The sequence below is a fragment of the Setaria italica genome, chromosome VIII (genome assembly GCF_000263155.2).
Source record: "Setaria italica strain Yugu1 chromosome VIII, Setaria_italica_v2.0, whole genome shotgun sequence".
Classification (NCBI taxonomy): Eukaryota; Viridiplantae; Streptophyta; class Magnoliopsida; order Poales; family Poaceae; genus Setaria; species Setaria italica.
The window spans coordinates 28,094,022-28,145,202 of NC_028457.1; the positions used below are offsets into that span (position 1 = coordinate 28,094,022).

The 51,181-nt window shown below is 44.1% G+C and overlaps 3 protein-coding genes across 3 annotated transcripts; 2 read left to right on the top strand and 1 right to left on the bottom strand.

The window, feature by feature from the left end:
* The first annotated feature begins 24,308 nt into the window (after nucleotides 1-24,308).
* LOC101777248 (ABC transporter E family member 2) lies at nucleotides 24,309-30,145 on the top strand. The gene is made up of 12 exons (XM_004979375.4): nucleotides 24,309-24,563; nucleotides 25,019-25,104; nucleotides 25,193-25,290; nucleotides 25,418-25,535; nucleotides 25,669-25,758; nucleotides 26,208-26,512; nucleotides 26,597-26,792; nucleotides 26,867-27,049; nucleotides 27,339-27,608; nucleotides 28,611-28,856; nucleotides 29,534-29,666; nucleotides 29,750-30,145. Exons 1-11 carry the CDS (start codon nucleotides 24,461-24,463, stop codon nucleotides 29,651-29,653), a joined length of 1,815 nt encoding a protein of 604 aa, XP_004979432.1. The 5' UTR covers nucleotides 24,309-24,460; the 3' UTR covers nucleotides 29,654-29,666; nucleotides 29,750-30,145.
* A 314-nt stretch (nucleotides 30,146-30,459) lies between these two features.
* LOC101778353 (transmembrane protein 87B) lies at nucleotides 30,460-34,842 on the top strand. Its single transcript, XM_004979378.3, has 5 exons — nucleotides 30,460-30,735; nucleotides 31,500-32,436; nucleotides 32,802-32,897; nucleotides 33,999-34,135; nucleotides 34,308-34,842. Exons 2-5 carry the CDS (start codon nucleotides 31,555-31,557, stop codon nucleotides 34,471-34,473), a joined length of 1,281 nt encoding a protein of 426 aa, XP_004979435.1. The 5' UTR covers nucleotides 30,460-30,735; nucleotides 31,500-31,554; the 3' UTR covers nucleotides 34,474-34,842.
* Nucleotides 34,843-34,912: 70 nt separating this feature from the next.
* LOC101777669 (patatin-like phospholipase domain-containing protein 4) lies at nucleotides 34,913-37,819 on the bottom strand. Its single transcript, XM_004979377.4, has 7 exons — nucleotides 37,235-37,819; nucleotides 36,679-36,822; nucleotides 36,272-36,344; nucleotides 36,065-36,170; nucleotides 35,874-35,970; nucleotides 35,463-35,558; nucleotides 34,913-35,385 (listed from the first exon to the last, which is right to left on the bottom strand). The coding sequence occupies exons 1-7, from the start codon at nucleotides 37,787-37,789 to the stop codon at nucleotides 35,242-35,244; spliced, it is 1,215 nt and encodes a 404-aa protein (XP_004979434.1). The 5' UTR covers nucleotides 37,790-37,819; the 3' UTR covers nucleotides 34,913-35,241.
* Between the last annotated feature and the right edge of the window lie 13,362 nt (nucleotides 37,820-51,181).

Consider the following 51,181-nt stretch of genomic DNA (forward strand, 5'->3'; position numbering starts at 1 on the left):
GTTGAATGGTTAGTCCCGGTTGGAGCCTCCAACCGGGATAAAAGGGTGTCCCTCCCTTTTATCCCGGTTGGAGGCTCCAACCGGGACTAACCATTCAACCGGGACAAAAGGTGTTCCTTTTTGTCTCGGTTGGAGTTTTTAACTGGGATAAAAACTCATCCCCATTATATACGGCCAAGACAGAGGACTTTCTTCCTCCTCCAGCCCGAGCCAGTCCAGCACATTGACAGAGAGAGCTGAGCTTCACCTACTCTCCGGTGGTGCCGAAGCAAGCAAGGGAGGTGCTGCCCGAAGTTTTTTCCCTCATTTTCGTGGGAATTTCACTCGGCCAACACAAGTGTTGTGAAGGTTTGCTACTTCATCCTCGTGTTATGCTTTGATTTATGCTTTGGAGATGGAAATATTATTTGCTAGAATGTGATGATGAAGTAGAAAAATGGAGAGGTATTTTGAGCTAGAATGTGAGGGAGATTGATGTGTCATATATAGTATGCATTATTGCATTGGTTTAAAAATGATGGTACCTTGTCTAGACGGTTTATCTTATCAATTTCAATATGGTTTTTTAAATCCATACTTATTGAACTTGCATACCGTGTTCATCTCTCCGATGATGTTCTCCGCCGAGCAGCAACGTATGTCAAGAAAGAGGTTCGATTCTACGAGAAAGAGTGGATACGGACATCGTGACCGTGTCCCCTTTTCCGTAGCATCTAACCTCTTTCATGACGAAGTGCGGTGCCGCCCAGTTGAGGACATGCTCGCGAGATGATCACGGTCTTCAAATTCAACAACTTATGCAGTGTTAAGGTAATAATTTTTGTACATAGATGGCTTCTGCTACTGGAGGAAGTGGCGATGGTGGGGGCGATCGTGGTTCCTATTTCGGCAAGGTTCCAATCATAGTTGGCCCTCAGCATAAGCCGAAGAAAAAGAGCGCGCTGAAAAAAGCAATGCTTCGTTATTTGCAGCAACGTCATGAAGAATCTGTTGCCGCGGGTCAGGAACCTCCTTTTGGTGGTCGTTATGCTCCACCCTCAGTCCCGGGTGTTTCACGTACACTTAGTACTACCGTTTCAAGCGGCACAAATAAACCTAAGGATGAGGTTGGGTCAGCGGAACCTTCGTCTTCACCGTCCAAGGATGCTTAAAGTCCTCTTTGATAATAACCAGTGGATGGCTTGTTGTATTGTATCATGTTGTTCGGGACTTTAATTTAAATATGTGTATTTGGATCTTCATGTTGTTGTATTGTACCATGTTATTTGGATTTTTAATCGATTTTCACGCGTAATCCATTGTCAAGTGTAATCCATTTTCATGCGTAATATGATGCAGATGGACCGGCAATGGATGTATAATGCAGACAGGCGGAGCAAGGCGTTTATTGATGGCTTGCATTATTTTCTCGAAGTGGCCAAAGCGAACAAGCCAGAGAATGGGTTCGTATGTTATCCATACTTCCAATGCAATAACAAGAAGGAGTATTCAAAGGATTCCTGGGGGACTATTCACAGCCACTTATTTAAATACGGTTTCATGCCTAACTATTTGGTTTGGACCAAGCACGGTGAACAAGGGGTCGTAATGGAAGATGGCAAGGAGGAGGAGGAAGATGACACCATTCCGGACTGGGTTGCAGGCCAAGCTTTTGCAGGTACTACAATGGGCGAGGCTGATGAAGATGGGTTTGCAGAAAATGGCCCTACTGATGACCTTAGTCAGGTGATACGAGATGCATACAGAGATTGCGAAACTGAGAACGAAGCAGCAAAGTTGCAGCGCATGATAGATGATCACCAAAAATTGTTGTACCCAGGTTGCCAGCAGGGCCATAAAAAACTAGGTACGACACTAGAATTTGTGCAATGGAAGGCAAAAAATGGTGTGTCCGATAAGGCATTTTAGGGGATGTTGAACATTGTCAAGAAGATTCTGCCCGAGAATAATGAATTACCGTCCACAACATATGAAGCTAAACAGATTATTTGCCCTCTCGGATTGAATGTTCAGAAGATACACGCATGCCCTAATGACTGTATCCTCTATCGTGGTGATGAATACAAGAAATTGGATGCTTGTCCCGTCTGCGAAGCCCTGCGGAATAAGATCAGGCGAGATGATCCTGGTGATGTCGAGGGGCAGTCTCCCAAGAAGAGAGTTCCCGCGAAGGTGATGTGGTATTTCCCTATAATACCACGCTTGAAGCGCTTGTTCAGGAACAAGGCGAATGCTAAGTTGATGTGATGGCACAAAGAAGACCGTAAGGAAGATGAGATGCTGAGACACCCCGCAGATGGGGCACAATGGAGATCAATTGATAGAACATTCCCAGACTTTGAAAGTGAAGCAAGGAACATAAGGTTTGGTTTAAGCACTGATGGATTCAATCCATTCGGTGAGTTGAGTAGTGGCCATAGTACTTGGCCTGTGACCCTTTGTATGTTCAACCTTCCTCCTTGGTTGTGCATGAAGCGGAAGTTCATTATGATGCCGGCGCTTATCCAAGGCCCAAAACAACCCGGCAACGACATTGACGTGTACCTAAGGCCGTTGGTTGATGACCTTTTACAGCTCTGTAAGGAAGAAGGTGTACGTGTGTGGGATGAGGATAGACAAGAGATCTTTAATCTACGAGCATTGTTGTTCGTAACCATCAACGATTGGCCTGCATTGAGTAACCTTTTAGGATAGACAAATAAGGGATATCGGGCATGCACCCACTGTTTAGATGACACAGACAGCATGTACTTGAAGCACTGTAAGAAGGTCGTCTATATGGGTCATCGTCGATTTCTTCCTGCTCACCACCAGCTGAGAAAGAGCGGGATGCATTTCAAAGGGGCGCCAGACCATCGTAAAAAACCTGCACACTGTAATGGAAAGCGTGTGTTCGAGATGATGAAGGATGTAAATGTAGTCTTTGGAAAGGGATTTGGTAGCCAACCTGTTCCGAACGACGATAACGGACATGCACCCATGTGGAAGAAAAAGTCAATATTTTGGGAGCTACCTTATTGGGAAATCCTAGAGGTTCGCAAAGCAATAGACGTGATGCACCTGACGAAGAATCTTTGCGTGAACGTGCTAGGCTTCATGGGTGTTTATGGAACCTCAAAAGATACATTGGAAGCACGACAGGACTTGAAAGCCATGGGGCAACGAGATGACCTACATCCGGAAAAGAGAGATAATGGACAGCACTACTTACGTCCTGCCAGTTACACTCTCAGCAAGGAAGAGAAGGATAGCATGTTTGAATGCTTGAATAGTATGAAGGTCCCGTCTGGGTACTCCTCGAATATAAAGGGAATAATAAATATGAAATAAAAGAAGTTTACAAATCTCAAGGCTCATGACTGCCACATGTTGATGACCCAGTTGCTTCCGGTTGCACTGAGGGGTGTTCTACCAGAAAATGTCCGGTTGCCGCTCGTAAAGCTATGCGCGTTTCTCAATGCGATTTCGCAGAAGGTAATCGATCCATCCAAGCTATCAAAGCTGCAGAACGATGTGGTGCAATGTCTTGTCAGTTTTGAGTTGTTATTTCCACCATCCTTCTTCAATATTATGACGCACTTACTGGTTCACCTAGTAAAAGAGATTGGTATTCTCGGACCTGTATAACTGCACAATATGTGGCCTTTCGAGAGGTTCATGGCAGTCCTAAAAAACTATGTTCTTAATCGTGCCCATTTAGAAGGAACCATCGCCAAGGGATATGGAACAGAGGAGGTGATCGAGTTTTGTGTTGATTTTATTGATTCAATTGACTCGATTGGGGTTCCAACTTCACGCCACGAGGGGAGGCTCTGAGGAATGGGCACCCTTGGAAGGAAATCAAGTTTGAGCAATGATACTGATTTGTTCGACAAGGCACACTACACTGTTCTACAACAGTCATCCTTTGTGTCTCCGTATATCGAGCAGCACAGGCAGATGGTAGCTTCCAAAAACCCGACCAAATCCGATGCTTGGCTTACCTGTCATCACATGGAAACTTTTCCCTCCTGGTTGCGCCAACAACTTATGGGTAACTCTGAGATTCACCCACAGCTTGCCTGGTTAGCTAGGGGACCTGCTAGCACAATCGTCAAATTCCAAGGCTATGAGATAAATGGTTACACATTTTACACGAGAGTCCAGGACCAGAAAAGCACGAACCAGAATAGTGGTGTCCGCATAGATGCCATGGACAGAAATAATAGCAAGGAGTCGTATTATGGTTTCATACAGGAGATATGGGAACTCGAATACGGACCGCTGTACATCTCTCTATTTTTTTGCAATTGGGTGAAGCTAACTGCCGTAACCAAAGATCAGTACGGAATGACAATAGTAGATCTGAGCAAGACTGGATACAGTGATGACCCATTCGTACTTGCTAATGATGTGCATCAGGTGTTCTATGTGAAGGACATGTGTAGCAAACCCAAGAGGAATCCAGAAGAGACATGGGAGCCAAAGTGCCACATAGTTCTTCCAGGTAAAAGAAAAATCGTGGGAATCGAGGATAAAACAGACCAATCAGATGATTATGATCAGTTTGATGGCATGCCTCCATTCGCCGTTGAAGTTGATCCAAGCATCCTGCTATCCAAAGAAGAGGCTCCGTACTTACACCGCGATCATGATCAAGGAACTTTCGTGAAGAAGAAAATTTTACAACGTTGTATTGTAATGCGTTAAATGTACATGACCTTTGTGTATTAATTGATAAAATTTTTAATTTACCCTATGTATGATTTCATGTGTTCTTAAATTTGTTAGGTGAAGATTTTTAGATAAACATGAACAATGTTAACCACATAAAAACATGGATTTTTCTGCGCATTGAAATTCTTTAATTGAATAATTTCTTGATCACAGCGATGCAGTAAAATAAATATTTTAGAGGCTAAATGAACTGGTATAGAATTAATGATTAATTCATACTTATTGTCAATTTACTCGTTAATTAAATATATTTTTGCATGTACAAAATATGTGAAGGTTTTGTTTTTCATCCTGAAATGCAGTGAAAAGATAAAATAAAATCCATTTCCAAAAAACAGGCGGGAGAAGAAAACTAGGAAAAAAGACCTTTTGTCGCGGGTGCTAACAGCAACCGGGACAAAAGGCTCCCCTTTTATCCCGGTTGCAAACGGCAACCGGGATAAAAGGGTATTTTTCGTCTCCCGCCCGAACGTACCCTTTTATCCCGGTTGCCAACTGCAACCGGGATAAAAGGCCCCCCCTTTTATCCCGGTTGGTGGTGGCACCCGGGATAAAAGGGTACGCTCCCAGCCCCACCTGGCGGACGCACCCTTTTGTCCCGGGTGCCATTACGAACCGGGATAAAAGGGGGGGTTAAAAGGCACTGTACTCCCTTCTACCCCCACGTCAGTTACACTTAGCAAAATTTTCGCCAAGTCCCGCGCGTTCTGCTCCGCCGTCGCCGCCCGTCCGCCTCCCTCGCCGGCCGCCGCCGTCGTCGTCCCTCATTGCGCCGGCTGTCGTCGTCCCGCCGCCGACCGCACCCAGACATCGTCGTCCTCCATCGCCCCGGCCGGCCCGCCTCGATCCTCCTCGTCCGTCGTGCCCAGCCCCCACCTCGTCGCCGCCTCCATCCTCGTCGCCGCCTCGTCACCCCTCGTCGCCCCTCGTCGCCGCCTCGTCGCCGTCCCGCCATCTCGCGCGCCTTGGTGGCTCTGTCGTCGTCGCCTCGGCCCCCGTCCTCGCCGCACCGGCCGCCGCCGTCCCGCCGCCCCGGCCGCCGCCGTCCAGCCGACCCGGCCACCTCGTCGCCCCGGCCACCGTCGACGACCGCGCGCGAGAGGTCCGCCGCCGCGCCGGCCGGCACTGGCGCCGGGAGGGGCTTTTTTTTAAAGTTAGAAAATTAAGTTATATTTTTATGATAGATTTTTAAGTATGATTGTTAAGTTAGAAAATTAAGTTATATTTTTAAGTTAGATTTTTTAGTTAGATTGTTAAGTTAGATTTTTAAGCTATATTTTTAAGTTAGATTTTTAAGTTAGATTTTTTTTAAGTTAGATTTTTGTATATGTGTCCCCTCCGCCGTCCCGCCGCCGTGACCGCCGCTGTCAGAACCTAGTAGGCACCGCCCGTGGTTCGGGGGAACCGTCCCCGCCTACGACGTACCGCCGCCCTGACCACCGCCATCACAACCTAGGCACCGCCCGTGGTTCCAGGGAACCGTCCCCGCCTCCGCCGCCCTGACCGCCGCCGTCACAACCTAGGCACCGCATGTGGTTATTGCTAGAAATTCGTAGAAATGTGTAGAAATTCGTAGAAATTCGTAGAAATTCGTAGAAATTTTTATAAATATTCCGGACTTTGTAGGATTCATGTTATTTTATGATTTCATTATATACATGTATGATTCCGGACTTTGTAGGACTTTGTAGAAATTTGTAGTAAGACGATTTCTATGACTGTCATGTATGATTCCATGTATGTTTCAATCAATAGTTGAAATGGCAGACGATGAGATCGCAAGGTATATCATGGAGCAGATAATCGCTGGTGATGGTAGTGGCGACAACGTTCCACTATCATACACGGATGAAGAGGGCACCCAGGCGGACATGTTCCTCAACATGTCCGCCGATGGGAATAAAGAGCAACAGCCGCAGCAACAACTTGCCGTGGCGGAAGGTTCCGGCGAGGTATATATAACGATTCTTGTATTGTTTCATGCCACCGTTACTACTACGTACTAATTAACGAATCTTGAACTATTAGCCCTCCGGATCGACGCAAGGGCAGAAGACCCGAGGTCGTACAAAGGTGATGGAAGGGAGGCTTGTCATCACAGAAGTGACAGAAGAGGGCAGGCCGGTTGCTCCTGAGAAAGTAGCAAAGAAGTACGTGAGTCAGATCGAGGCAATCGTCCGGGACAACGTGCCTATCAGCATCAGGGAATGGAAGGGCAGAAGCACTAATCCGTACGCCCTCCCGGAGATAGAAAAGAATATGCTGTGGGAAGACGTGAAGAGACATTTCACATTCCCCGAAGGATATAGTGAGAAGGATGTCACAGCGTGGACACTTAAGAAGATGGCTACACAATTCCAGACATTCAAGAAGATGCTGGATACCCACTACATTAAGAAGGGCCGAACTCCAGACTTCAACGCGTGGCCAAAGTTGAGGGACCACTGGGATGCATTTGTTGAATATAAGAGGAGTGAAGACGGTGTGAAAAAGATCACGACCAACACAACAAATGCTAGTCAGAAGGGCTACCACCATCATCTGGGGTGAGGTGGGTATGACTCAGCAATTCCCAAGTGGAGGAAGATGGAACAAGATCTGATCGAACGGGGAATCGTACCAGCAACTATTGAATGGCCCGAACGATCAAAAAATTGGTACTACGCTCATGGAGGCTCCCTAAGCCAAGAGGATGGGACGTTGATTTTTAATGACACAATATGTGAGAAGGCCGAACATCTTATGAAGAACATTGAAGATTCTAAGGCTGGGAGGTTGAAGGTGGACCGAGAAAATGATGAGCTGACATTGGCCCTCGGTAATCCGGAGCACCCAGGACGTTGCCGAGGGTTCGGGGTGGTTCCGTGGAAGTTTGCTTTCCGAGGCGACAGCGCCTCGTACAGAAGCCGGAAGCGAAGAAAGGAACAGATTGAGGAGAGCTGGCGGCAGATGCTAGAATATAAAGTGCAGGCACAAGAACAAAGAATGATGGATGAAATCAATCGGCGGGTGGCCCACGCAGTTGCGGAGTTGGCCCAATCTGGAGCATTGCCGATTCCTAACACCGCCAGGCCTTCTCAACGCCTCTTGAGCAGTTGTGCTTCTACAGGGGTCCTCGATGCGCAGACGCCCAGGTTACCCGTGGAGGAGCAACAGTTCCCCGTGGATGCCATCACACAACGGACCTCATGTGAGCTGCATGCACCGGTCGGCAACCTCACTATTAAGGTATACTTATACATAATATTTATGCAATCTTGTCAATTGATCCAGGCCTCGAGATCGGAGTTCAACTTGTTTACTTCTGCTATATGTACAGGTAGCGTACGGGAGTGCGTTAGCAACCCTGGCGGGGCAGAGCAGTCATGGCATGGAAATTCCACCAGGCTACGCCAGCGTCTGCGTAGAGCAAATAGTTGATAGGCAGTATGAAGGTCTAGAGCTCGACCTCCCGGGAGGCGACAGGGAAAAGACATTGGCAAATGCGCTTCATGGGATCATTCTATGGCGAAAACGCTACATCATTATCCCGGCACGAAGCCATCTCCTCAGAGCTCAAGACCGCTCCCCGTAGATCCCCAGCAGCGACCTTCTCCTCATACCTCGAGACCGTCATCTCCTGCTCCAGGACCGTTCCTTCCATCTATATCAAGGTCTCCATCTCCACCACATCCTGGTGCTGGGAGCGACGACGACAATAACAACACCCCTCCCCGATCACCGTCGCCGGCACCAAGAGCGGCCCCCTTGAAGGAACCTGCACCACCACTAAAGAAGTCACGAGCACCGCCTCCCAAGCAAAGACAGAGAAAGAAGAAAACAAAGGAGCCTGAAGTGACTCGTAAGAAACGCTGGGAGGCAATGTCTCATGCGGAACAGTGGGCAGAAATCCAACGACAGGCCAGTGAGTGGTTCAAGAAACAAGCCGAAGAAAAAAAAGCAAGGGAGATGGAGCCACCGCCAGTAAATCGGCGAGATTTAAACTTTTTTATCAGGATGGAAGAAGGAGCCAAGAAAAGGATACCACTCTTGTCAAACTATGAACGAGCTTTAGTAAAGGCTGATGAAAAGGATAAAAGGAAAGGAAAGTCATCTTCCAGCGGTCCTGTCCCCGACCTCAGCCATTTATCAAAAAAAGATGCTCAACGGGTAAAAGCAATGCCCTTGGATCAACAAGCAAATGTATTGAAGTTCATGGAAGAAACAGGTCTGGGACTTGATGAATGCATAGGGCAAGTTGAGACGCCAACTGCACCGTCCCCTGAGCCGAGATGGCCTTATAAGCTAGGCAAACCTCTAGTAAAGCCTTCATTGGTACGGAAGCTATCAACAAAGATGTACGCATTCCATCAATGGTACATGATGGCATCCGCCGACTCGAGGGAGATGATCGGCATGAAGGTAAAACCAATAGATTTTCACGGTGAAGGGGAGAAAGTGCTGTGGCTAGACTTCAACGATATATACGAAGTGTACCATCATGATGCCCTGGACGTCTCTCTGATCAGCGCTTGGGTTCTGTAAGTGTCCGTTTATCTCTACATGTAAATTTTGGCGTGCGTCACCGTACTAACTTCATCTTCCATTTCATGTAGGATGCTAATTCAGACATGCCGCCGAGAGGCGTACCTACATGTAGGCTTCATGGATCCATCTGTAGTTAACCAACAACAGATAGAATTAGCGCCGGAAAAAACCTTTGCGGAAGTATACAATTTCCTAGACAAACAAACATTCAAGGATTTCATACTACTTCCATACAACTTCAAGTAAGTGTGTGTATACCGTCTACTTTCGATGTCTTTTTCCTTATCTCTACATGTTAGTTAGCTCTAATATGCATGAACATTTTACGCACGCAGCTTCCACTGGATCCTTATTATAATTGAGCCTGAAAGAAGCCACGTCACTGTCTTCGATTCGTTAAGGAAAGATCCGGTGGACTACCAAGAAGTGCAAGACATGCTAGGCTTGTAATAATTCTGGAACTTTATCTCTATGCAAAAGTTTATTTACTAAATTTTATCCCTGTTACACTATATCATTCATTATTCTAATCCGCAGCGCATGGAAACAATTCATAAGGACACACAAAGGTCCATTCAAAGAAAAACTTACATGGAACACAGACTTCCCGGTACGTATGAAGTCTGCACATTTATTACATTGTATAACACGAATATTTCATAACTTATTTTTTTCCGCACTGAAGTGCTTAAGACAGGAACCCGGGAATAATCTATGTGGCTACTACATCTGTGAGCACATGCACAGTTTTATGGGACCCAAGGGACCGAAGATGACGCCGCACAACTTTAAAGTACGTAAAATAAAACTATTACTAGTTAATTATTTTCTAGCTCCTTATATGTATTTGTTCGTGTAACATTCACAAATTTCCAAATTATAGATGTTAAATATTCAACAAGGACTCTTGAAGGAAGAAAGAGTAGCGGCAATATGTGAAGGTCTCATTGGATTCATAATGAACGAGGTGGTAAATCCAAAAGGAGAATTTTATTACGATGGACGACAATTAGACACTCCGATCAGCAACACCACGACGGGAAGATTGTAGACAGATACTTTGATTTATTTGTATATATAATACACGCTAATTATGATCGATTTGTACTAAGCTAGTTGAATTGTGTATATGAATTGTGTATAAGGATTGTGTATATATATAGTAATTGTATAATTACAAATCCCATTCGTTTAAATACTAGTTGATTTCGTTCTAAAAAAATCTACTAAAGGTTAACAAATTAAAAGGGCCGCGGTACTACGTATACGTGATGCATGCATGAAAAATTCAGACGCCACAGTGCCATGCAGGCGCCATTTAGTCCCGGTTGGAATCCAGCCGGGACTAAAGGGTTACCCTTTAGTCCCGGTTGGGAAATCCAACCGGGCCGGTCGCTTCTACCAACCGGGACTAAAGGGTCTGTCCCGCGCCTGGCGTGGCAGGCCCTTTAGTCCCGGTTGGTGACACCAACCGGGGCTAAAGGGGGGCCTTTACTCCCGGTTAAAAGAACCGGGACTAAAGACCCCCCTTTTGTCCCGGTTGGTTTATCACGGATGGATATCCGAGAGATATGCACCCTACCAACCGGGACTAAAGGCCAATTCTCTACTAGTGTTAAATAAAAAAAGTGGAATATCAAATACCAGTTGTATCCGTGAGAAATGAAGTATCTAGTGAAACCATATGGAACTTATCTCTTCGACTAAATACTACACGAATAAGGCTATTTATATTAATCAAATATCACTAATGTTACGTGAAGACTAATGTTGATCGATTTTAACATGGCTAATCATACTAACTTTATATACTTTATCTTATTTATTGATGAAGTTATTTTTTATATATTTAATCTATATTTTTTTATTAAGTACCATAATGTTATTACTTATTGAAATGGTATATGTGTGTGTGTGTTGTTCTTGGTGAGCTAGCTTTGTATAATGTGTTATATACACGTGGAGTACTTTACTCCCTACCTGTACAATAAATTTCTGGATCCGCTACTAGATTGTCGTCACTTGAAATTTCTCCTAATCATCTCTTCAAAGACTAGAATCTTGATGAGTCAAAGATATATAAAGTCATTGGCTGAAAAGTTTCTTTGAAAGAAACCTAAGGCTCCATATCAATCACGCTTTCACCATCTCGAGGATTTAGGTTGCTGGTTGCACGATATGATTTGGGACCTTGCAAAGTCTTTGGCCAGTCACATGCTTTATTTCTGTAGAGCTGATGATGAAGGTAATGTTGTTGTATCCGATAAAGTTCAGCACTTATTTCTTTAGGGTCGTTCAAAGTCTTCTCCTAAGATCAATCCTATTGGGTCATCGGGGCAACCTGACCAGTCACAAGATTGTTGCTCAGTAGGCTGTAGTCGCTTTCTTATGGTGCAAAATCAAGTTTCCCAGATGCAGGAATTGAATTATTCACGAACCTTTGTGTTGAAATATTGGAATTCTAGCTTCCCTATTTATACACAGGTTTTCATACCTAGGACGACTCGGGCGGCACCCCCGACGCCCGCCACCACCACCCTCCTCCTAGCCTTCTCTCCACCTCGCTGCCGCCGGAGCAGGGCACCGGAAGCCCGGGTGCCTGCTGGGAAGGCGGCAGTGGGGGCTTCTCTCGCCTGGCCGAGCACCTCCCGCCCGGGTCAAGACGAGGCGGCGCTAGCCTTGGAGGCGGCGGCGACGACCCTGGCCCGGCGGATCCAGTGTCCAGGGGACCGGATCCGGCGCCCCCGGTGGCGGATCTGCAAGAGCGGCTCCACCAGCAGCTCGTCAGCGCGCGGCGGGCTCCGGCGTGGAGGTCAGCAGCGCCCAGGCGGGGGAGCAGCTCGGCGACACGCGTGGCCGACGGTCTGATAGGGGACACGCACGGCAGCTCCGCCCTGGTAGGGGCGCGGCCCAACTGCGGTTCAGCGGGAAGCGGCGTGGCAGAGGATGTGCAAGTCCCAGCGGCGGCTTCGGTCGGCAGTGCAGCTGCGGCGGATGGCAGTGGTCTGGAGGGGGAGTGGCGTGGTGGCCTGCGGTGGTCCGGTGGGGGAGCGGAGGCCCGGCTGGGCCAGCCACTTGGCTATCCGATACCTGAAGCATTTGCGCTACCTCAACTTAACGGAATGTGATCCAATGATCCGCGAAAATCTGAAGAACCTAACAGATTCAGTATGTCATCCGTACAGCCTAGAGAAACTAATCGTATCCACCTATTGCCAAGAATTCTCAAGGGAAGCTTGCAAACTTTTCAATATAAGATATATGCATCTCTAGTCCCAGTCACTTGCATCCATTTTCAAATTTCTGTAACGTAGGCCTTGTTTGATGGCATTGCTTATGCATAAGCAGCTAAACTTTAGCCCCTTTTAACCCCTAAAATACCAAATATTCTTGCTTATTGGAGCTAAACTTTATACGTTTAGCCCATAAGCAAGGGTTGCTTATGGGGGCTAAAAGGTGCACTTTACACCTCTTGCCCTCATTGAATGAGGAGGAAGAAATGGGATGGGAAGCAATCATTAGGAGCAAACATGACAATGTCCACCTCATTCAATGCTCTTTAGCTCATGCAACCAGGACTAAAAATAAGCAACTCCAAATAAGCAACTTTTAGCCCCTAAATATAAGAAAGGGTATCCAAACATAGACACCCTATTCTTGCAAAACTGCAGTCAGAGTTTTTGGCCAGAGCAGCGATGCGGGAGACGAGGACGGGCTTCCGAGGACCCTCTTATTTTTTTTATATTTTTTCTCGCTACATACAATTGATTCACCCCTCCTTCAAATCCATGCATGGTGGAAATTTACATATACTGCACGGAGATAAGCCGAATCACACAGCTAGTATGGAGATAGCACAAGCTTAGATGTCCATTATTGTTCCATTGTCTTCCAACAACTAAATCTTTTTCCCAAGTTCCATTGTCTGAAATTTGAAAATTCAACTAAGAAACATGCAACTCACGACTAACTAAATCTACAAGAAATTCATCCATTCACACCCACTGCAATTTGAACTAAGTTTCAACTAAACTTTAACAAAATTTCAACCATTCGATATGAGGAGGAAGGGGGTGGCTGCTGATTGGTTTCACTGGGCTTGGTGGAGACGATGGTCACCTATGTATGTTGTTCACGTAGTGTACTGAATATTGGTACCCCCACCAATAGGGGATCTCAATCCCCTCCTGTTTCCATCAAAATATTGGTACCCCCAGGTACCAATTTTTGGTACCTCTCATCAAGCTAACCCATCAGCCCTTCTTAGAATTTAAATGACCAGAGTTTAAATGGGCTAACAACGATTTCCAAATGGTTTTAATTAACTTCATAGACCCATTATATTTACACTCAGTGAAAACTTGAGCATGCGGGAAGAGCTACCATGCATGTCTTAGTCCTCATGAATGCCAATCTGGCTCTGCATGCAAGGCAACCATACTTCTCCCATCCCAGAACAACTTCTTTTAAGATACTGGAAAAAGAATGCTCACCAGGTTCTCACATGGTGGATGTATTCGGTAGAGAACTCACCTTCTATCCAACGTTTTTTTTCCTAGTTGACTTTAGACCCGAAACTAAAGGGCCTTTAGTCCCTGGTCAAAAATGAACCTCCGACGGGAGGAGCTTTAGTCCTGGTTGGAAAGACCAACAAGGACTCAAGCCCCCCTAGTCCCGGTTGTGGGCTGAAAAAATCTGACCACTAACGGGGGAAGCTTTTGTCCCGGTTGGAAACACCAATAGGGACAAAAGCCTCCTAGTCCCGACTGGTAATTCCAACCGGGACAAAAGCCCTCTCTTTAGTCCCGGCTGGTAATTCCAACCGGGACTAAATACTTTATCCCGGTTGGTAGGAGGGGGGGGGGCTTTTGTCCTAGTTGGTGTTTCCAACCGGGATAAAAACTCCTCGCCTCTGAATTCACCTTCTTCCTCCTAGAGCCCAAGCCACTCACCAGACCGAGAGCTTCGGGCTCCTTCTCCAAGGCGAGCAAGCAACCTTAGGGAGATGCTACCCAATTTTTTCCCCTCATTTGCGTGGGGATTTCACTCATCCAAAGTGTCGTAAAAGTTTGCTACTTCATCCTCCCTTCATTTATTGTTATTTTCTTTTTGTCAACCTAGTGAATGTTTGAATGTTGATTGGTGTAATTTTCTTGTGAATTATTTTTTATTTTATGAAGGTTGATTGGTGTAAATTATCAATATTGATCAAGTTCTTTATCTAATACGAAGACCTATGTCCATTCCTCATGTAATATGATGTAGATGGACCGACAATGGATGCATAACGTGGACAGATGGACCAAGAAGTTTGTTGATGGCTTGCATTATTTTCTCGAAGTGGCCAAAGCCAACAAGCTAGAGAAGGGATTCATATGTTGTCCATGCTTCCAATGCAGTAACAAGAAGTGAGGGATATGGGTACCCCATGGGTCCCTACCGACCAGGATACTGGTCGGACCTGATAAGTGGGCCCGCCCGACTAGGGCGTGCGGGCCGAGGACATGAAGTTACTTGGAGTACACGTCAAGGCAACAAGACAGTTCAAATCTACCCGGATATCGTGGAATGCGTATTGTAGTCCGACTTAGATTACCTTCCACGTAGCTACTGAGTAGATTTGATCCAAACCAACTTATAACCCAAGGTTGTCAGCCTATATAAGGCGGCCAAGGGAGCCTCCCGAGCACACACAAGATTTCAAATTAGCAATACAATCCTCCAGCATACAGGATATAGGGATTACTCTTCGGAGGCCCGAACTTGTCTAAACCCTCGTGTCCCTTCGTGTTCTCGCGATCACCTTCGAGTTCTTGGTCTTGCAATCACCCTCACCTACAAATCAACCACTTGGGTAACCCCCTGGTGGACTGCCGGGCTTATAAATCCGACAAGAAGGACTACTCTTACTGGGGGACTGTTCACAACCACTTGTTTAGATACGATTTCATGCCTGACTATTTGGTTTGGACCAAGGATGGCGAAAGAGGGGTTATAATGGAAGATGATGAAGAAGAGAAGAATGATAACAACATTCCGGACTGAGCTGCAGGCCAAGCTTTTGTAGATACTACAATGGGCGAGACTGACGAAGAAGAGTTTGCAAAAGACGACCCTATTGATGATTTTGGTCAGGTGCTATGGGATGCACAGAAAGACTGCAAAACTGAGAAGGAATTAGAAAAGTTGCAGCGCATGATAGATGATCACAAAAAATTGTTGTACCCAGATTACAAGCAGGGACATAAAAAACTGGGTACCACACTGGAAATGCTGCAATGGAAGGCAAAAAATGGTGTGTCCAATAAGGCATTTCAGGGGATATTGAAAATTGGAAAGAACATTCTTTCCGAGAATAATGAATTGCCGTCCACAACACATGAAGCTAAACAGGTTGTTTGTCCTCTGGGATTGATGGTTCAGAAGATACACGCATGCCCTAATGACTCTATCCTCTATCGTGGTGATGAATATGAGAAATTGGATGCTTGTCCTGTGTGCGGAGTGCTACGGTATAAGATCAGGTGAGATGATCCTGGTGATGTTGAGGGGCAGCCTCTCAAGAAGAGAGTTCCCCGAAGCTGATGTGGTATTTCCTATAATACCACGTTTGAAGCATTTGTTCAAAAACAAGGCGAATGCTAAGTTGATGCGATGGCACAAAGAAGAACGTAAGCAAGATGAAATGCTGAGACACTCTACGGATGGAGCCGAGTGGAGATCAATTGATAGAGCATTCCCGGACTTTGAAAGTGATACAAGGAACATAAGGTTTGGTTTAAGTACTGATGGATTCAATCCATTCGATGAGTTGAGTAGTGGTCATAGTACTTGGCCAACCTTCCTCCTTGGTTGTGCATGAAGTGAAAGTTCATTATGATTCCATTGCTTATCCAAGGCCTAAAACAACCCAGCAATGACAATGACGTGTACCTAAGACCGTTTGTTGATGAACTTTTACTACTCTGGAAGGAAGAAGGTGTACGTGTGTGGGATGAGAATAAACAAGAGAGCTTTGACCTACGAGCATTATTGTTCGTAACCATCAATGATTGGTCTGCACGACTAACCTTTCAGTACAAACAAACAAGGGATATCAGGCCTATACCCACTATTTAGATGACACAGACAACATATATTTGAAACACTTTAGGAAGGTCGTGTATATGGGTCATCATCAATTTCTTCTTGCTAATCACCCATTAAGAAAGAAAGGGATGCATTTCAAAGGGGCGCCAGACCATCATAAAAACCTGCACACCATAATGGAATGCGTGTATTTGAGATCATAAAGAATGTAAGGGTAGTCTTTGGAAAGGGTCTTGGTAGCGAACTTGTTCCGAACGACGATAACGGATGTGCACCTATGTGGAAGAAGTCTATATTTTGGGAGCTACCTTGTTGGGAAATCCTAGAGGTTCGTTATGCAATAGACGTGATGTACCTGACGAAAAATCTTTGCGTGAATGTGCTAGGCTTCATAGGTTGTTATGGGAACTCAAAAGGTACATTGGAAGCACAACAGGACCTGAAACGTATGAAGCAATGAGATAACCTACATCCAGAAAAGAGAGATAAAGGACAACACTACTTACATCCTACCAGTTACACTCTCAGCAAGGAAGAGAAAGATAGCATGTTTCAATGCATGAATAGTATCAAGGTTCCATTTGGGTACTCCTCAAATATGAAAGGAATAATAAATATAAAAAAAAGAAGTTCACAAATCTAAAGGCCCATGACTGCCACATATCGATGACCTAGTTGCTTCTGGTTGCATTGAGGGGTATTCTATCAGAGAATGTATGATTGGTGCTTGTAAAGCTATGTGCGTTTCTCAATGCAATTTTGCAGACGGAAATCAATCCAATCAAGCTACTAAAGCTACAGAACGATGTGTACAATGTCTTGTCAGCTTTGAGTTGGTATTTGCGCCATCCTTCTTCAATATTATGACGCACCTCCTGGTTCACCTAGTCAAAGAGATTACTATTCTCGGTCTAGTATTACTGCACAATATGTGGCCTTTCAAGAGGTTCATGTCAGTCTAAAAAGCTATGTTCTTAATCGTGCCCGTCCAGAAGGAAGCATCGCCAAGGGTTATGGAATAGAGGAGGTCATTGAGTTTTGTGTTGATTTTATTGACTCAATTAATTCGATTGGGATTCCAACATCATGCTATGATGGGAGTCTATAGGGAACGGACATCCTTTGAAGGAAATCAAGTTTGAGTAATGATAGTGATTTGTTCCATAAAGCACACTTCATGATTCTGCAACAATCATCCTTTGTGGCTCCGTATATCGAGGAACACAAACAGATTCTATTTTCCAATACCTGATGAAATCCGATGACTGGATTATATGTCATCGCATGAATACTTTTCCCTCTTGGTTGCCTCAACACCTTATGGGTAACTCCGCGATTCATGAACAACTCGCTTGGTTAGCCAGGGGACCTTCTAGCACAATCATGAAATTCCAAGGTTACGAGATAAATGGTTATACATTTTACTCGAGAGGCTAAGACCAAAAAAGCACCAACCAAAATAGTGGTGTCCGTATAGATGCCATAGACAGCAACAAGAGCAAGGACTCGTATTATGGTTTCATAGAGGAGATCTGGGAACTCGAATACGGACCGCTGAACATCCCTCTGTTTCGTTGCCAATGGGTGAAGCTAACTGGAGGTGGCGTAATAAAAGATCAGTATGGAATGACAATAGTGGACCTGACCAAGACTGGATACAATGATGAACCATTCGTCCTTGCCAATGATGTGCATTTGGTTTTCTATGTGGAGGACATGTTTAGCAAACTCAAGAAAAATTTAGAAGATAAAGAAAAACTATGGGAGCTACCGGTGCCAATCACCTTCTCCAGGAAGGATCAGTGGACTAGTTTCTCTGATCCAGGATGCTACCCTCTCATTCTGGACCCAGTAGTCGTAGGTTCTCAACTCACCAAAGTACTCATCGACGGCGGCAGTGGTCTCAACGTACTCTTCACCAAGACTTTGAGGAAGATGGGTTTCGATGTTATGGAAATGCTCATCTAGATGAACTCTCCTTTCTACAGGTCTGTCCTAGGCAACGCAGCTATACCCCTTGATCAGGTAGTTTTGCCAATTACCTTTGGGACCAAAGAACACTATCGAACAGAGTACATCTGGTTCGAGGTAGCTGATTTTGAAATTTTGTATCACGCTATCCTCGAAAGACCCACCTTGGCCAAATTCATGACCTTTCTGCATTACATGTACCTAGTACTCAAAATGTCGGGACCCAAGGGAGTACTCTCCCTGCACGGAGACTTGAAGAGGTCATACGACTGCGACACAGAAACCGTGGAGCTGGCAGTGACTACTCAATTGCAAAATTCGTTGATGCAAGTCTTCGCCGCTTCCAAGAAACTGTCCCCGTCATAACTCGAAATTCCATAGAAGAAATCGGGGGCAACTAAGGTCAAGCCAACAAGCGAAGTCAATATCAAAGCCATTGACCTTGAGACTGGCGATAGCTCCAAAATAGCCCTGATTGGCTTAGAGCTAGATCCCAAATAGGAAGCCATGCTCGGCATCTTCCTCCGGGCCAACTGAGACATCTTTGCATGGGAAGCCATCAGATATGCCGGGGGTGCCCAGGGAGCTGATATAGCACTCACTAAATGTGGATCTCAAAGCTACACCAAAACGACAACGACTACGTCGATTCACCCAAGACAGAAGACAAGCAATCAAAAAGGAGTTGCCAAATTACTCGTAGCAGGATTCATAAAGGAAGTCTATCATCCAGAGTGGCTGGCCAACCCTGTCTTGGTGTGAAAGAAGAACAGCAACGAGTGGAGGATGTGTGTCGACTACACAGACCTCAACAAGTACTGTCCAAAGGATCCCTTCGGGCCTGATTCTTCAATTCAATCTAAGGCTCGGGGGCTACTCCATATGGAGTGTGATTTTCATCGCACTTCCATATAAAATTAAGATTGAAGATTCAATATCAAATTAAATGAGGCTTGAGCACATTCTAGCCGCATGATAGTACTCGAGTACATTTGAAGACTCAAACTGATGGAGTACTCGAAGAGCACCAAAAACTAGTCGGAGAAGCCAACAAAGGTACCCGGGACTGCTGCATTTGACTAAAAAATACTTAGGGGCATGTCGTACATATATCTATGGGCCCACCAGAAGGTTTGGACAGTTCTAGATACTGGGCTGTACACCAAAACGTGTCAGACATGGAGACTACGATGCAAGACGGCGTGGTCTACATGGAGAACAAGAACTAGTTGAGGATTAGAAACTACTTGTAGCAATTAGAGTAGGACTCACTAGTCGAATCCGACTAGTATTCTTGTAAACAACCGAATTGTAACCCTGCCTCCGGCAATACAAGGCGAGGCAAGGACCCGCTCCAAACAAATTCAATCCAATACAACAGAATCAACACACATGACGTAGGGTATTACACGATCTAAGCGTCCCGAACCTGTCTAAATCATGTGTTCGAGTTCACCTTTGAGTTCCTCGGGTACCCCCTCGGTAGGTTGCCGGGTCTAAACACCGACACTTACCATCCAAAAATTTGATGGTTCTAAGGTCAAGTAAATCATCATTCTTCTTATATATCACCTACATATGGGTAACCTTTCTTATGTTAAAATTATGGCACTCTAAGGTCAAGTAATTATTTACGTACTATTATGGATTTCTTTTTTATGTGGAGGAGTGAGCAGGAGGTGAAGGAACGAGGCATGCAACAACTACTTGCTCAGCTAAAAATTAGAAATATGAAGCATCACAAGAATATTACATATAATTTTTCTCAATTTGCTCGGTCCAAAATTTTACATCGAATATACATGGAGACAAGTAACGCACCATCACTTTGTACAAAATATTGACTTATATAATATAAACATTTATTTCAACTAAAGGATAATCTTGTGGGGAGGGAGAAGAACATAATCCTATCATCACACATGATCCTGAGGTGCCGTTTCCCCGCGTGCCAGGGACACGGCTAAGTAGGAGGGGTTCATATCCACCTTTTCATCTCCATCTCATTCTTTTTTTCTCTCTCCTCTTATCTCATCTTCCTCTCCTTGGTGCTCCAGCACATAGAGGGGCTTGAGTCCTCAAAACCTATATCCTGGCTATTTATTATTTTATTATTTCAAGGAACTATTATTTTAACGTATTGATGGATTTTCTATATATCTGACCTACTTCCTCTGTCCCACAGAGAGTGTCCATTTAAGTTTGTCCTAAATCAAACTATCTGAAGTTTGACCAAATTTACAATGAAGAGAGTATCAATATTTATAACACTAATAGGTATGCTATAAAAATATATTTCATATTACGAATCTAATGAAACTTGTTAGACATCAAAAGTATTGATAGATTTTTATATAAATTTGGTCAAATATAAGATGATTTGACTTTGGACAAAACTAAAAGGACACTCTTTACGGGACAGAGGGAACAAATAATATTTAACTGTGGGCACGAGGTTCAGTGTACGAGATGGATAGTGTTGGTTAATTTATTATTGCCTCAAAAATCAATTAAGTAGAACTTTTAGCGGTTAGCAACTAGTATATTATAGAGTAAAATACACCAGAGGTCCATTAACTTGTAATGATGTGTCATTTAGGTACACAAACTTTGAAAGTGCATTTCTGGGTCCATAAACTTTTCAAGTTGTGTCATTTAGGTCCATGCCCCTCCATGTGGGCATCTAGTGATGACATGGCACGCTGACTAGACATCTGCTCCCTTATCCATGTCTCGGACATTTAGTCGAGCACTCGTGAGCGTCGCGAGATCTATCATCGTGCTGCTGCTACTATTGCGCCCTCATGCCACCACTCCATTGTTGTTGAGCACCCAGGTGCTGAGCGCTTGCCCGGGTGCCATGGTCACCGTCGTCGTCGTGTTCCTCCTGCCAATCCTAGCTGCCGCACCTTGGCTGAACCGACGGCATGCCGATGGCACACATGGTGGTGACCAACACTTCAAAGACGGGCTTCAGCGTCGCGTTGGTCATCGATGACCCGCTCACTCAGGGCCTGACTTCAAGTCCTTTCAGCCCTCGACCGCACAGAGGGCACCTACAATGGCGCCAGCAAGGACGAGGCGGTGTCCCTAATGATGAACATGAACTTCGTGTTCTAGGCCGGCAAGTACAATGGCAGCACCATCGCCATCTATGCTCGGAACGCGGTCCGTCAGGGAGATGGTCATCATGCCATCATCGACGACACTGGTGTGTTTAGAGTTAGACGGATGAGTTCTGCATGTAGCGTATGGCGTGCTAATGCAACATTCCTCAGTGCAATGCTCGCCAGCATGCTCGTCCTGCTGCATGCACTACTAGAAATATGACCTCTTGTCCCGAGCCTTTATACCGATTAGGTTTGGACCTGATACTAATATTAGCATTAGTACCGTATCTAAGTTTGTGATCCCCGGGAGGCCCTCTAGTACCGGATGGGGGTTCCAACCGGTACTAACCTCTAGTACCGGTTGAAACCCCCACCCCGTACTAGAGGGTTCCCCCGCTAACACTTAGATTTTTTCCCCGTCCACGCGTCGCTTGCCTCGGGCCCTCAGCTCCTTATCTCCTCAGCTCCCTCCGCTCCGCCTCCATCCTCTCCATCCACTCTCTCCTCTCCTCTTCATCTGCTCCCTTTCCCTCTCCACCAACCCCCTCCCTCCCTCCCTGACCTCCCTTCTCTTCTCCTTGTGATAACCCCTCACCTAGTGCTTGAGGCGAGGAACTGCTGTAGGGTTAGACTCGGCGATGTTCGTCCTTCGTGGCGCTCGCTGCTGTGTTATTAAGTGATGGCGGGCGCGGCAGGGCAGAGTCGCGATGGCAGAGGCGGATGGGAGGGGCGGATGTGGATGTGAGGCGGCTACGAATGTGGAGGAGGTGGTGGTGGTGGAGGAGGAGGAGGTGGTGGAGGGGGTCGGCAGCGGGTGGACGAGCGGAGGAGGGGGACGAGGAGGGGGCCGGCGACGGGCGGAGGAAGCAGAGGAGGGGGAGGAGGAGGAGGGGGCCAACAACGGGTGGAGGGAGGATGGGGCCGGTGGCGGCGGGGGCCAGCGGGGGGATTTTCTTTTTTCTTTTATTTTTTAACACCCTCTAGTACCGGTTATCTCAACCGGTACTAGAGGACCCCCTCTAATACCGGATTGCTAGTACCGGTTGCACAACTAGTACTAGAGGGGGGTTACCGATTTTTCTAGTAGTGATGGATCGGCCATCTGGCTACTGATCAACACAGGTGGGTAACAAACTAGCTAGGATATTCCGCACGACTGCTTCGCGGCGAGTTGTCACTACCCGCCTGTGGCCACGCTCGGCTGCCTGCGCCTGGAGTAACGGCATCAGCGAGCCTGAACCGTACCGCCATCCCCTCGACACCGCTGTGGTTCCTGAGCCTCGGGTGTGAGTGTTGCCGCTGTGGGCTATGGCGGCGATGGCGCGTGGGCGAGCGCAGTGCGCGCATGTGCTCGACGGCGGTGGCGATAGGGTGGCACGGTGGCGTCCGGCAGCAAAGGCAGCACGACAACAGAGCTCGCGACCTACGGTAGACCACGGATTGATCTGGCGCTATGGAGCTCGTGGCTGACGGCGAAAGGAGCTCGCGCTGCTCATGACGTGCTCGACGAAATGCCTGAGACTAATCTGGTTCATCCGATCCATGCTAGAGAGAGAGTTGATAGAGAACATATCTGGTCAGCATGCCATGCCAGCAATAGATGTTACGTGAAGCAACATGGATCCAGGTGACACAACATTGAAAGTTTATGAACGTAGAAATGCACTTTTGGAGTTTGTGTACCTAAGTTGACACATTGATACAAGTTTACGCACCTCCGGTGTATTTTAATCTATATTATATAAGTGGATTGGAGTGGCTCAAATAATTCCACTTGCGCCTACCGTATTTGAAAATAATAATAGAATATGCCAAGAGGCCGAATTGTCATGTTTAGGTCAAAATTAAAGTCTGTTGGTAAGTGTAATGGATTGTCGATCATTGTGAGAAAGGGCAGACCTATAGGTGTCAAGCTTGCTAGTAGTACTCCATTAAAGTTTATGATTTAATTAAAGAGAGTATGAGGGGAACTTGTAATCAAAGGCTACTGCATGTAGCAAAGAGAACACAAAGTTGGATGCGTGAAAGGTTGTTAAATTCATAATGCGAATACTTAAAGATCACTTAAAAATAAAGAATGATCATGTACAGTTTAATTAGGTCTCAGACATTTTCAGTAGACACAAAGCATCAATTATCAACTCAGCACAACAACATAAAACAACAGTACCAACCTAGGGCGCCATACATCCGTGGACTGATTTTTTGTATGACCGGAATCAATTTAAAGCTATCAAAGCCCATCCTAGCATATTGTCCATATTAGATTGGTGGCTAAAATCTTTTGGAAATTGTTGAGGAGACGAGCAAATCAAGATTGTCAGTGCTTGGAGAGATAAGGAAGATGAACTGGATGGTGGCGTAGATGACTGAGAGGCAAGAGAAGAACGTTGCATTTATTACCGGAACACGTAGATGGCAACATCCCTTTAAAAATGAGAGTAAAATTAGAAGAACAACATGGCCTATATGTTAGAAAAAGGTTTTCAATCCCAATTAACTTTTCTCCGGAGTCAAATTCTGAAGTACCCTATATGGTACTGTTTGATACTCCCTCTGTTTCAAATTGTAAGTCGTTGTGACATTTCTAGATTCATAACTTTTACTGTATATCTAGACATAGGAGTATATTAAGGTGCGTAACAAAATCTACGTAGAAATACCAAAACGACCTATAATTTAGAATGGAGGAAGTAATACTACCAAAGAGTACCATACAGAAAGGTAAAACTTTTCTCAAAAGTCGAATTCTAATACATTATACCGAGAAAAAAGAAAATAAAGAAGAGAGAGTTCCGTAGGACAAGAGTAGCGGTCGAGTACACGAAACCGGGTCCGGTCTCACCAGGAGGCCGGGCCGGGCATAAGAACCAGACGGCACCCGAGCCTAGGGTTTGGTCTGCCCCTCCGCCGCGCGCACGTGTCCGCCACACTCCCAAAGGGATACCCCCTCCCTCTCTCCCACCGCCGCCGCTCGCTTTCGGCTCCATCATCACCCCTCTTCCTCCTCGGAGCCCTCCTCCCGGCGGCGGCGGAAGAAGAAAGAGATGGCGGAGCGGCTGACCCGTATCGCGATCGTCAGCGAGGACAAGTGCAAGCCCAAGAAGTGCCGTCAGGAGTGCAAGAAGAGCTGCCCCGTCGTCAAGACCGGTAAAAATCCCCCTCCCCCTTCCCCCGCCATATCTTCGGCGATTTGGAGTCTAGGTTTAGATCCCAGTGCCTCGCCTTTCCCGCCGGGGAATCCGTTCGTGCGTCGCGAATTCGAATTCGATGCTAGAACGGGCGCTGGTTGATTCGTCGTTGTTGCTTGCAAGATCCGGGAATCGGAGCCGCTTGCGTGCTGAGACGTCGGATTTTGAGCCGTAGAAATTTGTTAGGAACCCTTGTTTAGTGATGAATTAAATGAATTCTCGTACATGATGCTAGATGTGTAGTTGTTTCATACTGTAATATGTGAAGATCCAGTGCCCAAATACAAGAACATCCATTTTTAGGGAATGGATACAATCTAGTATTGTTCTCTTCCTATGTTGTTTCTGTATGCTAGCTAGTTTCCTGGCCTGTCATGGACTGTGGTTGTGATGATATACTGTTTTGATGTGCAGGGAAGCTTTGCATTGAGGTGACTTCGGCGTCGAAACTTGCTTTCATTTCTGAAGAGCTGTGCATTGGTTGTGGTATTTGCGTTAAGGTGGGCTGCTAATGCGCACAGCTAATTGTCAATGACGTGTCTATGTGGTGGAAATCCGTGCTTCTCACTTCGGTAATCTCCGTTGCAGAAATGCCCATTTGATGCCATTGAAATCATCAACCTTCCAAAGGATTTGGAAAAGGATACCACTCACCGATATGGGCCCAATACCTTCAAGTTGCACAGGTATGATTGTTTGATGGTCATGCTGGGTGTGTCTATAATTTTTCATTGTTTGTTATTTGTATGTTGTCTAATCTGGCTTGAAGCTTGCTTGCCCCTTTCGGATTGCAACTGATTTAGCCACCTGCAGGTTGCCTGTCCCGAGGCCTGGTCAAGTTTTGGGCCTTGTTGGAACAAATGGAATTGGAAAGTCGACTGCGCTTAAAGTTTTGGCTGGCAAGCTGAAACCTAATTTGGGACGCTTCAAAGTATATTTCAATGCCTACTCTCACCAATTTTCTTTTCCTGTTTGCTGCTTTCATATTAATTTTCTTTGATAAAGTCTTTTTCCTCTTATATGGACCTCACAAAATAATTCATTTTACCTGTGCAACTGTGCAGAACCCACCTGATTGGCAGGAAATCCTTACATACTTCCGTGGGTCTGAACTTCAGAACTACTTCACACGCATATTGGAAGATAACCTGAAGGTGCTGTTTTGACACTTCTGCTTCTACTTCATGTAAATTATATTAGTATGTTAGCCTATAACAGTTAGAGCATGATTTCCTGTTTACTATCACTATACACACTGGTTATGGCTACTAGAATATACTAAATGATGTACATTTTTCTGTCCTGTAGTATATTGAGTTATGCCAATATTTTAACAATGTTCGTACTACATCTAAAGTTGTGAAGCAATGAAAGATTGCAGAATTAAAAAGACTAACCATGGTTTTTATCCCACATTTTACTTAGCCTTATATCTTTGTATAGTCTACATTTTTTATTCTTAGTTATCGCTATACCTTTGTGCATAGCAACATGCAATGAACAGATAACATGACATATGAGAAAGAAAGCTGCTGTTTTTAACTTTTCCCAACCGTTGAATTGTTTTGATCTGACACCTTGAATTCTCTTCTTGTTTCCATAGGCAATCATCAAACCTCAGTATGTCGACCACATTCCAAAAGCTGTTCAAGGAAATGTAGGACAAGTACTTGAACAGAAGGATGAGAGGGATATGAAAGCTGAGCTGTGTGTTGACCTTGAATTAAACCAAGTTATTGACCGAAATGTAGGGGATCTGTCTGGTGGTGAGCTCCAGAGATTTGCAATAGCAGTTGTTGCTGTACAAAATGCGGAAATTTACATGTTTGATGAGCCATCAAGTTACCTTGATGTTAAGCAGAGGCTTAAAGCTGCACAAGTCATTAGATCTTTGCTTAGGCCCAACAGGTAATACATACTTGCTATCATGATTATTTATTGAATAAATTTTGCTAGGAATTTGTTATTGAGAGCTATCTCCCTATGTGTCAGCTATGTCATCGTTGTTGAACACGACTTGAGTGTCTTGGATTACTTGTCCGACTTCATTTGCTGCTTATATGGAAAGCCAGGTGCTTATGGTGTGGTTACCTTGCCATTCTCGGTTCGAGAAGGCATCAATATTTTCTTGGCTGGATTTGTTCCAACAGAGAATCTTCGGTTCCGAGATGAGTCTCTTACATTTAAGGTAACGTGCACATGCTACATGAGATCCTTATCTTGTTATGTAGCTTTGACTTTACATTAGGGTTGTACATTTAGATTGCAGAGACTCAAGAAAGTGCTGAGGAGATTGAGACATATCAACGATACAAGTACCCTACCATGAGCAAAACACAGGGAAATTTCAAGCTAACTGTTGTTGAGGGTGAATTTACTGATTCCCAGATTGTTGTGATGCTTGGTGAAAATGGTACAGGGAAAACTACATTCATCAGAATGCTGGTAATTCCACCCCTCTTGGCCTACTTCCCTGGCACTTTTTTTAATGAAAGTCATTGTGAGTCTCTCGTAAATACTGTGTTATCCAAAATCTTGTTCAGTTTGACAGTGTGAGAGATTAAGACTTCGCTCATCATCCTTTGATGTTAATTGTGCATAGATTTCTTCTAATAGTTGATGGGATTTGTTTGTCCTTCATTTCTCTGAAAATAGAAAAGAAATGCATAGTGTTCAACACCAAGTGTATGCATCATTTTTCATCTTATTGAAGCCTGTTGTTATGTCTGGACAGGCTGGGTTGTTGAAGCCCGACACAGTGGAAGGAACTGACATTGAAATTCCTGAATTCAATGTGTCGTACAAGCCCCAAAAGATTAGCCCGAAATTCCAGAATACCGTGAGGCATTTGCTTCATCAGAAAATACGCGATTCTTATATGCACCCTCAGTTTGTGTCTGATGTCATGAAACCACTACAAATTGAGCAACTCATGGACCAGGAGGTTATTAATTTGTCAGGTGGAGAGCTCCAAAGAGTTGCTATATGCCTCTGCCTTGGAAAGGTAATATTATTGTTTCTTTTAATATGAAGTGTTGCTTTATTTGCTTATTGTTTCTCGATTGGTCATAGAATGTTCTGGAGATAATAAATGTTAAATGTTTTAATAGTTTCAAAAGTTTGCATGTAGGATACTATCTTCACATTTCAATTATGTAATTGCCCATGTCTGTTTCTGCTCTCTTATTTATTTGGACCTTCCAGGTCTGCCGCGTCTATGTTATGCTAATACTCCCTTATATCGGAAATATAAGCTGTTTAGGACAGTGACGCTCTCTGCAAGTTAATCATTTGACTAGCGATTTCTATGAAAATATGCAATTTTAGATAATGATGGCTCTAGTAGCGTTAGTATTTTGATTTCAATCTATTGATCATCAAAGCTCAAGTTGTTTAACTGACACAATTCCTAAAAATGGCTTTATATGTATGATCAAGAGGTATTTTGGATTTTGTGTGAGGTACAGAAGTTGGTCACATATGGTAACTATTTGCCTGAGTGACATTTACAACATGATTTTGCTGAACAGTGTTTCTTATTCATGTTTGAATTTCTACAAAGCCCAATCATATATTGTTTTGAGTGGTCAAGTTCAATAGATGGTATGTTTTTAAGTTTTTATGATCGTATACCTGCACTCATTTTACTTGAATATATATAGACTTGAGCATGCATGCTGTTCCTTGTCCATGTTGGTTGGTATGGGGAACAGTGGAATGCAATGGGTCGGAGGAGCACACTCAAGGGTTTTTTAGGTTTCTTAGGGTTTAGGGTGATGCTGCAAGCTTAAGTTTGGGGACAAGTTGTTCGTATGTAGCAACCTGGGGGTGCTTTTGTCATCTTTTCGCTTTTGCCACCTTGTGATTAATAATATTGTCTAATCCTATTAATGATGATGCATGCTGCCATGTCTCTGATATTTAATTGCTCTAAGCATCTAATATACCATTGTTGTACGTTATTGACTGTTGGCTTCTTGATACTTACACTGCTGTATATGTTCAGCCTGCAGATATCTATTTGATTGATGAGCCAAGTGCGTATCTTGATTCAGAGCAGCGTATTGTTGCCTCAAAGGTTATCAAAAGATTCATTCTTCATGCGAAGAAAACTGCATTTATTGTTGAGCACGATTTCATCATGGCAACCTACTTGGCTGACAAGGTCATTGTTTATGAGGGGAGACCTTCTATTGACTGTATCGCCAATGCACCACAGTCTTTGGTATCTGGAATGAATAAGTTCTTATCGGTAAGTGAAGAACAACTAAATATGTCCTGTTATTGAAACATAGGGCTACTTGCTCAACTTTCTTTGCTGGTGCAATCGTATGTGGTCCTCATAGAGTAATTTTCAGTAGTAAAGTAATCAGAGATTTGCACTTAAAACTTGTTCTGGTGTAGAGTCTAGATAGTAGGTACCCTTGGTTGCTTGTTGTTTGAACCTACTGTTCTAATTTTCTTTCTTTTCAATTTTTGTCAGCATATTGGTGTTACTTTTAAAAGAGACCCAGCCAACTATAGGCTTCGTTTAAACAGACCAGGCTCGCTACCACCTTCATGACTTAACATTAGTTTTCAGTAGGATCCAGTAATTCTAGATTTGCACATGGGTGTTTGGTTTGGATCCCAAATGTGTCCAAGCTCGCCAAGCCACATTTTGGTTATTTTGACAACTTTACCCACCATTTGGTTGTGCCAAAATTTGGTTTGGTATTTAATGGCCTTCCTATTTGGCAACCTTAAATAATTTTTTTTGGCCAAAGTTGGCATAATTCACGGCTACCTAATTGGTAACCAAAATGTACTTTGGTAAATTTAGGAGCAAACGAAACAGCACCCAAAAATCGTTTGTTGTGTAGATATATTACCTCTTCATTATTGACTGCATTTTCTTGCACTGACTCTCTTTTGCCTTTCTTTTGGTAGCATCTTGACATTACCTTTAGAAGAGACCCGACCAACTACAGGCCCCGTATAAACAAGCTGGACTCCACGAAGGACAGGGAGCAGAAGTCGGCTGGATCCTACTACTACCTCGATGACTAATCAGCACGTACAGGTTGCACCCTATTTTGTCCATTCTTTGGTGTCTACAATTACCCATATGTTCATCTACTGACTTTCCCACATTCCTGAGTTCAGGATCTTCTCGGAGAGCTTTCCGCTCATGATCTTTCCAGGCCGTGGAAAAGCTTAGGCTAGGTTGAAGCTGCCACCACATCACGGCATGAGACTTGTTGAATAATTGGCTGCAAGGAGTAAAGCGCACCGATTAACTTATAAAGCAGAGCATGCTGTGTTGATAGTTTGATACCGAGTTTTTTGTTGGCTCGATCTATCTATTATGACAAAGGAAGATGAGATCGGTGTTAAAGTCGGGCTTCTCCAGTGGAGAATTATGGCTAGTTTCTGTTTATTTGTTACTCTGTACCTTCGAGTCCATTTGCCGTCGAGTAACTTCCATCCTTGATTTTAGAGATGACACTAAAGTTTTCGAGCAACAATGTGAAAGAAAATCTTATCCGTCTTCGATGAGCCCATGAAAATCTGATTGCCAACGGGTTGATCCCTTTACCTCTTTTTTCGAGAAACATTTTACATGCAAGAAAAAATTAGGCATTCATTCCGGCGCGATGCAACTAGCCGGCCTGGCCCACAAGCAGCGACTCGTGCCAACATTCTCGCTGCCTTCGTTGCGCTGCCACTGTCCCGCCCGTCGTTGAACGGCAACGGGCTGCTGCCACTGAATGGCGGGCCCCACCGGCGCCCTTCCCCTTCCACTCTTCGCTTCGCTTCGCTTACCGGTGACAAGCGAGTGACCGATCTACCACCGGCCCACCCCCACCCACCGCCCGCCCGCCCGCGGGCCACCCCCCCTGCACCGCGCGAGCGAGATCTCCCGCGCGCTCCGCCCCGCCCCCCCATGGATCTGCGCCGCTCGCGGTGCTCGCGGCGGCGCTCGCCGCCCTCGCCGGCGGCTGGTGGGGCCGCGGCGCGGAGGCGTCGATCCACACGTACGACCGGGAGCCCTTCCGCGAGGTGGGCAACGCCTTCCTCCTCTCCGGCGGCAGCGAGGGCATCGTCGCCGACGGGGCCGACCTGGCCGCCCCTCCCTCATCCTTCATCAAGTGAGTACTGAATAAGCACTGAGACAAGCCCCCGCCCACCCGCCCCCTCCTCCTCGTCTTATTATTGCAGAACGCACTGTTTGGGCGTAGTTTCTATAGAAGCTTGCGCGAAGCTAGGCCTCAGGAAACGTGCTGTTCGATTTGAACCTCGGGGTAGCTAGAGCCTGTTACTGGAGATGGAGAATCGGTTGCTGGAGCTGGCGCTGCTTTGCTTGCTTGGTGGCTGGCAATTTGGTCGAAGGTTTTGCTCCTGGGTCATGCATGATCAGTTTGATCACCGTCTGTTTCGTTGTGAAATGCACAAATGGTTGCTGGTTGTGCTGTTGGGAATTCGGGCTTAGTACTGAGAAGGTGCGGGTGCCGAGTGGTGGTTCGGCTTGCTTGAATGTGCTTTTAGCCTTTTTGAACTTTTAGACTGCGAGTAGCACTGCCCATGTTAATCTGAGAGTGAGGTTCTGCAGTTTTTGTGCTCAATTTGTGTTAAGCCAGTATTTTTTGTTGTGTTTTACGCTGGATTGGTAATTCGTGCTGAACTTGCTCTTCTTATATTAAGGGTAGTGCCACCACATTGAGCAAGTGCAGGTTTAGCTAGCCACTGAATTGGAGAATCTCAAGCCATTTGTGTACAATTATCTTTCATCGAACCACAAATGGTTTTTAATCTATGCCAGTGACTTTACTAGTTGGCTACTTTTTTAAGCATTCAACTGTGTGGTGTGGTGCCGAATTTGATATTAACTACATGTCCTGGCTTACTATCTTAGGTTTGTGAATGTTACATTCTGGAGAACCCCGGAAGCTGCGGAATCACACACAAAAATGGCACATAGTACAGGCTTGGTACAAGCTATTCTGTTTGAAGCCGCAGACAGGGATAACATCGGGGGATCTGCCTATGGGGGACAGAGGTCCATATGTTGTACCCCGGACCTCGCTAAACTAGAGGGCTGCAAGCAAGGAGAAGTAATCAGAAGGCCATCCTCTGATGATCCAGATTGGCCCTATGTGCTAGACACACACTTCAGTGCTAATCACCTTTCAGTGAAGCTAGAAGATGAGTCGGTGCGTGTTACAAAGACAGGCATGTACAACTTGTTCTTCATTTCCTGTGATCCAAAACTGAGAGGCCTTACAATGAGTGGGAAGACTATCTGGAGGAATCCTGGTGGGTATCTACCTGGGAGAATGGCTCCTTTGATGAAATTTTATGTTCTCATGTCGCTGGCATATCTGTTGGTAATGATTGTTTGGTTTAGCCAGTACATAAGGTTTTGGAGGGATATCTTGCCAATCCAGAATTGGATCACACTAGTCATTGCACTTGGCCTGTTTGAGATGACACTATGGTACTTTGAATACTTAAACTTCAACAGCAGTGGCGTGCGGCCAGTTGGAATCACAACTTGGGTGGTCACTGTTGGAGCCATCAGAAAAACAGTTTCGCGGCTACTGATCCTTTCTATCTCAATGGGATATGGTGTTGTTCGCCCAACTTTGGGAGGTCTCACTTCCAAGGTGTTGCTTCTTGGACTCACATATTTCCTGGCATCTGAGATGCTGGACATTGCAGAAAATGTTGGAACAATTAATGATATATCAGGCAAAGCAAGGCTTTTCCTGGTCCTTCCTGATGCATTTTTGGATGCTTTTCTCATACTTTGGATATTTACTTCTCTCTCGCGCACTCTAGAGAAGCTACAGGTAAGTTAAATTTAATGTAATTTTTCATGTACTTTATTTTCTTTGTGTAAATTAATACGATCTGATATTAACTTCACAAGTTTCTGCAAATGCTAAAACTTCGCTAGTTAGATGTGTTGAGTGAGGTGACACAGTAATTACTTTTAAGGAAATATGGCTAATTTAGATCTGCTGGAGTGATCAGTATGCTACAAATCCCTAATAGCGGTATTAAGCATAAAACTACACGGGTTCATTTGTTCAGAAAGAAGGCTAGCTGTACAGGCTTCTAAGTAGTTAGAATTATTTTGAAGCCTATTGAATCCTGGATATAGAGATGTGTGATTGTATTGTTTCCTAAACTTGTTACTTTTCTCTTTCATCAGGCAAGGAGGAGTTCCGTGAAATTGGATATATACAGAAAATTTACAAATTCACTGGCTATTTCTGTGATAGCTTCAGTTGCCTGGATTGGTTATGAGGTATATCGATTTCTCTAAATACATCCATAGTGAACTTTTTTATCAATAAAACAGTGTTTTGCTGAATGCTTTCCAACTACATGAGATCATGTTGCTGCCTTTTGGTCCATTATAAGTTTCTACAAAGTTAATGAATATCCAAGTTTTTCATTATCTTCATAAGGTTCTTAAGTTGTACCTTCGATTTTTTTTTAAAGACTCAACCAATGGACATGAGCTCTTTCCTTATTCATGTATAGGGATATATTTGCTCATTACATTTCCACTGAATCCAAAGTATTTTTTTTATTTGATTCCAAATATTTTGTCAAAGAAATGCCTCTTCTATTTTAAAGGAAAATATCATTATCAACATGTCTCTGTTACACTCGCTGTTGTATCCCATCTTGACACCTCACCTTCCACTCAATCTTGAAGATTTTACTTTTAGCAGACTTAGGTTCCAATTCTGACTAGTTTTCCTAAACTAGTGAACCATTGTCCACAATATTGCAAATTTGCAACGAAAGTTGTCAGATAGTGTTAGTCTTATGCCACACTGGATCCAACTATTTATGAGAATGAATGATTTTGCTAATATTGGATAGAAAATTGTATGTATGTCGACGTGTTTCCTTGGCTGTAGTAATCATTTTACTCATCTTATTTGTTTTTACGAAATCTGCTTTAGCCAAGGATCCCTTTTCTAATTAAGATCTACATTAGGAGCTGATGATCCTCTTTTTAATTGACATCTACAATTCTACATTGGTGAGGTTTCACTCAAAATCAGCATACGGTTGTTGGTATCACCACCTAAGGCATGAAACCGGTTGATGAATGACATGCAGTTTTTATCCTATGCATGTGTCAGTACTATTCAAATGCTAATAGATCTGGCTGAAGTTATTCTGATTCATGAGCATCTATCATCAAATCAAAATCTTTTTCTGCATATGTACAAAGATGCAGTTTTTGTACATGAAGATGACGTAATTTCCTCATTGATCAATAACAATTTAAGCTGGTTTACTCATACGAAATTTCTCTCAGAGATTATTCAGTTTTGGAACCTTATAGATTTGAATATCCTGCTTTGTTTACCATGGCTTCATTTTTCAGGTCTACTTCAAAGCAACAGACCCCTTTAGCGAGAGGTGGCAGAGTGCCTGGATCATAACTGCCTTCTGGGATGTTCTCGCATTCGTGTTGCTTGTTGTGATCTGTTATCTGTGGGCACCGTCACAAAGCTCGCAAAGGTAATTCTCTTCCCTTTTGAATGCAATGTGTAATCAACATGTTTGCTGGTTGCTTCTTGTACTTCGAATTGGTCATCCATGATGTGCCAAAATCTTACCAACTTCATTAGAAAATAGCAGTTCTATCTTTCTAGGAACTGCACCATAATAAATATGTGTGTCCTTTGTCCAGATATGCATATTCTGGTGAAGCTGCTGACGATGATGATGAGGAAGCTCAATCCCTGACAAAGGGAGATGGTGAAGTAGGGATGGTAAAGATAGACAAGGACAGGAACGTTGGTGTTAGCAATGCTTACAGTTTGGAAGATGAGGCTGAAGAGGACAAGAGGGAATAGCATTTTCTTGTTTCTTTTGGCTTATGCCCAGGCCCCAGAAGACAAGTGATTTATTGGAGCAAGAATGTTCCAAAGTTACTTCTTTGATAATTTTTAGCGGTTCAATGCCCCTATTACAAGGTTACATAAGGCTGTTGAAGAAGTGCGCGATTTTATGCGTTACCGCAGGAGTAATGGTTCGGGTTTGATGTAGACTTCAGATAGGAGGCTGAGATGGTGCAAATTATTTATGACAATGTACATAACTGTTTTGTTTGGTGGTTGCATATTCTCTGGTGCTTGATCGCATCCTGTATGAAACTGGCGAACCGTGCATTGACAGACTGGTTCCCCCTAATTGAGTCGAAGGATGCAAGTTTTCGTTAAGAATCACAAAGTTGGACCTTAACTATTGAATCAATGAGAAAGGAAAATTTTGAATACAACATTACATAACAAGTTGAGTTTTGAAAGTTGTTTTTGCTGGAGTTGTCTGTTCACAAGGCGCAAACATCACTCCCCTGTGCCATTACAGAACAAGTTCTCAGGTTATACCTCGTTGCCTACAATATATACATTTGATTATGCTGATCAGTTTGTAAACCCTAATACCAACTTGCCTCCAGTATCATTGACACACCTAATGACTGGGGTGCCTTTTCATTTGCTTCTCCCTAACAAATCCATGGAACCCAATGCAGTACATTGCCACCTTCATTCTTCATAGACAGGCAGTGCCATCTTTACAATATATCAAGTATAGAACTAAAGGTATTTGATTCTCTTGATTCAATCAACGGCAAGAGGTTGATCATTCTTCGAAGTCAACTCAGTAGAATTCTGCTCAGCCCATACAGCTGCATCCCTGTACCCAAGCTCATATAACTTGTCGAGAATTTCATCTTCCGCCGGTTCCAGAGCCCAGTTAAACAGCTGCAGTTGGTTTGAGGTAATAAGAGCAAAAGATATATGCAATGGAAGAAGGTACATGCTGGGAAAAATTTAGTAACCTGTCTTGGACTAGCCCTGTTCTCTGGATTGCAGTCTGGACTAATCCCAATCCCTTGCAAACCCAGTCGGCTGGCTGGAAAAGCACATATTCGGACCTACAATGACAGGTAGATGTTACCGATGAGCATCACAACATGAACACACAGGATGGTACATACCACCTACTCATGTTTTTCTTTTTTTGAAATAAAACAACGTTCCCTAGATATCAAGTCTAGTGCTGTTTTGGGCTTCCTTTTGTATGTAGTTTTGATATTTTCTAAGATTTAGCAGAAACATGTCATGTATCAGTATAAACATATTATCTAGAGGTCAAAATAGAAAAAAAATTACCACTAAAAGAAAAAAAGACAACTGATAGCCCTTGTGCTCAGCTTAGCAAGAATCCATAACAAAAACTGCATACGTACAGTTTCAGAAGCAGAAGTGGGTGGCATAAATAATGTAAGGCCCCCATCAATGCATAGCCTGTTACGGAAGAAAGTTGCCGGCCTGGGAGCTAAGTATCTGAAATAAGAACCAAACAATCATTTAACTCTTGTAAGCAAAAGATAACTAAAGAAATATAGTGTTAGGAATGAGCAGTGTAGCTGAATCTTACCCAGGAATAAAAGAGGATGTAATGACAGCATTAATGACATCTTCTTTCGAGTCAAATTGGTCAACTAGTAAGCCCCTAGGCCTCCATGATAGCTGAGTAATAGCAACTGCATGAGAAGAATATAAATATTCTTTACTTACTGAGAACAAAATGCCAGATGAATGCATAGTCAATATGGAGAGTCAACACTAGCACAATATTGCTTACCACGAATCCTTCCATTGCATCTGATGTGCAAATCATCTGGGAGAAACTTGTCAAGGACATCCCTGAGCACAGCCTACACAAGTGGATATGATTACAAGGCTTGAGGCAAAATCCAATCAAATTCATTCAGCTTAATAAATAGCTGCTTAGGGACCAAATGCCATATGTCTATGATGCTCAACTATTTTGCAGAGGAAGTTTAAGGATATGCCAGTTTTAAATATTTAGTTCAATCATAAATGATTACAGTAAGCACTAATTATCAAAAAAATCTTAGAAACTACGATAATACAATTGGTAAATATAAATGAAAAATCTACCATAGTTTGAGTATAATGCAATAATGCTCGGTGTGATTAAAAATAGACTTTATTTGGGGAAAAAAGAAAGGAAGAGTAAAAACATACCCCAAGCCGAAATGCAGTACCGTTACTCCGGCAGTTGTCAGCTAGATCTTTGGTCACCTGCAGAGCATCCTGCATTGTGTTCCCGGATGCAATCACTGCACAGATTATGGCACCAGCTGATGAGCCAGCTAACGGGGTTCTCTCCTAATATATGTTATGGAGAAAGAAACCATTATAAGAAGTGCTGCACGATAGCCAACAGAAGAAATAAAAGATAATAATGTATCACAGATAAGTCGTGAATCCCATAGACATAAGCTCCCATGCATAATTGTAACAAACCATCATAGCACATACAAACAGAGTGGAATGATATGCAGAGCTACCGCAAAAACTAACAAGCTAGTAAGCTGAAGAACCAAGGCAAACTCGACCATTATTCCTGTACTATACTAAGTTTTTTGCTACAGATTTGTAACAATTATACTAATCCAGAACATCGGCACATATCACAGTTCATTCAACCCATGTAAAGCTAGATTGGCATCCACAATTCTACATGGACGATAGGAACATTGAGACGGGAGGCGAGGCAGCCGGGGGCAGGTGTACGTACAGTGATGTAGCCTTTATCCATGAGGTACTGCGCGGCGCCGAGGTGGTAGGGGAAGAGCAGCCCCGCGGCGGAGAAGCTGAACCCGGGGGTGGTGAGCTCCCTCCTCCTCCGCTCGGCCTCCACGTCCTCGGGCCGCTGCTCCCACACCACCCCGTCCCTCGCCTCCACCTCCTCCACCGCCGCGCCGCCGCCCCCGCGCCGCGCCCCGGTCCCGCGCAGCAGCAGCGCGGCCAGCCCCAGGAACAGCTCCCCCGTCCTCACCGCCAGCGACCTCCTCTCCTCGGCCGCCGGGACGGCGGCATCCGGAGGCGCCTCCGCCGGAGCCGGCGAGGGCTCCGGGTCCCGCCGGGCGGCGGCGCGCGCGAACAGGAGGTTGAACCGGGACGGGCGCGCCGCGGTGGGAGCGGGAGTGGGAGGGGTTGGCGGCAGCTGGGGCTTGCGAGGGAGATGGGAGGAGGAGAAGGAGGAGGAAGGCAGGAAGGTGATGAGGGAGGCCATGAGGGCTCCTCCTTGCCGGCCGCCGCCGCCGCCGACTCGCGCGCACGCGCGAAGCATACGGGGCCTCGTCGGATTCGCCTCTGTCGTTTTGCGCGTGGAGAAATCGAAGTGTAAAAAAAAATAGAAAAAGACGAGAGATATATTTGTGGGATTCATTTGACCCGTGTCGGTGTCGGCCTCCAAATGTTTAAGGGTGCTCCCGGGGAACGGCCCACGGGCCGTAAGTTCGATGGGCCCAAGAGCACGTTCCACTACTAAAAAGTCGCCACCAACTCCAAACTGGCCCTGGTTAGCCCAGAGACCAAGACCTATTATGTGCTTGCTTGGAAAAAAACATGTGAACTTAGAGGGAAAACAGGTGCCACATCACCTGTAAGCCATAGAAAAGGCTGAGGGTCAAAATAAAACGGTACTGATAGTTGGGGTGCTAGATTTATGCAGTCTTAGAGTTAAGGGTGAAAATTGGAGAAACAAAAGTGTTGAGGTGTCAAAATTGGACTTACTAATCCTATTGCATTGACAACTTGCCGCTTCTGAGTAGAGATATAAAGAAATAAAGTCTTCCATTCTAAAATGTTAGCGATTAGCCTCTTCTTTTTTTTAGAGGTTAGCGTTTAGTTTTTTTTTTTGTGTTTACTCTAGTACCAGTTGGTCTGATATACTGTGTGGATGCAAATGAAGTGGGTAATTTTGGTTTGTCCAAACTAGTGGAGTAAGAACAGATACGGAAAAATATGGGACATAATAGAATACATAAAATCATACCCACCAGTATCCACTCCCATTGGTATGTGAAGAGATCGAGGAGCGGTCTGATGCAGAAGCAGGTTAGAGATGTTCAAGTAAGATAAAACACAATTGAAATACGAAAAAAAGCTCAAGACTTTTTGTTACATTCTATCTTATATTTATCCATTATAGTCTCCGAAGTACATAATGCATTCTAAGTGCATACTATTGCATTTTCTCTCCCCTAAAAATTGTTCCAAAGGAGAGCGGTTAAAAGGCTGACCTGTCATGCATGGAGTGTTGAGCATGCAAACTCTCGGTTTCCCTTTTCTAGAAAATGGAAAACATCCTTCTCTGGCTTGCCCAGCCTAATCACCGTGCAATTGTCCTTCACGCATGCCACGGCCATTGCGAGCAACTTGGCCTCCTCCTCCACTCACCCCATGCAACAAGCCCTTTCCTTCTTGCTTTACACCACAACTCCATGGTGGAGCAGAAAGAGGGATTTTGGGAGAAAAATATGGACAAGGGAGACTACTTCATTCATATTGATGATGAGGATGGAAGGAAGCTACTTCATTCATATTGATAAGGATTGATGAGATCATGACCATATGACGTGCAAGAAGAAGAAATATGAGATGTTCACCGATGTAGGGAGAACAATAATAATTTATTTTACCCGTTTCTCTATTGGCATGGTGGCAACTTCATTAAATGTTTAGTGGCAAACTAAGTGTGTTTTGCATACCAACGTAATTGGATAGAGGGTAAGAACTCAGTTTACTACGACTTGGATGATGTTATAACAACTTCAGTAAAAAACAGTCATAGCAACTTATGTAGATAGATATAAAAACTCACTAGAAACTTAACATTCCAACATATGGATGTACCTCACATCTGGTAAGTGTAGCAAGTCCAAATCCCTCATTTCATATGTTTCCCTTCACCTCCTCCGCTGGCCTCATAAGCCTCGTGCCCAGTGTGCAATGATCTGACGATGATGGAATGTGTTTTACAATAGTTCCAATGTTTAAGTAATTTTAGTTTCTTGACTCGCGGCAACAATAATTCAGAGTGCGTAACATTTTAAATCCTATAAGTAATTTGCTGTATAGTGGCTTTAGCGAGTGTTTATAGCAATTTTAGGTAGTGTTTTTCAGCTACTTGCTTAGTTCAATTCGTTCGTTAACAAATTTACATACAGTTTGTTCAACCATTACATGCAAATTCTTTAATTCCTTAACAAATTTAAATACAAATTCTTACTCCAAGTTTCTCCGACATATATTCCTAATATGGATCTTATATTGTTGGGCTCATTATAAGGAACATAATTGTGCAAATTAAATCCAGAATATACACCATATGAGAGAGTTATGATCATTTAAAAATGATGAATGGACTGCTCATTTGTTCCAACAACTTGGGTGGACATGTGCCACTTAGCCTACATCACGATTTGCCTAACCACCGGGGGGAGGGATGGCCTCGACAATTAGTGGCGGATCTAGAATTTTACCACAGGGTATGCCGAAAAAAAATCTTATACAATTCGATAAAACCATTTACAATTCGATAAATTCAAAGATTAAGCTAGAAACAATAACAAATCATAATATAAATAGTTCAAAATATAACATAAAAGAAACTTACAATATTACTTGTCTGCTTTGTTTACCCGCCACTTTTTGAATGACATGTCTTGATTATATCTTCTTCATTCACTTGGAAGAAAATATCCAATGTGACTAGACAATCATCCAAAACACTATCACCTAGCTTATTCCTTAACTTTGTTTTCACTTTAACCATTGCAGAAAATAACCTTTCAACACTCGTTGTTGCCACTGGTAAAAGCAATATCAATTTGAGAAGCAAGTAAACCATATCATACACTTTGTGCCTCTGTGTTTGAACAAGCTTAGCTGAGAGATCGACGATGCTGTCTAGACCGTTGAAGCTATCATCTCGTCGCATGTCATCAATATAATTATCAAGTTGCAATTCAAGTTTTAGCAAATCATTGTTTGGAGAAGTCCTTAGGATAAAATTCAGCCAATCTGCGTACCTTCTGTGCATCAAACGAAGCAAATGAATTGGAAGGACTAAAGGTTGATATACACGAAAGTAGCTCCATATTGATCTCATCAAACTGATTATCAAGCTCTTGACTAATTTGATCAATGACACCAATATATACTTCTCTTCTAAAATGTTCATCATTTGTTTGGTTTCGGGTACGGGCATACCTTGCTGACTTTCCATATGGCACATAATCACCATCCATAGCAAGAACTTCAACATCATATTTAATGCAAAAAGAAGTGACCCTCTCAAGGAAGTGTTCCCAACCATCAGACCTTAACTGTTGCATTTTGTTCTTTGCCACATTAACAAGGGAGATTGCATTAAGAATATCTTGATCCCTTCTCTACAAACACTCGGATAACTCATTTGTGTATCCAAGAACAACAAACATTAAGTGCACAAAGAAAATAAACTCAAAAGTTTCAAATGCTCCGAGCACAAAATGTATCTTTGTCCAATCATCCTTATGTGAAATATCATCACCAAGATCAATGAGCACATCATGGATTGAGGAATACATTGTAATGATGCTGCATATAGTTTTGTAATGAGAGCCCCATCGAGTTTCACCAGGCCTAGGCAAACTCATCTCTTGATTTAATCCACTCCCTGATTCAAGCTCACCAAACTCAAGTGCTTTCTTGATATTCTCAAGCCTAGCAGTTTGAAGCATACCATAACGCTTGCAAGAAACTCCAATAATATTCAATAAGATAAATACTTGATCAAAAAAGCTTTTACAATCAGTATTTCTCTTGGCAATAGCAACAAGAACTAGTTGGAGTTGATGTGCAAGGCAATGAATATAATACGCAGAAGGTGATTCTTGCATGATCAATGTTTTTAGCCCTTTAATATCTCCTTTCATATTGCTGGCCCCATCATAACCTTGACCTCTAATTTCAGTCATAGTCAATCCATGACTAACAAGTAAACCCTCAATAGCTTCCTTAAGTGACAAAGAGGTAGTATCATCTACATGAACAACTCCAATAAAGTGTTCACAAGGCCTTCCAAGTTTATCCAATAACGCAAGTAAAGAGCTAGTTGTTCTTTATGTGATATGTCACTGGACTCATCAGCTAAAATAGCATAGGGCTTATCATCAAGTTCTTCAATTATTTTCTTTCTAGTTTCTATGGCACAACAATGAATAATTTGCTTTTGTATCTCTAGGCTAGTTAAGGTGCAATTACCTGGAGCATTATTCAAGACATACTTGTTCACTTTATCACTATTTCCTGCAAGAAACTTCAAAAGTTCAATCAAATTTCCTCTGTTGCTAGACTCTTCTTTTTCATCATGTCCACGAAATACCAATCCTTGATGCAAAAGAAACTTGATACATCTAAGTGAATATGTCAATCTTTTCTTATAAAGATGAAGATCCTCATCAGTCCACTTCTCAATGTGATAATCAATTGCTACCTTGGGATTTATAAAACCAATGTATCTCTCCCGAGCTGCATTGTGTGGTATAGAACCACTATGTTTGAGAAGTGCTTTGTTTCCTATATTCCATCCTCCAACAATAAATGTATTTGACCCAGTACCCTTCTTGAACAAGTAGCATATAAAGCAAAACGCAGAATCCTTCTTGATACTATATTCAAGCCACTCATGATTATACATCCATACAAAATTGAATTGGCGATCCCTACCTCCAATTTTTCTTGATGGAAAATCATCATTAATAGGTTTGAATCGGCCTTTAATAATATATGCTCTTCGAATTTTATCTTAATCATTAACATGATAATTTTCAATGGGCTACCTTTCACTTGGATCATGTGGAAGGCGATTGATGTCATAAATCAGCGGTTGTGATGCAGGTGGTTGTAGTGGCAGAGGCGAGGGCACAGGATCCGCGATTTCTTCAACTACCACTCTATCATGCTCCTGATTATGTTCTTCCACAAAAGTTTCAACTGGAGATGGGACAGTGTTTGAAGCAGCAGTAGCTGCTGCCTTCTTTGCTGCGTGTTTCTGAAAAAGAGATGCAATATCTTTGCCTCTCTTCATAATCCAACCGTTCTGAAAAAAATAATGTCTATGTAATGTAAGTACAACAACTAACTCTATTATAGCAAAACAAACAGGTAATGATAGAATCATGCTTTAAACTTTTGGGTAGAAAACTTACAAATCACAGCCTCACACGATATTAATTTAAGAATGTTGATGGATTGATGTTTCGTTCAATAAACTCACGAACTAAAATAAAAAAAAGCACTCATACATAAATAAATAAAAATATTTAAGAATATAAGTTTTTTTAAATAAGAAAAAATAGAAGATAGATTCATCTTAAACCTTCTTGTGGACGATGAGAAGTTTTCCTTGTGGACGATCAGAAGTTTTCGCGCAACGGCACAAAGTCCCACGCGCAGTCGCGCAGATGCGCTGGTCGGCCCGGGTGGCCTAGCACGGCGGCCGGCGGCGTTGCCACGGAGTACGTGAGGAGTCGTGGTGGTCTAACGTCTGGCGGGCGGACTGTGGAGGAGTCGTGGCGGCGCCGGGCAGAGGGATCGTCGAGTCATCAAGTCTTGGACTATCATGACGCGTCGAATCGTCTGTTGGGCCTGGGCGCCGTGGCAGAGCCACAGAGGACTAGGGTCCAGGGGGGATCACGGGAGGAAAGGAATCATCACAATTGTGGGGAACGTAGGCTCCTGCCTCTTGGCGGCCTGGCGCCTGTGGGCTGCGGGCTGCGGCTCGGTTTCCAGGCGCGAAGCTGAATCGTCACCTAAGCGCGAAGCTGAATCGTCGCGGGGCACGGTTTCTAGGCGGGCGGCAGGCGCGATGGATGTACAAGGTGCTGGGGCCCAGGGTATGCCAGGGCCCCTGTAGCTCCGCCCATGAGATCCAAGGATGTTTATCAAAGGTGGTGGTGATTTCAGCATGTTTGCTCCATAGACTTGCCTGTTCAAGAAACGTAGTGAGGTGGAGTCTTCTATGTACCTTCAGGATGACCGGCTCATCATAGAATGCAATGTCACCATTTTTAAGGAGTCGAGGGTATTTGAAACCATATCATGCCCAAAAATTCAGGTGCCACCATCAGACATCATCGAGAATCTTGGCAAGTTGTTGGAAACTGGGAAGGGATCTGATGTCATGTTCAGTGTTGGAGGACAAACTTTCATGGCACACAAGTTTGTGCTTGCTATGTGGTCACCTGTCTTTGAGGCACAACTCTTTGGGCCAATGAAGGAGGCAACATAACAGTGTATAACCATTGAAGAAATGCAACCTTCTATTTTTAATGCTCTACTCTATTTCATTTATACTAATTCATTGCCTGCCATGGATGATATTGTGGGAGGTGATCGTGCTGAAATGATTCGGCACATGCTTGTCGCTGCTAATAGATTTGCCATGGGTAGATTGAAGTTGATGTGCCAAAGCATGCTATGTGACGATCTCAATGTGCAAAATGTTGCAACTACATTAGCTTTAGTTGATCAACATCATTGCGATACGCTTATGGATGCTTGCATTGAGTTCATATCCTCTTCAACAATGGATGATGTAGTGGCAACAAAGGGGTTTGTGGATCTCAAAAGGAGATGTCCTTCTGTTTTAGTGGATGCATTTGTCAGGATGAGTAAACAAGAACACAGATGAGAAGCTTGTTGTTAGCAGACATATTCAGCTAAGGACTATGATGACTTTACTTGCTAATTTATATGGATTGTTTTGCACTCTCCCAAGGTCAGCTCATGATAAGCTGAAAGTAGTAATGGTTACTATAGTAAACTGACTAATATGTTCTCAAGTGATTTGGTTATCTTCACCATTAAATTTAATAAAATCAGGCATACGTCAACCAATAGGAAAGGGAACATTATCAAACTCAGCACTATATGGCTTTTGGTACAACTTAGCAATGCCAATATCAACACCAAGCTTATTTCTCATTACATTAGCCAAATCTTCTTTAAATTTAGTAAATTCATTCCAATTAGAATTATTTGGTTGTTGTGGTGCTATTGTTGGAGGTATGCCCTAGAGGCAATCATAGAGATCATGATATTCCAAATGTATCCATGATTTGTATATTGTGTTCATTGAATATCCATTGAAGGCTACTTGAATTGATTTGCAATTATGTGAATTGTATGTGAAACTCTTTACTTGTATGGTTATTCTAAAGTTGTCCCTAGTCGGAGTTCATGTGAGGACACACATGAATATTAGACTAGCACATGTATTAGTTGATGACTATGTTTCACAAGTCATGGACATGGAGATGTTGAACTAATAATGTGGACACATGTGGAGACATGTGCTAGGACTGACCCAACACGAGAAGTAGTTCTCTCTTTAAACAACATATACGCTTTGTCCTTAGACCTGAGATTGTCCCATGGATTCTAGATGTGGATCGACCTACTTAGGGGCTATCAAACGCTACGCCGTAACAGGGTAGTTATAAAGGTAGCTTTCGGGTTTGTCAAGAAGCATGCTATGAGACATGGTCAGTCAAGATGGGATTTGCCCCTCTCTGATTGAGAGTGATATCTCTGGGCCCCTCGAGTGATCGGATCCGAAAATGCATGGCCATGCTACGTACGGTTAAGAGTTAACCAACAAAGGGATTCCGAATCACAGGATCGAGAAAGAGCGGTCAGCTTGAAGCTAGACCAAATATCGTGAGGCAAAGGGAATAGCATGTATATTATGTTGTGATGGTTCGTCTGATATGATCTTCGTGTGCGCATAGGAGTTGGCACGTCTTGCTAGAGGCCGCTACCGACTATTGGGCCGAGTAGGAGTACTCGGGCCATGTCTATACGTATCCGAACCCATAGGGTCACACACTTAAGGGGCTGGAAGCCCAATTCGGATCTGATCCGAGTTGGATTAGGTTTAGAAGTACTAATGGGCCTCGGACCCAGAGGCCCATCAGGAACCTCTATAAATAGAGGGGTGGGGGCGCCCTAGGGTAGACACCTTTTGGCGAAACACACCTGCCGCGCCTCCCACGCCCTCGCCTGTTGCAACTGGCAGATCTAGCAGTCCGGCTTGCGACGCTTCCTCCCTGCACGTGTGGATACCTTGGAGGTGTTGCGCCTGCAGCACTTGGACGAGCCGCCGACGAGCCGCCGACGAGCCACGACGAGCCGACGACGAGCCGCGGCACCGGAGGCGATCTTGTTGCACGTGGACGAGCTGCTGAGAAGCTGCTGGACGTGATCGACTACGTACGACTACGTTGATCGACTACGTACGACTACGTGATCGTCTTCACTGCATCGACGCATATCTACATCTTCCGCACCAGTAGTGCGTCGAGTGGTAATCCCGTGATCCTTATACGGCAGTTCTTCCTGGTTATACGCGGTAGATTTTTTTGAATTGCGCTAGTGTAGCCTACCTCGTATCCCATCAGCTATAACTATTGTATTCATCTTATTCAAATGGAGCATGCTATTAGCTAGAGTGAGCTTATAAGCTTTAAAAATACCGTCGTTATGAGATTAGGTGATGACGATGTATGCACTGTTGTACTATAAAGGTACAGAATTTTCAAGTCCACTAGTACAGCTAGGAGCAGACGAACTAGGCACAACAGCAAGTGGCACAGGCTACTCGGGCACAACTGGGTGCGCACTGGTCAGACCGGTTGCCTAGACTGGTCTAACCGCTCCAGCCATGTTCGGCTTTGGCAGTTGAACCGGCAGCGTCTGACCTGGGAAAAAGTTGGGTGGCATGCCATACAGCGGATTTTCAAGACTAACCCCTAGCGTAGCCGACGAGCTAGGATGCACTACCCCACGTGGATCAATTTGAGGAGCATTGCTACTTGTAACATTATTAGCAGATGAAACAGATTTCCCCTTTTCTATGTCTTCTAGTCGTTCTAAACGTGCAATGTAAGAAGCAAGTAGCTCATCACTACCCAAAATGTGTTGATTAAATTTCTCATTAAGCACAGATGGGTTAGGGTTGATTTGCTTAGAGTGCCAATTACCTCAACCTTATTGTCGCTCATCTTGAACGAGGGCATCACAAAATCTTGCACTCTTGTCACCATGCCCTGGCGATCCTTCTTGAAGCCCATCAAGAACTATGTCTTGAAGTACTCCTTCACCGCCAAATACTTCTGGTGCTCTTCTTCACTGAGATCTTCAATAGATGCCGCGATGATGTTGTCCTTGTTGATTTTTGTAGTAGATCCATCTAACTAGGGTTTGATAGAATGGTTGCAGAAACTAGATCTTTCTTCCCTAGCGGAGTTGCCAAAAATGCGGTGATGCTTTTTCAGGTCAACACACCAAATGCGCTAGATCGCGCGGTTGTCAAAACTCTCCTCGCATGGCTCCTGCCCTTGGCTGGTCAGATCGGTTTGCATAGGGGTGGCGTGAAAACCTACGATCACCACCTCGAGAGGGACCCCATCAGGGATGGTATGCCTAGGGTTGTTCTAAGATCAGCAGGCCACTTAGAATGTCCTCAAACGCCGTAGAGACGAAGGAGGAAAGCAAAGGGATTGGAAAAGATTAAGGTTTGGAGATAAAAGTAAAGGTAAATATTTTGATCAATTGGGTGTTAGCCTCAATCGGTCGCGGCCCTTTATATTTATAGGGTGGGGGAGGTCTTACTCTACAAGAAAATCCTTTTACAAATCCTAATCTACAAGGATTCCTCAAATTTACTCGGACTAGGATTGGACCGGTCAAACCGCCTGTACCCACCGGTCAGACTGGTTGATTTTGCCAGATTGGCTACAAAGCCCCAGACCAGTCAGACCGCCTGGAGGAACCGGTTTGACTGGTCAGCCCAGCCTGATTTGGCTTGGGTTACTCAGCGCAATAGCCTGTCGTGGTGGCAATGTGGCTGCCGCATCAGCATGGTCCTCTTTGAGGAGTTTGGCCAGATCCTGGTGATTTGCCTTAACCTTTGCAGCACAGTTGGATGCGCCAACCCTTACAAAATGTTGAAGCAGCTCATTGTAACGGTAGTCCTGCTTCTTCTTTCCAGAACAGAATGGGCACCTAAACCAGTCACTGTCCAGCCTTGCTAGTTTGCCGAACTTCATGTTCAAGTAAGACTTCTCAACATAGTCATCAATGTATGTTCCCCTTAGTTCTGATGATTCGTCGGAGCTGCACACCATTGCAGACCCAAGAGAGAGACAGCTAGTGCCTACGTAATTTACTTAGTTCTAATTGTTCGTTGGAGCTGACCTAAGAGAGAGTCGGCTGCTTCAGAACAGAGAAAGTGAGGAGGGAAGGAAAAATGAAAGGCACAAGGGCACACAGGATATTTACAACAGCGGATCCTACGCCCAGGTTACGTGGCGTGCCTACGTGGACAGCCAGCTGGGATGAGGGACAGGATTGAACATGAATAATAGAGTTAGAGGATCAAATTGGACCATTCGAGAGTTGGGGAACGAAGCTGACCCAAGGGCAAGAGTTTGAGGACGAAATTAGCTATTTTGCCATTATTAATCGGCATTTGCTAGTTGGATTTTTCTTTTTCTTTTTCTTCTTTTACTATAGTCTATTCGCGGATTATTTTTCTCCCCTTCCGTCTATTCTTTCAATGAAAAATTCTTTTTGATTTTTTTTATTTTGACTTAACTCTTATTCGGTAAACACGATTGTGTCCAGCTAATCGCAACTCTTGCTAGGTTGCGATTCCGTTTGGGAGTTGCCTGCAACAGTCTGCCACGACTAATATTTGCACATGAGTCCTTGATGCTTGTATTGATACACATGCTCGAGTTGTGGTGTTATCGCTGAATCCAACCGGTACTCCTGCATTACCATTTGTGGATCCCAAATGAGCCTGCTATATCTAAACGGTTGGTTAGGAATATCTATGAAGATATATTATCCGAAACGTTAAGAATGCTACATTTCTGCGTCGCGAGGATTTGCAGCCATTGTGATTAAAGACGAAATTCGTACAGTATTTTTTTTTCTTCTCTCCGAGACTGAGGTGAGCACGTAGCACGTTAGCTCTCACGTGCACAAGCATCGCAACTGGCGAGAGCGAAGAAAGCTACGAGCCCCAGGCCCCTCTCAACGTCACCACTGTCCACTGCAAGTCTGCAGGGAGCAGCACGCTGCTGCTCCCACACCGTTTTTGCTGCAGGAGTTACCCTTTTACCCCCGACACTCCTCTCTCGTCTCCCCTTCTCGTTTTCCGCCGGTTCGTCATTCCAAGGCTCGTCGAACCGGACGGAACGGGGCTCACCGTCATCAAGGATTATCAAGAGGCAATTCCCTACTTGCTATTATCATGGCAACGACCGGAGTCCAAGAATGGCAGCAGCTCGATCTTTGCGTGATGGCGGCGCTGTAGAGGAAATTCATCGACTGCGGATGTACTGATGGGCTCACCCTCGATGAAGAACGGCGGCATCGACGGGAATTTCGGCTCGAATTGAAGCCGATGGGCGGCATCCGGGCTTCACACCGGCGGCGGCGCTCGCTCCATCAAGCTCCAAGCGGCGGTGGCGGCGGCGTCGCACGAGGGCTGGGCGAGTTGAGTAACGAGGCATGCGGAGTCCGGGGCCAAGGCGTCGTCGCGACTCGTGTCAGCCATATTGGCTCCGGTGACGTGCGCTTGAGGCACGAGAAGATGGGAAAAGAAAAGAGGAGAGGCAGAAGATAAGGGCAAAATGGTCATTGCAAGCTGCTGTTAGCTGCCGTTTCAGTCAAATTACCCCTTGTTTACTTCACCCCAACTCCCAACTTTGTCACTATGCAAAAAGAAGATTCTCCATCACATCAAACTTGCGGTACATGCATGGAGTACTAAATGTAGATGAAATTAAAAACTAATTGCACAGTTTTGTTGTACTTTGCGAGACGAATCTTTTGAGCCTAATTAGTCAATGTTTGGACAATAATTCACAAATACAAACGAAACGCTACAGTGTGCTACAGTGCCAGCACAGTAATTTGGCACCTCCCAATTTGGCCAACTAAACAAGACCTAGACGGCAGTGGTTCTAAGGGAAAAAAAAGAACTAGTGGCACATGAGCCACAACAAATTTTCGATATGGAATTGCGAACTTTTTTAATGGCGTGGAAGGAATTGTCTCCGTTATCAAAGAAAAAAAGTATCCTTTCTCGGAAAAAAAGAAAAGAAAAATTATCCTACTCATGCGACCTCTCCAAGATTCCTAGTCCTCGCGGCGGAACCAGATGTCGAGATCCACTCCAGTCGCCGTCCATTCCAGTTCCAGCCAATGGAGCCTGTTCTCGGGCGTTGGAATTTTTTATTTTTTTTATTTTTTATTTTAATATTTTGCAAAAATATATGGTCTAAAAAATTTACAAATCTACACCTATACCGCCGTTTGAAATGGCGGAAGTAAACTACCGCTAATTGAACCAGCGGTAAGTTCCCACCTCTGAGCAGTATTCATATAAACTTGAATGGAGATAAATTTTATATGAAAATTGTAGATCTCGACAATATCTACAACTTTTTAGTTCAAACTTTTTTCATTTGATATCATATTGGTGCTCAAATAATTGACACAAGTTTCAGATCTAAAATTGATCTGAAATTCAAATTTTAGATCTGAACCTAAGCATTCATATAAACTCGGATAGAGATAAGTTTATATTAAAATTGTAGTGTCGATGAGATTTACAACTTTTTAGTTCAAACTGTTTTCATTTGGTGCCATCTTTGTACTCAAATAATCGAAATTTTAGAACTGAAATTTGTGTTGATTATTTGAGTACCAAGATGACAGCAAATGATAGATCTTGTCGAGATCTACAATTTTCATGTAAAGTTTATCTCTATCTAAATTCATATGAATTAGTTATGATTTTTTGAGAGTGTCCTGCTCAGAAATATAAATTAGTTATGATTTTTTAAAAGTGTACTGCTTAAGAGAGAACTTGCCGTCGGTTCAACTAGCAGTAATTTGCTACAGTATACTACCTGCCGTTTCGAACGGCGGTATAGGTATAGATTTGCAATTTTTTTTGTTTGACCATATTTTTTCCAAAATACTAAAATTAAAAATTAAAAAAATTCCGGACGTTGACTGCACCCCCCCAAATCTACAGCACGCTCTTGATCACCGCCGTGATCTGCCCCATCGCCGTGGCCTCACCAAGGCAAAGCCAAAGGCAGCCGCCGACGACTCAGATCGAGATCCCACCGATCCGGTCCGGGTCTAGCGGTAGGATGGGGATGGGGCGATGTGCAGTCGGCGTTCCTCTTCAGTAGAGACAGTCACTGTTGCAGCGACGCTGTTCCAGCTCCGACAGGCTCCCGGCATGGGAGATGGGGACGGACGCCCACGCCGTCGCCGACGCAACGCCAGAGCCGCACCGACGCCGCCGGCAGCCCGGCGACACTGCTCTCTCGTTTCTCGCTCTAGAGATCGTCAGATCGATCAGGACCCGCTCTACTCTCGTGCCAGTAAACAAGAAAAGCTTTGACTACGTGTGGAATCTCACTCGATCAGTGCTCTTCAAAATCGACGGTTCAAAGTTCAAACCTATCCTAAAACAACAGGAGGAATTTTTTTTAAAAAAAATGAACAATAGGAGGATTTGATGCTGCAGATGAGATCTTATCTTTGGGTTTCATTCCTTCAAATCCAATCGTTACGACTCGTTCGTTAAAAAGAGGCCCAA

What these genes read in the sequence shown, in the direction of transcription:
- LOC101777669 (XM_004979377.4), bottom strand. Translation starts at nt 37,789, where the DNA reads ATGCTTCGCGCGTGCGCGCGAGTCGGCGGCGGCGGCGGCCGGCAAGGA. An exon ending in ACATCCTCTTTTATTCCTGG is followed by an intron (nt 35,971 to 36,064) that starts GTAAGATTCAGC and finishes TTCTTATTTCAG; the next exon opens with ATACTTAGCTCCCAGGCCGG. An exon ending in CCACTTCTGCTTCTGAAACT is followed by an intron (nt 35,559 to 35,873) that starts GTACGTATGCAG and finishes CTGTCATTGTAG; the next exon opens with GTCCGAATATGTGCTTTTCC.
- LOC101778353 (XM_004979378.3), top strand. Translation starts at nt 31,555, where the DNA reads ATGGCACATAGTACAGGCTTGGTACAAGCTATTCTGTTTGAAGCCGCA. An exon ending in TTGCCTGGATTGGTTATGAG is followed by an intron (nt 32,898 to 33,998) that starts GTATATCGATTT and finishes TTCATTTTTCAG; the next exon opens with GTCTACTTCAAAGCAACAGA. An exon ending in CCGTCACAAAGCTCGCAAAG is followed by an intron (nt 34,136 to 34,307) that starts GTAATTCTCTTC and finishes TCCTTTGTCCAG; the next exon opens with ATATGCATATTCTGGTGAAG.
- LOC101777248 (XM_004979375.4), top strand. Translation starts at nt 24,461, where the DNA reads ATGGCGGAGCGGCTGACCCGTATCGCGATCGTCAGCGAGGACAAGTGC. An exon ending in GTTGTGGTATTTGCGTTAAG is followed by an intron (nt 25,105 to 25,192) that starts GTGGGCTGCTAA and finishes TCTCCGTTGCAG; the next exon opens with AAATGCCCATTTGATGCCAT. An exon ending in ATGAGTCTCTTACATTTAAG is followed by an intron (nt 26,793 to 26,866) that starts GTAACGTGCACA and finishes TTGTACATTTAG; the next exon opens with ATTGCAGAGACTCAAGAAAG.